At 49.2% G+C, this 71,359-nt stretch overlaps 2 long non-coding RNA genes across 5 annotated transcripts; both read right to left on the reverse strand.

Moving 5' to 3' along the window:
• Window positions 1-5,000: 5,000 nt before the first annotated feature.
• Window positions 5,001-13,079, reverse strand: LOC120885499 (uncharacterized). Of its 4 annotated transcripts, none has more exons than XR_013437876.1 (5): window positions 12,970-13,079; window positions 11,190-11,271; window positions 10,434-10,760; window positions 8,153-9,619; window positions 5,001-6,944 (listed from the first exon to the last, which is right to left on the reverse strand). It is a non-coding gene; the product is annotated as an uncharacterized LOC120885499 (long non-coding RNA). The 4 variants fall into 4 exon arrangements; XR_013437883.1 differs by having other exon boundaries at window positions 5,001-6,448; window positions 6,875-6,944; window positions 10,434-11,271; XR_013437888.1 differs by having other exon boundaries at window positions 8,282-9,619; window positions 10,434-11,271.
• Window positions 13,080-24,610: 11,531 nt separating this feature from the next.
• Window positions 24,611-47,023, reverse strand: LOC144377189 (uncharacterized). Its single transcript, XR_013437897.1, has 3 exons — window positions 46,822-47,023; window positions 45,119-45,251; window positions 24,611-31,974 (listed from the first exon to the last, which is right to left on the reverse strand). It is a non-coding gene; the product is annotated as an uncharacterized LOC144377189 (long non-coding RNA).
• Between the last annotated feature and the right edge of the window lie 24,336 nt (window positions 47,024-71,359).

A 71,359-nucleotide genomic window follows, 5' to 3' on the forward strand; every position in this document is an offset into this window, starting at 1 on the left:
TTGACCGGGAGCCTCCAGAAGGAGATCCAGAGCAGCTGGCATCCAGATCGTTGCTGCTCGGGCCTCAGTTTACCCTCCTTTGTGCTATGGGGCTGGGCCCACACCTTCCACTTCCTCACCAAGAGCAAACACGTTGCAAGTCCAGGAAAACCACCACAGTGCATCTGGTTCGCTTCCCAGCCAAGAGCCCGTGAAGTGCTAGAGACCCTGTTGGGCAAGGTAGGAAAATGAGGTCAAGGGATCTTAAAGGATCTACCCAACCATCACCAAACTCACAAATAGCGGCGTTGACAACCCATTTGCCATTAAAAAAAATATATAGTCATGATAGTGCATGAAAATCCACAGCCATTCCCTCAATGTCGCCCCCTGAGAAGAAGCTGATCTCATTTGTGGACCTCTCTGGGTCTCTGATGAACTCGGGGGAGCCTGTGAGCTGTCGCAGGAAACAGTGAGGCCAGGATGGGCCGTTTATTCTCAGAGGAGTAGGGAGAGGGCTGAACTGGGTCTAGAAAGTAGCTCTGAAAAGGGAAGGCGAGGGCCGCCTGGATTGGGTTTAGGGACAGGCTTCGGGAGAAGGGTTTAGGGAGAGGTTTTCAGGAGAGGGGTCACAAATAGCAAAATCTGGGTCCTCACCAGGACACCAAAGCTAAGTGCTGAAGTTTCTATCTTCCAGGTCCCTCCAGCAATGGCTGACCCTGCTTTCTTGGAACGTCCAGGCCATCTTGGGCCAAAGAGAGCCATTTGTTGGTCATTTTCAGCAAAACAGGCCGGGTCCTGTCTCCACGCGCAGTCCCAGCCCCAGCCCCAGCCCCAGCCCCAGCCCCAGCCCCAGCCCCAGCAGGGAAGCCAGCAGGAAACTTCCTTCCTAGGTGTCCCTGGAGGAAATGTGCTTTTAGGTCACCATGACGATCCCCAAACATGCAGCTGTATTTTGGAACACAACTGTGCACACTCCTCACCGACTTCGGGGGTTTCATGATGACAAATCCCAGTTTACAGTCCAGTCTATTTCTTTTCATTCTTCCTGAAAACACCGAACTCTGGTTGTGACGGAGACCCAAGGCTGAGATGCTCCGGAGCTACCTCTCGCTTGTCCTCCCACCCCCCCAGGGTCTTTCTCCACTGCATTCCATTCCCCCTCCTCTTCCATTTGTAAAGACAAAAAAAAGAAGAAAAAAATCCTATAACCACTGGCCTCTGTCCAGGAACACGGAGGGAAACAAAGCCAGGCAAACACCGAGAGAAGTGAACGACATCCAGGGCGAACTCAAGTGAACTGCGGGACCGTCCTCCAGTGCGACCCGGAGGCTCAGGGCTCGGGCTTCACTTTTTCCCTCCTCTTCTTCAGGGTTCAGTTCAGGGTCCAGATACGCAGAGTCAAGTCGAGGGTTAGCAGAAGAGCTCTGAAAACCCCCACCTGGAAATTACTTGCCAATCAACACGCACCCTACATCTTTCAACAGCTCCTCCTCGCTTAGCTCAGTAATTCTGCTGCGGAGTCTCGGTGCAAAGTCCGTGACCTGGTTGGTGTCCTGAGAAGCAAAGCCTGAGATAAGGGTCTGGTGCGAATGGTTCGTTTGGAAGGTGATCCCCCAAAGCCATTTCCAGAGGAAGTGGGGGACGTGGGCAGCAAGGATGAGAGGAAAGCCTACGTGGTGGACAGCAAGAAACTGGGACACTTGTCCATCGGCTTGCGTCCCATGGGTGGAGAACTGCTTGGGGACAATGTCACTGGCACACCCAGGCTACCCCACATGTACGTAGACCAAGCATGCCCTCATGGCCAGCCAACAAGCTCAGAAAGGTGACACCGGAAGCCAGCAGACTGTCCAGGGACTATCTGAAGGTGCCTCCGGGGAAAGCTGAGGGGAAATGGTGGGATCGATGACAGGATCTGCAACAGATGACAATCCCAGTACAGAAAAAGTGAGCAGAGCAGAACCGCAGCATGGCCCGTCACGGTGATTCCAAGGGCAGGTCCCAGGAGCACTGGGTGCATCTTCTGGGTGCCAGACTGTCCCCAACACTTACTGCTAGGCCCTGAGCTAGGTCCCAGGGTCACTGTGAGGACCAAGGTCATCTTCCTAGATTCTACCGTCACACACTGACATCAGGTTTGTAGGTTTGGTGTGACCTTAATTTTGTTTCTAAAATGCGTGGGAGAAAGACTAGAGGGAAATAGCTGAGACTGTTAACAGTGATGCTCCTTGGGTGAAGGGGGGTTTCTTCAGTTCTTACGATTCTATTGAAATTTCCTGTAATGAGACTGTATTCTTCTTATAAAAGAGAAAATTATAAACTTTATTTGAAAATAAGAGAAAAGAAAGGCACCTGCCAGGCGGAAGGGAACTCAAAGGTGGCCTTGCTCACCTTCCCCCATGACCAACTTTTATGTGTGTCTCATATTCCTGGCTCCCTGCTGCATTTGGAACCAGCATCTAATGCAAAGGGATTTGGGGCACTTCTCAGGCAGGCCCGGGGCCTGGAAATGGGAAACATCTCCTGATTAGACTTGCAGTTCTTAGGGCACCATAAAAAAGTCACAGAATCCCTATCTCTCTTCTTTTTCATTTTAAATTAATTCATGGAAATAGAAAGCCCACAGTCACATCTGCATTCCGGCTTCTCTGTTGGTGAATGGGCTTGGATATCATCTTCAACACTTGGCCACTGACTTCGGTATCAACAAATTCCCTTCTTCTGTTAGATACTTGCCATCCCAACCAGAGGGGAGGGACCTCCCAGTTGGGAAATTTTCTTACTCTCTCTGGTTGTCTTTAGATGTGGGGGTGAAAGGGGCTACTAAATACCACGTGATCTTATTAAGTGCTTTGAAAATGTAAGATAAACTCTGCTTCATGGAGAAAAATAGGATTCTATTCGATGCAATGGTGTTTACTGTCATAGTTACAACTGGCAAAGTTCATCGTGAAATATTTTTTTCACATAGTTGAAAGAGTTAAAAATCTTGGAATCTCTCTCCCTGGGCTCCTCAAACCCCGAGACTCTAAATTATCTCTGATAGGTGGAAACATTTTCAGGCTCTCATTAATTCAATATTTGGTGATAGGTCCAGGTTGCAGTGCCACCCGGCTGCAGGGGCCCTGTTTGTGTCTGCTGCGGCTTTTGGAGATGCAGCTCTGGCCGTGTGCGGGTGGGGACCGCGTTGATCAACACCTCCTCAAGTGCTGATCATCACCGCTTCCTTGAAAAAAGCCACAGGCATTTTGCAAAAGAAAATATGTTTAAGGGAAAAATCTAGCTTAGAAGGAGCCAGTTTAGTCAAACCGATGGGTTTTCCCACTGCAAAGTTCTTCCTGGTCTTGAACGCACGGCATCCTTATGAATTTCTAAGACTGCAATAGCACACGCACTGCTTACCAATTTTTGAACATGAAAATGACCCCCTTTCCCTCCCTTTCTATGGTCCAAGCACACGGGGCATCAAATCCGAGCCAGCAGCTCTGTTTCAGAGCACGCGAGAGCCACCCAGAGAGGAGATTCAGACACAATTCCTGCCTCTATGCTGGGAGGTTCCGGGCCGGTGGTGGGTCTGGGGTGGACTCAGGAATGTGTATTTCCCCCAAGTTCCTCAGGGCTGCTGCTACTGCTGCTGGACCAGGGACCACACTGGGAGAAGGAATGGCCTCACGGAACTTGGTGATTCCCCAGAAGACGGATGACCTGGAGGGAGAGGAGGGGTCCTTTGAATACCAGTGCGCTCTTGACCCACCAAGGACGTCACGGTGATACGTGGTTTTGAAAGGCCTGGGTGGAGGGCCCAAAGGACAAGATGAGATGCCCTTGGGGAACACAGAAGTCGGGGAGCTGTGGTGTGGGTGGGAGCCACTCGGCAGAGGGAGGAGTGCAGGCTCCGCTGCCAACCGCTGGCTCCACAGGCCAGGCCAATACCCTGTGGGGCCTCAGTCCTCCCAGGTCACATAGGCATCATTGTCTTGCCTTCTGGGGCAGTGGAAGACGAGACCTGCCGCAGGTGGAAAGTGTGGAGCGCCATGTTCCAAGGCTTCCTGTTCCTTCCTTCCCTTGATGGACAGGAAGGAAAGAGACCTGCTTCCTGGGAATCAGGCAAGAACTGGAAACAGGAAGTGAGACATCAGGCCAGACCACACGTGGGATTTGCTGAGCATTGGGTCTAAGTTTCCCGAGGAATTTTTGTCTGGGACTGACTGGTTTCTTGATGGAGGACTGTCATCAGGACTCAGAGGTCACTTGGGGAGGGACTATGGACTCCAAGAGCCAGGCTGCCCTCTCAGAAGCCACCAGACCTCATGCTCCTCCCAAAGCCCTCCCTGCCCACGACGACACACAGTAGGTGCTCATGAGAGTCATGTTGCAGAACCAGTGCTGCTTTTGACAGGAGGACATCAACCGTTTGACCCCGGGAGCCACCGAACAAAAAACCCTGAGATTTTTGATTTTAGTTGGTTCACTTTTTTTTCCTCTCGGAGCCAACAAACTAAAACCAAAACAAAACAGAAATAAAATCAGACAAGGCTGTGGTTCTGAAAGACACTGAACAAATACACTGGAGTTATTATCTCGAGAAAAATCAATGGCTTTCCCATCCACCAGTGCCCGAGCCTTCAGCGTTGGCTTGGAAACGAGGAAACGCTCCCAGCCCAAGGCTCTCCTGAGTCTGCGGCTGAGTTCACAAGTTCCAGCTTCCCCAGGTGGCCGAGCCCAGGGGAAATCAGGGAGCGCGGAGCCATCGCTGCAGGTGGGCATGAGCTGCCGTGTCCCCTACCTTCTGGCCAACAGAGCAAGCCTGCAAAAAAAAAAAAAAAAAAAAAAACAGAGGCAGACCAAGCAACGGCGGGGGTGGGCATCTGGGCACCGTTATTCTGAGCTTCTGCCAACCTGTCCCTTACCCAGGGGATCTGGGGCTGCAGTGTCCCTCCCTTGCAACCCCAAGCTGATGATGTAGGAGAAGAAAGAGGCTCTTTTACGATCACCTAGAGGTGTCTAAAATAATCAAATTTAGGGGAGCAAAGAACAGAACTGTGGCTACCAGGGGCCAGGAGGAGGGGAGTACGGGGCGTGGCTCACCCATCGCATGAGGTTTCAGTGACAGCAGATGACCGAGTTCTGGAGACCTGCTGACCACCTCGTGCCCAGAGATCACCGTTCTACACTGTGCACTTCAAAATCCGTCGACAGTATGGATCTCACGTGAAGTGTTCTCACCACAATAGAACATTCAAGAAGGGAACGAATGGGAGATGAAAAGGAGGTACAATATGGGGGGGGGGAGCTGGAAAGTTCTCAAAGACTCTTCTCCCGTTTCAGCCCTGCGTCTGTGAATACGTCCTGGGAAGTGCCCGTCTTCAAAAATAATTAAAAGAGTCATGAATACAGAAGTGTGTCACTCTGTCTGTCCGAAGGGCTGTCGGGGTCCTTCTTGGCTATCTTCTTTCCCTGGAAGTGGAAGCCTTCTCCAATGTGGTGTTAACTCAGTCCTGACAGCCTGAGGGTCAGTGGACGGAGCTCCCTCTCCCTGGCTGTCTGGCTGTGCCCACCCCTGGGGGAGGCGCTCGCCTGCACCATCTCTAATTGCACATCCGTCCTGTGAAGTAGCTGGGGGGTCGGGGAAGCATGGCGAGCTACCTGTTTCTGTAAGTGTGGTTTCCTTGGAGCGGCCACCGCCATTCATTTACAGATGGCCTGTGGTTGTTTTCCTCTACGACAGCAGAATTCAGTAGTTATGAAAAACCCCTGTGGCCCCTAAAGTCTTAAAAATTTACTGTGTAGCCCTTTGCAGAAGAAAGAATGGCCCCGAGGTCAGCCATCAACCCACTGCACAGGCGAGGAAGTAGAAGCATAGGAAGCTAAGTGTGTGCTGCCCAAGGTCATCCAGGTTGGGAATTCCTGTGCCGGGCAGGAGTTGGCTCCAAAGTACCCCTGGGCTCCTCTCCTCCCTCTGCTGTAGTGCCTCCCACTTGGTCATACTGGCCTGGCTCTGCTAAATGTGTCATCCAGCCCATCCCCTCCTTCTCTAGCCCCCAACCCCTGGGCTCCCGGTCTGCCCAGTGCTTATGAGAGATAGTCATCCACCAGGGACAGAGATGGCCTGAGCAGGCCTGGGCTCTTTAAAACCCAGAGAGATCAGCTCAGAGACACACTGAGAAGGACCAGGCTGCCCCGAGCAAAGACAGCAACTGTCCTCAGCTGGGCAACATGCCCCGGACCATCTCTGAGCAGAGCCCTCATTTGCCTGTCTGCCATTCTGCCCTTACTGATGTATCTTGATCCGGGTTGGATTTGATTTTCCTGTTAATACTGCCCACGACCGGCTGCCTTCCTCCTGAGAATGCCCATCTGGTCCTGGGGTCTTCTAGTCCGGCCTTCTCTAAGCCATGCAGGTAGCAGGCCACATCTCAGCAGCGGTCTAAAGCTCCTCTGGGGTGTCCAGGGTGAGGCTCCACAGCTCAGGGAGAACACCAAGTTCAAGTAAAAACGGTAGCAAAGACTGCTGAATTAAGTTACCAAACTTTTCAAGGATACAGAATTATTAATATGAATTATGATATATTGGCACAGTAGAACATTAGGCTGTCATTGAAAATGATACTAACAAGGATTCTAAAATAATGTGCTGTATCAGACAGGGTCAGCTTTATAGGTGTGGGACTTGTGTACATGTACAGGACGCCACAGTTAAAAAGACCCTACACTTGGTTTAGTGCTCCGTGGGCACCACTTTGCTGTTTTGAATAACTTTTAATGAAGAACCCCCACATTTCATTTTGCACTGAGCTCACTAATGGCTCATAGAGGAGAGGTATCTCTCAGTGCTCATCCTCTCCTGCCTTTGAGGATAGGGCTTTCCACTCCACTCCCCACACCTACTCACCTGGACTGGTTTCTCCAAGTGGGAATTCCTTTCCAGTGTTTGTTGGGAAATGTTGACATTTTTCTAAATGCTAAAAGAAAAATTAGTCAAGAAACTAATGGAAAAAGTATTTGTCCTGCAAAAATCAAAGCTTAACCATGAACCTAGAGGCAACACGGGCTCAATCCACCAACATCAAACCAAAGGTAAGAGCTGGAAATGCTGAAGGTGAAGGATGACATCATGGGGACAGGACAGGAGCCCATGGGAGAGAGGGGATCACGGTTGGCTAGGACCATGGCTCTGGTCCTGTTGTAAGTGTGCATGTCGATGGTCCTGACCACTGGAAATGGAGAGTCACTCTTGGAAATAAATCAAGATTAAATTTATATGTAGGTATGCTTTACGCAAATCTTGTTAGCAATGTGCTCAGAAATAACAAACTTGGGAAGTAAAATCAGCCCTTGGTTGGCAATTTCCATCTGTAGCACTTGAACTTTGCTAAAAGATCTAAATGTTATATTATTGGAATATTACACAATAATATTCACCAGTTCTTTTTGACTCTTAATTATTTGCTACAGGCTGCAGTTGTCTGTAAATTTGTTACACTGAATATTTCTCATTTATTAAACCAATGTTGCTAGCTACCCATTGTAATAAGCCAACGGTACGAAGTCCATCGACGGCTTCTAAGAATAGCTTAGGATTTCAGGACTTCTGAGTCTTGCCAGGGACTTTGACTTCTTGTCTGTAAACCCTGAAGGTTAACATTGGGTATTTGGAAGCACCAACTCCTGACATCTGGTTGTTCAGAAACTACATTTCCCAACCCTCCTTTGCAGGTTAACTAGAGTCATGCCACACATTTGGATCCAAGGGATGTGAGCAGAAGTGAAATGTACACCTCGTGGATTGCACATCCATGGGGAAGTTACTTGTCCTCCATTTCCTCTCCCTTTCTCCCTGGCTTGGGAGAGATCAAAACTAGAGGAGCCACTGGGACCAAGCTAGGGACGTCATGTTTTAAGGAAGTGAGAACTAGTCCTGCAGCCCGGGTGACCTTGTGGAGCAGAACTGTCCACCTGCCACAGGCTCCTTTAGACTGCCATGTGGGTGAGAATTACATTCTACTTTATTTAATGAAGTCTCTATATTTGAGTTCTCTTTGTTAGAGCGGTTTAGTCTATTCGAGACCATGTGGGAACATGCTTACCCTGTATAATACTGTTTGATGGAGCGTCATCTACAATGACACGCAATTAACTCTATATATAATCTAAATCACTAAAAGGATACAAAAAAAAATTGCCCAAGAGAAAATCATGTCAAGAACCTGGGAACAAAAGGGAAGGAAGAAGCCAAATTGCACATGGTTCCAGAAAGAAATGAGGTGGTGTTTCCCGTATGATCATTAAGCTCAGACACCTTGAGCTCTGCTTGGATTCTGGGCAAGGAGTGAGGAGAGACAGAGCAGGACACCTTCCTGGCTCTCGTGGAGTTTGCAGTGAAAGCAGAATGGAAGATGTCTGTAAAAGTTCCCAGCGTGGACGACATGAGGCCTTCATCCGCTTTTGAGTGGGTCTTCCTGCGGAGACTGGGATGGATGTCGGTGTCCTGGAGACTCTCGCCACCTTCAAGGACTGGCCGAGACCAGCAGGCCTGCTGGACGTTGGTGGCTTCCTCAGGAGGTGACCCACCCCTTCAGCTGGTTGTGCAAGAGTAAGAAGGAGCAGGAGAAGCCCTAGGCCTTCCCCTCTGCAGACCTGGGTTCCCCACCCTGGGGTGAAGGGAACTGGAAAGTATGCCAGACCCAGAGAGCTTTCCGCGTCCAGGGCGCCCCCCTTGTCTGAGAGCACCTGCGGGCGGCTGGGCTGCCATCTTGAGAGAACTGGCACCTTCTGTTTGGTTGGGTTTGGAAGCTGAACGAACACATGAGTGGGGATTTGGCACTTGTCTTCCACAGGAGCTCCGATTCTTGTGGACTTTTTTAAAGAGCGAGAAACTCCCGTGTTCTGTTTAGCAGAAGTGATTCTTCTGGAAGGGCGGGTCTGCGTCAGCCAGAGGCAGTGATGTGGCCTCAGTGATTCTCAATGTTCACCAAAGACCGCGGCCACCTCTCGGTCCACCTACCTCCCTGGCAGCCCAGCTCCTGTCCTCATACCTGTCGGACTCCGTCTGTCACCTGAGGCTTCGTTGCCAAATAGAGGGCGAGTGTTCCTCCAGGCACTTTAAACAGCTGCAGATAACGAAGGAGAAGTCAGGGCAATCAACCAAGCGCTGGGCAGGAGGGTTTGAACAGAGCAGGAACTGATTATGTGCCGAGGCACCGGTGCCCGGTATTGGCCACATCGTCCCGTCACGATAAAGGATGTCCCAAAGCGGTGCCTCTCACAGCTCAGGAGTGAGACAGGCGTGGCCTTGGTGAATTCTTTTCCTTCTCCTTCTCCTTCTCCAAAAAGAAGACTCCATCTTCAAACAGAGTCTCAGGTTGTCTCCCCGTTGTCTGTGCTCCCCTTCCTCCCTCCTGATCTGATTTTTATTCAGATCAAGGATGTATCAGGATAAATGATCGTGTTTCCTAATTTCCCTTGCAGTTAGAAACGGTCAGTGAAATATCGGTGGAAATCAATTGAGCCTTCTGGGAAGGCTGTCCCTTCTCCCTGTTCTCCTTCTTTCTACCTAGAAAGTGGATGTGAGACCTATGTGGTGTTCCAGCAGCTGTCTTGTTACCATGAGGCGATCTTGGGCCTGTTCATTGGTGAGCTGAAGATCAAAGAGCAGAAAGATAGAAAACAAGCTGAATCCCTGGTGACCATGAAGCTGTCGTATGGCCATGGATTCTAACCCTCCAGACTTCGTTCTATATGCTACACAATCCCCCTCTAGGCTTTGCAGCTGTTAATTTAGATATCTTTCTAGAAGTGAGTCCACGTTTGACAGATACAACACACACTCAATTTCCACCTCTCCCACAAGTCCTTCCAAGAACCTCTAAAATCATTGACAGACACATTTGTCAATCAAAAGACACTTATTTAACTTCTACTAAAGGCCCGGCTCTGTGGTCCAGTGGCCTGGAGAAGTGACAGTACCCTGACCCTGACTCTGCAGTTTCCAATTAGAAAGGGCTGCTCCCGCCCCTGGACCTCGAGCCTCTCTTACAGCTGCCTTCCAAGAGAGGATGCATGTCATCTGCCCAGAGTGGAGACGGTGCCTTGTCCTCCCAGGTGTCCCCACAGCCCCCTGGCACAAGGCCTCCTTAGGCACTCGGGTGCCTCTGGGCAGGGACACGGGCAGCTAGGCTCTCAGCCTGGCCCCGCCTGTTGGAACAGTCTGACCAACAGTCCCGGGGGGGGGGGGGGGGTGGGAGTCAGCTCAGGGCTGGTGTGAGCTAACTCCCCCTCCCCCAATCCAACACAAAGGCCGACAGGGCTTGCTCCTGGTTGGGTCTCTGCTGTCCCCCCTGGCCTGGCCTCAGGCCTGGCCTTGTCTGCCCCACCAGGACCGCTCCCCCAGGCGGTGAACACGCACCACCCATCCCAGCCCGGTCCTGTGGATTCCAGGTAAAGAGACTCACCCGGGTCTCCGGCAGTGGCCCAGTCCATCCATGGGCCTGGAATGGAACCATCTCTGAGGGTCCCGGGCCACCTCCCTGGGGGTCCTTTCAGCAAGGAGACTGTGGGCCAAGCACACCACGAGTCCCCCTGGGCTCTGCAATGGGCCAGCTCCTTGCTGGGCAGGCTGTCCACCAGATCCCGGCTCTGGCCAGCTGTGGGGGAGGGGCACGGTCCTGCCGTCCAGGCCCAGGATATGCGGAGGACAGTGGGGATCTGCCCGGCAGCCCTGTCCCTTTCCTCCTCCTGGGCTTTGGGCAAATCGCTTAATCACGAGTCAGTTTTCTTGTCTGTAAAACGGGGACAACATGGTTTTCATGGAGTTATCCTGAGGACTAAGGAAGTCTGTGTGTAAGGGCCCTCGGCAGTGACCCTAGCACACAATGAGCCCTTCATCCACGGCTCCTGCAGCATCAGCGTCATTAACACCGGTGGCGATGACCGTCTCGTACACTGGTGTGCTGCGGGTGTGGCTGAAGGGTCCAGTTAGATTTGGGGAGGGGGTGGGGAGGACCATTTTTAAAAGTGGTCCTTTCCACTATGCTTCTGACTCCCTACTTGATTTCCCATTATCCATCCTTTAGGTCTTCAGGGAACCAGATTCCAACCCCATCGCTCAGGTGAACATCTGCTCGGAAGCATCTTGACCACCAACCCTGGTCCTGGGTCAGCGCTGGTGTTCTGGTCTTGACGAAGTTTACACTAGAAGCTCAGGTTACCTGCCCGATTTCTCTCCAGGACCCTCCCCTTCCATGGGAACGTCTGAGGTGTGGTGAGACAGGCAGAAACATAAAGACGCACCTGGGAATAAATGTGTGAACGTATTTAGACTTTATTTGGGGAAACTGGGCTTTCACCACCATCCAAGTTCAACAGAAATGCCTGTGCAGACCAAACACTGGTTGGTCGTTGACACCGAAAACCACTTGCAGCCCAAATTAGACACAACAAATCTGGGAAAGAATTTTTAAAATCCAAACCTTGCAACCTACCCCTCACCCCAGACTACTTGAGGTAGAAGAGAAACACGTGCCAAGAGGAGTCGGAGTGGACCCGTGGAGGGAGAGCAGGTGAAAAATGCATTTGTTAGATTTGGAATTGGGACAGAAAAGCTGGGAGTTCTTGTGAGTCAAGAGCCCGGGTGCTGCCTCTCTCTGTGCCCAGGTGGAAAGCTGAGGTTGGGCAAGCCCTGGGCCAGTGCTGCAGACAGCAAATGGAAAAGCCCAGGGGTTCTGCCTGGGAGTGCAGCCCAGAAGGTTGAGCATTCAGAGGCCTGCAAGACAGGCACTCAGGGGCGTGGAGTGTGCAGCCTAAGAGCAGAGACCTGGGGGTCTGGGCTGGAGCCCACTGCAGACCTAGTGGGAGAGAAGTCTGCCTGTAGGGGGCGCTGTCAACCAACCCCGGCCGGTGGTTCCCATGAGGAATGCACCCAATCTTCAGAGCCTTGAAGAAATGCTATCAAAACTCCTGATTTTTAAAACGTTGGCAAGCGATTCAACACAGTTGCGATGCTCTGTCGAGGCTGCACAAACAAGTCTGCTGGCTCCGGCTCGCGGGTAGCCCACTTCTGAATTCTGGGTGGGGCTGACTTTCATCTTACCTCTGAAGCTCGGGGTTGCAGGCGGCAGTTGAGGGCCCACACGTACCCACGTTAACTCTTCTGCCCAGACCTTCCTACTGCTAAATTAATCTAGCCTAAGAACTCTTTTACAGCACTGAGAAAAGTCAAGCTCAAAAATCAAAGTACAAACCCAGACAAAAACCTTCCAGGTAGCAACCTCAAAGATCGAGCTTTACTTTTATTTTTTTTAATGTATTTTGTAATGCCCCAGAACGGTTGGCCATGCTAAATTCACTAGTGGAATAATAGCCACCAGGCCCTCCACGGGCCCGGACACCACGGGGCGGACTTGGCAAGGAACAAAAGAGGGTGCACGGGACACACCCAGGGGGCCTCGGCCCAGCTCTTCTTGCACCGGCTCTTAATTTGACGCCTGCACCCCAAACCACCTTGGGCTTTGGAGCATCCAGACAATGGCTCTGCTGGACCCAAAGAGCGAGTTCTGGAGGGGAAAACACAGTGGGTGCAGGAAGGTGAGGTCAAGGGTTGAGGGAACCCCTGGCTCGGGGCATCCGGCCAAGGTGGCACCGGCTTTCACCTTGACCAAGCAGGGACTGCCTGTGCCCTTGAGGTGGCGACCAGTGCTGGGAAACACACTGCACAGGAACCCAGTTCCAGAGAGAGCAATAGAAGGGCTCTGAGGCTGGACCTCCTCCTCTGCCCGCACCGCACGGCACAGCGGTGCAGCGCAACTGGGGACAGGGAAGACAGCCCAGCCGAGGAAGGCAAAAATCCCACAACAGAACCACAAAACAAAGGGCCAGGGACGGTGATTAAGCCCCCCAGGGCTGCCTGCTAATCACCACGGTGGGAGAGGTTCCCGCGCCCCCACCCGCCACGGTTCCTCCTCCGAGCAGACACAAAAGTACCTCTCTTACCCACAAGCACGCTCCAACCTTTCGCTTTGTTCCCCAGAGCGCAGACACTGGGGCTGCTCAGAAAGATCTGGGAGCTGGCGGAGCATTGTGGGTACTGCCATGCAAATGAGGAGCACAGGCAAGCGTGTCCCACATTGCTTCAGAGGACCTGAATTTTTTATGGCTTGTATGCTCTTTTTGATGTTTTCATTGTCTCCTAGCATAACTGATATGCATTCCGACTCTGACAACTCCAAGTTGTGGGGTTTTGTGTTGTTTCTTTTTCCCCCCCCTTCTTTCTTTTCTTTTTCCTGGAGCTGGTTTTCTCACCTTAACAACAACAACAACAAAAATTTACAAGGAAAAAAATAAAAAAAGAGCCCAAACAAAACAGAAAACAAAAAAACAAAACCAAAAAAAAAAAAAAAATCTACCGTAACAAACCAAGGTTACTTTAAGAAGTGAAATATTTGAAGCAATGCAACCAGGAAAAGAAAACATGTTGATTCTCTTAAATTCCTTGGAGCTTGCCCACCTCACTTAAAGGGACAACTTCCAGTGTGTGTGTGTGTGGGGGGGTCAGTTAATCTGACGGTGGTCACTGGTGAAGAACCCACAGCCGTTATGAAATCCACCCCGTCTGTTTGCACTTGCTCTTAATTAGGTTGGGAAGCTCCTTTGGTAGAGGTGAGCGCCTCTTGCTCCCCCTCCTCTGCATGCACGCACACACACACACACACACACACGCATGCACTCACACTCCAAGGACTAGGTGGACTTTTAAGGGAACCATTTCCGTTTCATAACCCTGTGCCCTTCAAGGATCCAGAACGTCACCCACGCCAAATACCTCAGGGTCAGTGGTATTTCTGGTTTGGCCGAGGGAACGGAATTGCTGCATGGATCACAAGAAAGTCATTTCTGAGCGACTCTTGCCAACCCACCCCCGCCCCCTGCCCCGATGGCTAAGATCGTCCAGATAACGAGCTGGATTCCCGAGAGGGCCTGTTTGAGCCCGGACAGGACCTTCCAAGCATTCCCGTTTCATTCCAGCCTTAACTGGGCAAAACAGCGCAAATCATGTCAACATGGGGACAATGCCACCAGAAGAAGTCCTGAGGGATGTCGCATTTCTCTCTCCTGCTCCTCATCCCAGCCCTGGCAACACGTCGTTCCAGCCTCGTGCCCCTCCTTGATCCAAACTCGGCCTCATTCTTTCCTTTCAGCACCATTCCTGTCTTTCCACTGACCTTGGCCAACTCGATGGATAAAGGACAACCAGTGGGCCCAGTTACTGTCCCACAGTCTGTCTCAACTTTCTCCTCCCATTCCCCCCCCCCCCCCGCTGAAATGCCCCCAGGCAGGAGGGGTGCCTTCAGGTCCCAAGACTGGAACTGCCCAGTGGTTGGTAACTGCTCTCCGATCACCCGCCTCTCCACGGGCAGCTCCTGGCAGCGGGCCTGGCCCACGGTCAGTGTCATCGGCATCTCACTGCTTCCTCGGCAGCTGCAGGCACACTTCATCCACTTCCCACCAAAGGCCTCAGACCTAAGGATTATCATTTCCATCTCACTGATGGCAGATAGAGGGTCGGAGAGGGGACGTGACGGGTCCAAAGCCCCCGAGGAAGTGGCACCCTGCTTCTCTGGAGGAGAGAACGCTCAATCCATTCCCACTTCCAAACCACTTCCATCAACAATGTTCCTGTGACCTCCTCCAGGACCCTGTGAGATGGATATTAATGGCAACGCTGCTTCACAAATGCAGGCTCCAGGAGAAATCCCTGCATTCCCACTGCAGCTCTGTTCTCTTTTTCCAGAACCTTCTTTGGAATGACAAAGAAGTCTGCCTCTCCCACCTCATAAACTGTGAGGGGGGGGGGGCAAGAGGGAGATCCGTTCGGAACCAGGTTGCCCTTTCCAATTACAAAAGCCTTTAGGGGTTTGATTCACCAAGCCACCCTCAAGACCACAAGAATGTATGACTCCTCCAAAAACACCCAAATAAGTCTCCGGAAGTATCTTAGGTCGTCAGAATCCAGCTCCATAAAACACATAAATACATTTAAAATAGCAGTAAAATATTTCCACTCTTCTTTCTTTTTATGACTTTGAATACGCTCTAAATAGAAATGCTGGCAGCCCCCCCCCAGCCGCCCCTTTAATAGAGCTATTTATATTTAACTCACGCGGATATAAATAGAAGCACAGGAGGCTCACGCACCAGATTTTGGTTTATTTGCTTTCAACCTCAGCGCCAGACAGCCCTGATTTTGTTCTGACAACAAAAATAAAGAGGGACATGAGTGTTCTCACCTCCTCTTTGGCTTCCGGCTCCCCAGCTCTCCTGGTCTCTTTTCTCCCATCTGGAGGCATCTGAGAGCATCCCGGGGGGAAGGAGAGGTGTCCAGTGGCTCGGTTTCTCCAGGGAGGACAAGGAGGAGCACTTGTGGCGGTCACTACAGTGGGACTGTAGGAAAGCGCCACTGTCACAGATGAGGGTGGACATGCAAAGAAACGTTCTTCTTTCTTCTCGTGAAAGCTGCCCAAACCTCCCCCACTGCAGCCCCCTCCAGCACCCCCACCTTGTTTAGATTTGGGGCTCTGGAAGGAAATGGATTTCTTTTGACATTTAATAATGTCTGTGGACATGCAACATCCCTGCTCGGGCTTTGTATTTTTTTTTTTTTTAAATGATGTAAGTTCTGTAACTGATACCAGTTGTCATCAAACATCATAAAAGCCAATCATGCCTCAAGTCATCAATATTTATTGTCCCCAGTAGGGGAGAGACTGTTTTTGGTTTGGGGCAGATGGGTTTAATTTTTAAGTGGAAGAGTTAAAGCAGACACACCTAGTATAAAATATCAACCCGCAAAGGATCTGCCGACATGGGGCGATTGAGATGTTCAGCCCCCTGAAAGGAAGAGGGTGGGAGACAGATGCGGTAGGAGGAGGGAGATGGAGGAGCGTCCTCGCCCGGAGGAGGAGGGTGCAGGGTGTGGGCAAGGGGAGAGGGGTGAGAAGAAAGCCATCGCATGCTCCCCTGCTCCTGGAGAGTCAGACCAGAAAGACCCCACGATGTGGGGACCACGTTGCTCAGATAGTGGACAGAACGTGGCTACCAAGACGTGAGAGGAGACCAAACGGAGGCAGGAGAAGACCACGTGGTGGGAGAAGGACAGGAGGGCAGTGTGAGAGGTGGGGACCAAAAGTGAGAGAGGACAAAGGGGAAACCGAGGAAAGGAATTAAAAGTTCAAGAGACAGTGAAACAAAGGAGACATTGAGAGACAGAGAGAGAGAGAGAGAGGGAGGGAGCGAGCTAGTGGAGAGGAAATGTCAGGAGATTCACCCTGGGGCTGGCCGGGGTGGCAGGGCCTGGCAGGGGGCCTGGCAGGGGACCTGCTAGCCTGTTGAGGGCATGGGAGGCTTTGGGCAGGCCTGTCCCAACCAGAGCCGGTCAGGAGCCGTCCAGTTTGGTCTTCAACACCCGCCTGCCTGTCTGTGTGTCTTTCTCGCTCAGAAGTCCCTGTCTTTCCTGGTGGGGTTCTAGAGGGCTCTAGAATCTTCTCTCGCCCACCCTGTGCATGGAATTTACACCGAGGTATCAACGACTCATGAGACTTGATGAGCTACTTCTGACTGGGATGAGGTTTTGAGTTCTAATGACAAACCCCAAGACCTCTGCCAGCCAAGTGGGGAGACTATAGGTCATGTAAAGCTGGTGGCCGGCGTCTTGTCCCACAGACGAGTCCCCCTCGGCCTCCTGAACACTCTGATGGGCGCATACTCCAGAGACCAAAGTTCTTCATGGAGTAACAGGCTGGAGAAGGACAGGTCGGCCTTGGGCCTAGAGGGTCCAGGGCAAAACTTGGCCCCTGAGGCCTCTGCTGGCCACCTGCCAAGCAGACTAGAAAAGGGGCCCTCCGGAGGCAGGGGAGGAGGAACCTGGCCCTCTGTCTTTGGGGGTCAGTGGAACTCTTGAAGCCACCCGTACTCGGGAGCGAGGAGGTATCAGGAGCGGACTCGCTGCTCGGCAGTGTCCTTAAACGCCCACCTTCTGCCCACACTGGCTTTTGTGTTGACGTCAAAGTCGGAGGGAAGAAAGGAAGAGGGGAGGAAAAACCTTAACAAAGAGAGTTTTCAAAAAAGCTCCTGGCAAAAAATAAATAGGTCAAACCTCAAAGCAGCCCAGCACACTCCTCCTGATGGTCCAGCCCACCGGTTGCATTGTGAGACTGCAGGACCTGGTATTTATATAACCTGGCCTGTGAGACAGAAGAGGCAGGGAGGTCCCCCGCAGAGGGCCCCAGAGCACGGTGGCGGAAGCACCAGGAGACCCAGGTGGAGCAGCTCACAGAGTCACCTGGGGCTGGGTGTTCACGTTCGTTCCCACCACCCTACGACCGACCTGCATGTGTCCCACCTGGGCATTGCCAAGCGGAAAGACCCTGCACTTGGCATCCGCCGCACCCCACCTGGACAAACAGCAGGACCCGAATGCCACCGCTGTCTCTCCTATTGGCCTGTATCCAGGCAGCCCTTGGAGACGCCCTGCAGTCCACTCAGGGCTCCATCTGGCTCCCCTGGCAATGGCTCCTTGCTCTTCCTGCCCAAAGACCCATCTAGAAATCCAGAGCTCTTGGTGGCATGGCTGCCGAGCCTGGTCTGTCTCCGGAGGACATCGGGTCCTTGTACGTCTGGAGAACACGCTCACTGTGCACTGCTCATCTGCATCTTCCCCACATCCTGGCCAACACTCAGTTTCTTCTTTCTCACTTTTCCAGTTTTTACCAAGGGCATCCCATTGCTATTTTAATGTAAAGGCATCCCATTGCTATTTTACTTTGAGCTTAAACAGTTCTTCCTAAATGTATTAGCTATTTAGTTTCCTTCCTCCCCTTTCTCCCCTTAGCTCTCTTGCTTTTGTCCTGCTGATCAGTAGAATCTTATATTCTAGGGTCTCTTCCTCTGCTGCTCTCCACGGTGTTCAATCTCCTGCCCATTGGTTAACTGTGGCGCTAGTGGCCATGTTTGAACAGATATTTTTAATTTGGGCGTTTTTCAAGTTCACCAGTTTTTTGTCCTGCGGTTTATGCTTTTGGGGTCTTATTAAGGAAACCACTACCACCTTAGGGTCAAAAAGATTATTATTATTTCTTTTTACATATTCTTCTATTGAATACTTCACATTTTTCTTTCACATTGAGGTCTTTTTGAGTCATTTTTGAATGTGTTTTGAATTAGAGCTACAACGTCTTCATTTTCATCCAGTCGGCCAGTTACCCCAACAAGAATCTACTAAATTATTCATTATTTTTCCTCCCTCCACCAAATTCTGGTGCCTCCTTATCTAGATCATGAATCTCTGTCTGAGTTCCTTTATTTATTCCCCGGGTCTATTTGTCTGTTCCCACATACAGTCCCATTATTTTTATTACCACACCTTTACACAGTGTCTTTATATCTAATAGGGCAAAGGTTTCTTTCTTTGCTCTTTTTTTTTATTTTTCAGGAAATATCTTAGTTGTTTGTGTTGTTTTATTTTTCTAAGTATCCAAAAAAATATGAAATGCTATTGGAACTGAGTAAAATTTAAAGAGTTAATGTCCGGAGAATTGATAAGTCAATACACTCATAAACACATTCTGTTCTGTTCTGTTTATTTGAGTCTTATTTTATGTAGAATTTTCTCTGTAAAGGTCTGGTATGTTTTTCAGTTAATTCCTAGATAGTCCTGGAGTGGAGATTATTCTGAATTGTGAGTTGAGTTCTATAGTATTTTTCTAGGAGGTTGTTGGGGTGTGGTGAAATATGCTCCCCCTCTTTTTGTACTTTTTCAAACATCAATCATATTGCAACAAAAATCTGTAAATAAGACACTCATTTTATTTGTAGGATTTCATGAGTTTGACAAATATATATACCCATGTAACCATGACCACAATCAAAATTCAGAACATTTCCATCACCCCCCAAAACTTTGCCTCTTCTGTACTCAATTCCTATGCTTCTGCTCACCCAAGGCAACCACAGAGATTTCTTTCTATTACTGTAATTGCCTTTTCTATAATTTCATTTTCTAAGTTTTTCTTTGCTGAATGTGGATATACAATTAGTTATTGCATTAATTATTGTTTTATGAAATATTATTATATCAATTTATTAGTTCAGTTGCTTGTTGATAGATTTCTCAGGAGCTTATCCCTAGAGAATATATCATTTCATTTCTGATCTGTATACCTTATATTTTAAACATTTTCTTCTTAGTGTATTTCCTAGGACCTTCAATGTAATACTGAACAGACATAGTAAAAGCAGGCATCTTTACTTACTTCAAACCTTAAGAAAGAAGCTTTACTCTTTCACAACTAAGTATAATGTTAGCTGTAGGCTTTTTTTTTTTTTTGAAAATCGTTAGCACTTTGAGTTTGTGAAGAATACTTATCATGAGCATCATACTAAATTTTATCAAATGCCTTTTCTGTATCTGTGGAAATGATCATATGAGATTTCTCCTTTGTTCTATTAATAAATTTGAATTTTGAATGTTGAGCCATCCTTGCATTCCAGGGATAAACCTTATCTGGTCACAATGTGTAATATGATTTATCCATTGTGTGTGTGTGTGTATATATATATATATATATTTGGATTACAATTGTTAAATACTTTATTAAGAATTTTAACATGTGTATTTGTGAAAGATATTGATCCACAATTTTCTTTTCTTCAAAATGCCTTTGCCTCATTTTGATATTCAAGTAATATGGGCTTCATCACACGAGCTGGGAATTATTCTCTTTTACTGTTTTCTGAAAGAATATGTTTAAGATTAAAGTTGTTTTTTTCTTAAATATATGATAGATACCCCAGTAAAGCCATCTTGGCTGGCACTTTTCTTTGTGGGAAGTATAAAAATTTTATTATTTACAAAAATTGCGTTGAGGCAATTTGTTTCCTATTTCTTCTATGTTTATTTTATATATTTTTATTTTATTTTTTGGTCTTTAAAATTATTTTTTTTCATTTTATGTAGGTTGTTAAATTAATTAGTACAGTGTTGCTTATGATATCCTTTTATTATGGTTTTAAGATCCATAGGAGCTATAAACATGTCTCCTCACTTATCCCTGGTATTGGTTATTCCTGTCTTCTCTCTTTTTTTCTTAACAAATCTGGTTAAAAGTTTATTAGTTTTATTGATAATTTTTAAAAACCAGCTTTTGTTTTATTGAGTCTTTTTCTAGTTTTGTTCTGCTTCTATTTCAGGGGTTTCCATTCTTTATCGACTTCTTCCTTCTATTTCATTTAGGCTTGTTTTTCTAATTTTTTTTTTATAATGGGAGATTATACATTAGATCTATCCAAAGGAGCATTTAAATTTATAAATCTTCCTCTAAACACTGCTTTAATTATACCCTACAGATTTTAGTTTGTTGTTTATATATTTTATATATCTTCCATTTCTCTCATTGTGTTGACATTTTTCTTGAAGTCCTTGAGCATATTTATAATAGCTGCTTTAAAGGCTTGGGTTGTTAATTTCATCATTCATGGCATTTTGATGCTTCTTGCTTTGGATTTTTTTTCTTCCTTGGGTACGAGCTGTATTTTCCTGCTTCTTGGTATTTCACGTAAACTTTAACTGAATGGTGAACATTGAGAATTTCATGTTGCTGGGTTTGTTGTTTTCCTTCTGGAATGTTGGATTTGTCCTGGCAGGCAGTCTAGTTACTGATCCATCAGTTTTATCTTTTTGAGACATTTTTTTAAAGCCGTTATTAGAGTAAGTTAGAGTAAACTTTACTCTGGGCTAGTTTGGTCTAGCTAACATGTGACCCTTAGCCACTATCTTGAAAACTCCTGAGTTTCAAGGACCCTCTTCTCCATTTGGTCAGTTCTCAAGTGTCTGCCTCTGGAAGTTGTTGACTTTGCAAGGTCTCCAACATTTCTGTGCTGCCTTATGGCGTTTCATTCTACTGGGGCACATCTTAGGAGTCACACAGAAACTCCTGGAATTCTTTCTTTATGTGTCTCCCTCCTCTGGTTCTCTGCCTCCACAAGTTCTAGTCTCCTCAGCCTCATCAGACTATGATTTCTTTATTCTTCACTCAGGGATGCAGCCATGGGCTGCTTGGGATCCTAATCCCTGTACTGTATTCCAGAACTTTCCCCCAGGGATGGTAGGGCTTACCTCATTTATTTTCCTTGTTTTCAGGGATCCGAGCTCTTGTGTTGTTTGTTGTTCATTTCCTGGGAACAGCTGTCTCAAATTTTAACTTGCTTTGGGTTGGTGTTCTTAGGATGGCAAGTCCAGTCCCAGTGCCATCACCAGGACCATAAAAGTCAGAGATGCATTCTTTCATCGAGGTGTGTAAATTACTCTCGAACCTGGCAATCTGCCAGGCTCTGATGATTCTTAAGAATTTTCCAACTGGTTCTGTTGGATTCACTATGGAAATGACCATTAGCACCTCCAAATATGGACATTTTTCTTTTCCATTCTTTCAATTTCCGTATTTTGTGTCCTTTGGTTATATTGCAGCATTGGGTAGTCACCTGTGCTATACTGGTTAGTAAAAGGAAAGCATTTCTTTGGTAGTCTTAATGGACTACATCTGAATTTTTCTCAGTTTTGATTTTTGCACAAGTATTTTATATCTAGCATTTCTCAAGTTAAAGAAAACTTTTAAAAAACCTTTTTTTCTGGGCTGGGGTTGTAGCTCAGTGGTAGAGTGCTTGCCTCGTATGTATGAAGCACTGGGTTTGATCCTCAGCACCACATTAAATAAATAAATAAATAAAGATATTGTGTCCATCTACAAATAAACAAAATTTTAAAAAAAACTTTTTTTCTGAGTTAAAAATAATAATCACTTGTTAAACTTTGTTAAGAACATATTCTGAATCTATTGATAAAAGCACCAGATTTTTCTTCTTTAGTGCATTGATATGTTGAATTACAATAGGATTTCCAAGATTCAGCATTTGTGTACTGTGGAATGCACCCTAACTTTGTCATTATTAATGCAGTTAATCATTAGATTTAGTTGACTCAAGTTTTTTTCTATTATATTCTAATTTTTGTTCTTATATAATTTTTCAATTGAGGCATGGTCCTTTCATAAAATATATTAGACAGCTTTTCCCCTTTTTGATTTCTGAAACAACTCAGATAAAGTAGGGATTATTTTTTACTAGACAACGTAACAGAACTGATGCAGGCTGAGAGCAGGAAGCCACCACCTGTATCCACACTGTGTGCACACCTGTGCTGTGTGACAGCCACCTGCTGGCCCCTGAGGACTGTTTTGGCAGTCAGATCTATTGTCACCGTATCACAGTGCTGGTGTTGAGGTAACTCTTACCTCACTTAATCAGGGTCCCCAAGAGGCAGGACTCCTGATGCTGGCCATTTGGACATGCCCAAGAGAAGCCATACAAAGTTCCTTTAAAGGTGAAAGTTCTTGACTTAATAAGAATGGGGGGGGGGAATCCTATGCAGAGTTTGCTAAGAATGAATCACCTATGAAATTGGGAAGAAGAATAAAAGAAATTCACTCTAGTTTTGCTATCGCATATCAAAGTGCAAGTTATGACCACGGTGTTTGGCAAGCACAGAGTTAAAAAGGAAAAGATACCAAATGTGTGAGTGGAACCCAGGAACAGAAGACATCTTCCTTTTGCTGGCAACAGATTTCACAAGACAGCATCGAGCCCTCATGAAGTCTTCAATAAGGGACCCCTGAATCCAGTGACATCGAGCCACTTACAGCAAACAAGAGAGGGCTACACAGATTCAGGAACGGGCAGTGGTGGGGTTTGCTACTATCCGTGGTTTCAGGGTTCCTGGAGTACATCCCCTGTGGATAGGGCGAGGAGCTATATTCTCTGCTCTTTCATTGAATCTATAGATATTCATCTGTTTTCATTATGTATCCATTTATTTATATTTTCTCTCTTTTTTTAAAAGAATCAATTGTTTTTTTCATGAGAAATCATTATAGTGAAAAAACTATTCAGTGTCTTTTTTGGGTGGTGGTAGACACAAGAACTCAAGCCTAAAATACTATGACATGTGTGAACCTACAAATCAAACTGGGAAATTCTAAGTAAAATCAGTGTATTGTATCTGTCAATATTCTGGCTGAGAGGTTGCATTATAGTTCTGCTAAATGCTACCACTGGGGAAAACGTGGTAAGAGTACAGAGTTTGCAGGGTTCTCTCTGTATTTCTTGTCTCCTCCCAGAACAGCTCACTTCCTACCTTGAAGCCTTCTGCTGGGCTTTTTTGTTACAAACTACCCCCATTTCACAAGTCGCCTCCAGCAACAATTAGTCCTGCATGTAATTTCTGAATCAAATGGTGGGTTTGGGTGAGAACTGTGGGATCCGTTTGGAAGCAGATGTAGCCTGAGGGGAAGTCACTCCTTGTGTTGGAGGGGAGTAGGGGAGGGGGTGAGGGAGGAAGGGCAGCCACTCTCACAGCCTGGTCTGACCCTGGGCTCTAAACTAGGAGCCCCCAGGGATGTCCACGCCTGATTCTGAGAACCTTCCAGAGCAAAAGGGGCTGGAGTTGCAATCCAGGTTAAGGACACTGAGATGGGGAGATTATGCTGGTTTTTCTGGGTGGGTGCACTCCAATCTCTGAAAGCAGAGAACCTTTCCTGGTGGTTGAGAGAGGGGTGAGGGTCGGGGTTGGGGGTAGAACTGTCAGAAAGATGCCAAACTGCTGGCTTTGAAGATAGTAGAAGGAAGCCATGAGCCAAGGAATGCCGGGGCTTCTGGAAGCTGCAAGAGGCAGGAGAAATGGATTCTCCCTCCGGTCTCCAGGAGCCAGCCCGGGACACCCTGGTCTTGCTCTAACACGTTGGCCATGTCATTGCCCTCTTTCCGAGCTTTGGTGACTTCATCAATAAAATGGGGACATACTCATTTTTTACAATTCAAACCACTCTAGGCCCTGCCAACCCGCAGGGACTGGTAGTCCATTTAACAATAAAACGCAAACGTGTGCCTCTGTCCCCTGCCTGCTGCGGGGGTGGGCCCCAGCAGGTCTCTTCTCTGCAAATTCCTGAGAGGACAAAGGCGCTGGCCCCATGCTCTCTAAGGTAGCAGCTACAGCTGTCTTGCCAAGCCCCCGCCATGCCAACCTCAGCTTAGCCCAGCCGAGAGGACTCTGCTCTAAGTCAGCATCATGAACTTCAATTATATGCCTGGCACAACTCAGGCATATAATACTTAGAGAAATCACCCAGGAGTCTTGAAGGTGACAGGATCCCAGGCCCCATCCCAAGCCTGCTGATTCTGAGACCATTCAAGGCCCTGCAAACTACCAGTCTTCAAAAGAACACCAGGGTTTTGTCTGGATTCTTCTAATGACTATCATTTTCTCTATCACTTGGGGCAAGTCATTTAATCTTTCTGGGTTGAATTTTTCTCATTTATAACTGAAAAATCTTGAACTAGGCTATGTCTAAGGCTCTTCCATAACTCAAGGTCTTTCACATACAGTTGTATTTTTTTTTTTTTCATTTCTGAAGGCACCTAAGGATTTTACTCCATCTCAGGGCCACTTGAGCTTCAGTGAGCTTCAGTTTTCTTTGAACAAGGCTGTCATGTATCTAGGATATCGGGATGAATCTAAACTGAGACCATGGCAGAGCCAAGAATTTGTTTTAAAATACACAAATAAATTTTTGGTCCATAAAAAGGTAAAATAAAAAACAACTACAGTTGCCATTCTGATGAATATCCAACATGGGAAATGCAGCTCAAGAGCGTGCAAGTTGAGCTGGGTATGGAAGGAGGGTGGGCATGGGTGTGGACAGGTGGCAAACCAGGATGCAGAGAAGCCAGCCTCCTCCAACTTCTGGAAGTATGAAATCCTCCTGCTCTGCCTACTTCCTTGGGTTGGTATAAGGAGCACACAGGGAGTCTACTTGGACCTTTTCTGTAAACTGCTGAGTGTTGCATGTGCATAAATGATTCTGTTTCTTCTCCCTCATTCCTGAGTGTGGACCCAGCAGAGCCCAACCTTCCAAGACAAAGTCATCATGTCAGGGGGAAAAAAAAAAATGAAGTCCTTCTCTGGTAACCATAGTCATTCATCCAAATCATGCCCACTGTATCAGTCACAACAGGATAAGCTGTGCTACAGTAACAAACATCCTCCCAATTGTAGTGACTTCAAACAAAAGTCTCATTTGTCACTCATCCTCCAAGTCCATCATGGGTTGGTGGTACAAGGTTCTGGTCATCAAAGTCATGGAAACAATTTGGTTAACAGAACACCCCATCATTTCAAATCACGTGATCACCTTACCAGAGGGAATGAGAGCCCTTTGGAAGTCTAACACCTTGGCCTAAAAGTGGTCACCTTTGCTCACTCCCATTGGTCAGAACTAACCCCTGGGCTACAGCCAACTATCCAGGGACAGGGAAGGAAGTTCAAGCCCACCATGCCCCTGGGCAGCAGAGCAGAAAATATCTGGTGTTTACAATATTGCCCATGGCTTCCATCCTTCAGGTCCCAGCTCCCTTCACATTACTTCCCATGCAAGCCTCTCCGTGTCCCCGTAGACTGCTTTCCTGAAAGTTCCATTTGTGATGCTCTTGCCCAGAGACATGGGGAATGAAGAAGGAATTTTGTTTTTGAGTTGTAGAGGGATGAGTGGGAAGCTTAAGTCCCAGCGCACACGCTGGGCTGCAGAGGCTGCTTCTGTGGGTGGCATGACAGGAGTGTCCTTTGGCTTTCCCATTTGGAACAAAAGGGTCCCCTCAGGCTTGGGGCTGTGGTTCCGGAGAGGTCCCTAATTTCACATCCAACATCACTTCACCCTCCTGGAGCGCGCCCCCTACCCAGAGGGTATCCTGCCTGGACCCCAGGTGGAGGCTGGGAGAGCAGGCTGGTTTGTGCTTCAGCTTCTGTCTTTGTTCTCTGTCCCTTTTCTGTGTTAAAAACCAGTGGACAAATCCTCCCAGTCCCCCAGCCCTCGTCTTCCTGGCTAAGTCGGGTGGTGGCTGCAGCAGCTATTTCAAGCCCAAAAGGTGAAAGAGCTCTATCTTGCCTCTCCTCTCTCCCCTCTGAGTCTGCTCGGGATTTCTTTTCTGACAAGCTCCTTGGCTACTTGGGGTCCAGTAAGTCGCCCCCATGCTTGCCGTTCACTGGCGTAGACTAAGAACTTCGGGAGGACAAATGGCATCCTCTCAGGGCAGAGCCTGGCAGAGGCTGGGCCCTGCCTGGATTCTCAGTCACAATTGTCCGCAGCAGAGGAGAGAAGTGAGGCCCAGCCATGCTGCTTATCAGACGCCCCCTCGGTGGTCCTAATGAGCGACCAGGCTGGAGAAACACTGAGGTCGGTGGTCCAACGCATGAAGATTCAAAGATGGGGAAATAGGCCCGGAATTGTGAGGGACATTTGCTAGTGCCTCACAGCCAGGGAGTGACAAGTTGGTGGCTTAAACCTCAGCATACCTTCACCTCAGCACCCTCTGCATTTTACACATGCCAGGACTGGAACCCCACCCCTCTGCACCTCTGACACCTAGCCGTGGGTATGGGTGCTGAATAAAAAGGGTGTGGGGTAAATTAATATTGCTTCCAAATGTTTGTAGTCTTTGTTTATAAGCAGTTATAATGCACCAAAATTCTAAATGCTTTATAAATATAATTCAATCCTTAGAAGAACCCCTTTGTGGGCGTAAATATTATTTCCCTCTATTTTATAGTTGAGGATGTGGAAGCACAGAGAGGTGAGGTAACTTCTCCAGGGTCACAAAACTACCCGGTGGTGAGCAGAAACTTGAATTTAGGTAAAGAGCTCGACTCCACTTTGTTGGGTTCCACCGCCCTTGCACGGAGGGTCCCTTCTCACTTTTTGAATCTGGCAGTTCCATTCAGAGCTCAGTAGACTCTGGCAGTGTTCACCCCCCTTTCTTAGTAGCATCCTAGGTTTTAACGCAGCTCTGTTTCCTGTCCTGCTTTTCACTGACCTGTCCTGTTGTTCACCTGCTTCATCCAGGGACTTGCTCTGCATGGTTCTGATAACTTCCAGGAGAGCTGGGAGGTGACAAAGATCATTCTCACCTTGATGACGTCACCAAGCCTGGCCTCCAGGAGTCACCCCACCGTGGCAGAAGGAAGTTGGCTGGTGGCTCAGGACTGTGGTGCAAGGGTGCATGGTCTGTGTGGCCCTGCTTGGAGCAACACCTTCTAGGAATCACCTCTCAGCACCCAGTTGTAGCTTGGCTCCCTTACCATGTTGTAGACTCCCAGGGGCACAAGAGATGCCATGGACTCTGTTGTCACAGTGCAGTCACCTTGGAATTGTCAAGGGTCTATTCTGCTTGGAACCTGAGGCACTTGTTTGAGTCCTTGATGAACAATGGATGGATCATGAGGACTCTGACCTCATCAGTGGATTAATCCATTTTATGGATTAATAATTCGAATGGACTACTGGGAAGAGGTGGAAACTGCAGGCAGATGGGGCATGGTTGGAGGAAGTAGGGCATGGGGGGTGCCCATGGGGACCGTATCATGCTCCAATCCCCCCCACCTAACTGCAGCTGCCATGAGCTGAGCAGCTTCCCTCCACCACATCCTTCCGCCATGATGCTCTGCTTCACCTCAGGCCCAGAGTGATGGCGCCAACTGACCATGGACTGAAACTTCTGACACTGTGAACCCAAATAAACCCTTCCTCCTCCAGGTTGTCTGTGTCAGGTACTTAGGTCACAGAGACCAAACTAATGCAAATCCCTTTAGTTCAGATTAAATCTTTCATGCAGCATGTTATCCAGGCTGTGAGTGGAGCTTTCAGAAACGGAGGGGACATATCCACATTCACGAGGTCACATTAAGGACACACAGCCCTGGTGGACAGGGGCGGCGTGGTTGTGTTCAGTCTCCACAGTGTGCAGCCTCAGCTGGACCCAGGAGGACACCCAACACCAGGGGACTCTCTTCACATCCTCCATGAAATGCTCTGTACCGAGAAAGATTTCCAAAAGCTTCCTAAGAATTCAAAAGTGCATTCCTGGTTGTGTTCTTTTCAGAAAGAAAGAACTCAAATGCCCAAATCGTATCCAGACATGATTTTGTCACTACTCTTGAGCTGGGGGAGTGATATCAAGCTGGGAAAAGATGAGGGAAAAGAGAACATGGAGTTAGGCCTTGGTTGACTGAAGGAGCTGCCCAGAGAGCACCTTGCCCTGTCCTGACGGCACCACTAGATGGCAGTGTCTCTGAATGTTCCAGCTCGCCCTGGGCCGCCCCTTAGGCGCCGGGTGCCTTGGGGCTGAGTCAGGAGCACATCCTCTCTCGCGTTCAGGAGGATTAAGGGACTCCGACCCCGGATGCTGTGTCTCCAGCCAGAGCAGAAGGCTGAGTCTCTGTGGCCCGCGTTCAGCTGTTTCAACAAAATCAGCCTTGACCCCAGTGCCTGTTGGCCAGGGGCCGCTGGCACGTTGGAATGAGTGCCTTGGCTTTTCTGAGAAACGTGTCTATTAGACCAGATGTTATGAGGGGGCCAAGAAAGTTGGGGCACTTGAGAAAACACAGCCCTGTTAGGCTCCATCTGTGTTACACTCCACAGGGTCTCTATCTGTTCTGCACCACCTGGCATCGAAGCTAGCACTCATCCCGCCACACACACCTGCTCCAACCATTGGCTGTGACATCATGGGCCATTTTTGCCATGAAAACCCTCCCTGAATTATATACCCCATTCATTAATTCACTTTCTTATTCATATTTATCTGGCACCTTCTATCAACCAGAGGTTCTGCTATATCCTGGGGATGCAAGAATGGCTGTCCTGCCACTGCAGAGCTCGCACCTAGTGTGTGGGGAGTGGAGGAGAATTGGTCCATCACGATTACAGGAGGTGTTGTGTAGGGTGTGTGGCAGGGACTCTAGAAGGCCCCTTCCTTTACGAGCTCTTGGCCTTGGGCGAGTTCCTTAGCCAGGAGTCTCTGTATGTGGTCTCTGATTGTGCATGGGGACAGTTGTGAGGATTAAGATGTGCGTGCATGTGACAGACATCGGGCCTGGCACAAATGCCTGCTATTTTTATGACTGTTATGCACCTCCGCAACACCAGAGGGTGCTGTCACACAGACCTCACATACGGCTGAGGGTGGCTGCCCGGATGGAAACGCTCCATCTTCTCATCCGTAAAAAGAGATAACAATACTGACATCGTCGTGACTCTCTGAGGTAAGGGAAGAGCATGGTATTTCATCCGGCTTCCGTTATCATTATCAGATCTAGATGCCACAGCCATCAAGGCTAACTGCAAAGGCTAAACTCTGCATTGGGAGCCATGGAGAGACACCCAGGGCGCCCACTAAGGCGTGTGTTTGGCTCACAGGTGGCCAGTTTTCACCTGGTGACCCCCTCCTCTTCCTGCTGCCTGAAGAGAGCTGAACCAGCGGAAGTCACTGTGTCCCCACTGCTGTCTCTGAGCACCCACGTGCCCACCTCTGTGTACCAGGAGGCACTCCATCTTGTCATCTGGGCAGGATCATCAGCAGGAATTCTCCAACAGCGGGAGGAAGGGAGGCCGCACCTCCCGAGTGATTTCTCCAGCGACTTGGCCTGTTAGATGTCTCCTCACGGAACCCTCGGGGCAGCCCTGAGACATAGGCTCTGTGACAGTGTCCCTGTTTACGGACTAGGAAATGGAGGACAGAGTCACCCAGAAAGCCTGTGGGTCCCGTCTGACTCCTGGCCTGCAGTCTTTCCACGGCACAACGCTGTCTTGAGCAGTTTGATGGCATCGACTAGAAAGCCCCGCTGTGCTGGTCCCTAGGCTGACAAGTGGCAGTAAATGCTGTTGGATTGGGCCAATGGCTGGCTCAGCCCAGAGGACCTGTTTATCGGCACCACATGTGGATGAGCATAGGATTCTAGAAAATGACTCACTGGCTTCTCTACCAGCTCACACGGTGCTGACAGCTTCTGCCCAGCCCCTCAAGGCCCCTAGGCGGGCTAACTGGGGGTGGGAGGTGACTTCTCTGTGGACAGGGAGTCCCGGGAACGTGGTCCTCAGGCCAACACCGTCCCCACCACAGCCAACCTCTAGGGAGAGTTCCCTGTCCCAAGACAATCAGGGTGAAGTTCTCCCTGTTCAGATCCTGAGGAAAGCCAGTTTTAGGTCCTCACCAGAGAGGGGACACACTAACCCTCCACACGTACCTGGGACAGCAGTAACGTCCCCTGGCCCTGCAGAGCCAGAGGCTGGAGCTGACCTACCCCACCTGCACAGGGCTGCTGTGCCCTTCTTGCCACCTTGGAGCTTGAGACATCCCGGCAGGGCGTTGGCCAGAGTGGCTCTCGGACAAAGGAAAACTCGTGGGCAGAATGTTTGAGGATGGGAATGTTGTCCACTGGGGTGTCCACTAGGATTCCAAGACTGATTTTTTTCTTAACACTTGTCTGGCAACTCGGAGCGCACCTCTGAGGTTTCCATGAGCCCAGCTTCCATCCCCCGCTCTGAGCTTTCCATGGAGGCCACCCCTCCCTCGCCTCCGTCTTCTGTGTTCACCAGCTCAGGGGACAATCACATGACCAGGGCTGAGGAAGCTTTGGGTTTGGGACCCTGCAGGAGTGATTGTTTCAGGGGGTGGAGGGAGGTCCTGGCCAGACCAGAAGAGAATCAACACTGGGGTTTTGCTGGAATTAGCAGGCAACACATTCTCCTTCTGCCCAGGTTCCTAAGCTGGTGGCCCATCAGCCTGGAACTGCAGGTGGCCATGTTGCCCCCACTGCCGCCGGAGATGGAAGCCGGCCCTGAGGAGAGCAGAGAGAGACAAGGCACGGTGAGACAAAGGCTCCTGGTGACATCTTCTGAGCAGCTGGAGTTGACCGTGGACTTTTCCAGTTATACAAGTTGACGTATTTCTTTTGGTGTGCGTTGCGAGATTGGAGTTGAATTTTGGTCTCTTGGATCTGCAAGTATCACGGGTAAAGTAGAAACATTTCACAAGGAGACCAGTTACTAAATGGGTTCTGAGAATACAGTGGAAATTCTATTTGAAATTTACTTGATACTTAATGTCAATCATTATTGTATTATGCTGTATATTAAAGATATAAGAGAAATCCTGTTACACCTAGGTTATATCATGGTGAGGGGAAAAGCCTAAATAAACATATTCTACAAACTTATCAGATAAACCCCAGAGACTTGCTTCTCTGGACCCAGAAGTTTCTGAGTTTGAACTCCAGCTCTGTTAGTTACCTTGGACAAATGCCATGGGCCTCCATTTCTTTATCTACCACATGGAGGTTTAGAGGGTGGCTCCATTACTGGGCAGTTATGGGGGACTAGCTTAAATAATAAGAACACCCAGTCTTACAAACACATCCACGAGATGGGGCCTGAGAAGCAGAAAGGCCAAGTAACTTGCTCAAGATCAGCCACCTAATAAGAGGCAGAGCTGGGATTCAAGCCCCGGCATAGTGACTCCAATCTCCCTCTCCTGGTCACCATGTTTACTATCTCTTAAGATAAAGGAAGTTTAAAAACTTGCCCAAGCTTGCACCCCGAAACAAGGCACACAGGTGTGGGGTGGGCCAGAAGCCTGGCTCAAGGCTCAGTGTGAACTTAGGCAAGCCTCTTGCTTCCTGCCCTTTGGTTGCTCCCGTGTAAACCCAGTGGGTATCTGTGGTCTCTAAGGGTTTGTCCAAGTGTTAGCTTGGGTTCAGAGCCATTTCTCACAACCAAGGGGGCCAAGGAGACAGCCTGGCCCAGGTGAGGGCTGGGGCTGCACTGGCCCCTCTGTTCTGCTTCCTGCTCTGGTCTTCTCTCCCTATTTTCCCATCTTCCTTTAATCTGGTCCATTTCCAAGGTCAAGGAAGAACACTGTGACGAAAAGTGGCCATCTCTGAACTTGGCCTTGGGCCTCCTTCCACGTCGAATCCGTCATTTTTATGACCAATTTCTAGCTCTTTCCTGATCATTTTAAAAGCTTTTATCACATCTGAAAACACTTCCCATATGGCAACAAACTCTCCTAGAAAAAAAAAAAGAGAAGAAGTGTTTTGATGAGTTAAGTGTAAATGAATCAAAACCATATGGATTAAATTTCCCCTGAAATACACTCAGCATTAACCATTAAGGACAAATGCTTAGGGACAATATGGACTGGGGGTGGGTGGGGTGGAGAGCTGAGGTCTGACTTGGAACATCTTCTGTGTCCCTTAGCAACAGGGCCATTTGTTCCACAGTGTGCGCACCCCCAAAGTCCCAGACCCCCTAACTCACACTCGGTTTTTAACAGATGAGCCAACAAGCTTAGGCTGGAACTTAATGAGGCCTTAGAGGGAAAATTCAACTAACCAAGGGCATCTTATTTTGGCTGCTCTTGCTGCGAGAGGCTCTCTTTGAAAAGTGGCACACTTGTTCAAGGTGGTAAACAACTGTGGGTTGGATGTGGTTTGTCCCTGCTGAAACTCCTGGTGAGATTTAACTGCCAGTGCGATGGTATTGGGAGGTGGTGGGGCTATTAAGAGACATGGGTCACAGGGGTTCTACCCTCATGAAGCCATTAATGTAGTTACTGTGAGAGCGGGCTACTTATTACAAGGGTAGGTCCCCCTCTGCCGGCTTCTCCCTCTTTTCCACACATAAATCAAGCAAATGGGGCCACTCAGTGATGGACTTCCAGCCTCCAGAACAGTGAACTAAGGAAATCTCTTATTATGACCTAGTCTCAGATATTCTGTCGTAGCAACAGAAAGTGGACTAAGTCGAGAAACCTTGAGCCAACAGGTCGATTGGTTCATTCATTCAAAGGACATCTATTGAGACTCTGGTCTGTGTGTCAGAAGCTGGGAGACAAAGAAAAATAGAATAAAGAGAAGACAAAGAGTGCCCTCGCTGGAGGGATTCAGGTTCTCTGCCCCTCCACCTCTGAGTTGAGGCCATGATGCCATCTTGCTCTGCTGCCACTTCTCAGTGTCGTCTTTGCCCTCAAGACACCAGGGTCTTTGCTGAGAGGCTTGGCTAGCTGGCACTATTTATTTCCGCAAGGCCTTGATCAAGGCTGGGAACACACTGGACGACAGATCATCTACGCTGGCACCCGCTAACACACTGTTCATCAAACCCCAACCTCTCCCACCAAATCACAAGGCAGCCTCCTGATTGGACATCCCGGGTGTCCTCTTCCAGTCCATTCTCCACCCGACCACCGGAATCTGATGATGTCATTCTACTGTTCAGAGAACCTGGGCTCCCAAGTGCAAAATCCAGGCTCCACAGCATGGCAGTGGGCCCTCTGCAGGAACAGGGCCCCCTTCCCCGCAAGTCTGTGGTTCATACCTCTCCACTTGACACCTCATACCCTGACAAAGCAGAAGTGCCCCTAGCCCCAGGACTCTGCACCCCATGGTCTCTCCTCTCTCTTCTCTTCCTTGTGCAATGTCTCTTCCATCCTTCTTTGACTAATTAACTCAAGTTCTCACATAATGGGTTCTGTGACGTGCTTCTGAAGATTTTGTTCCACGGAATAAAGGGTTCCGTGGTCAATAGAGTTTTCAAAAGTGTGAAGTTAGAAAAAGCCTAAAGGCTTTGTACCTGCCACAGGACTTCTTAGAGCCTTTACTCGGCTAATGTCTATTGTAGCTAAGACCAAACTTCAAGTGCTCATAGGATCCTACTGGCTTCAAATCCTTACTGCTATCTGTTACTTCTTGGGACACAGTGGAGGAAAGTGTCCTAACAACAACTCTCTCCTCAATTTGGAGCAAGAAAAATACTGTCTTCATTCAAAGAACATTTACTGAGAACAGGTTGAGATCCATTATCCAAAATGCTTGGGACCAAAAGTGCTTCCGATTTTTGAATTCTTCCAAATTTGGAATATTTGCATAAAACTCCGCAGATTGTACACCCCTAACCTGAAGTGCTTCAAAATCTGGAATTTTTTTGCGTATCATGTAAGTGCTCCAAGTTTCAGATTCTGGAGCATTTTTGAATTTCAGATTTTCAGATTAGGGATATTCCAGCTGTATCTAATTTATATCAGAATGAACAGGAATGAGGAGGCAAAGAGGAATGAAATAGAGTCTCTTCCATGGATGAGATCATTTTTTTTTTTTTTTTTTTTGGTGATCACACTGTGTTTCTAGATCTTCAAGACCTTCGCGGGAACAATGAGCTGTATTTGAAACCTTCTCAGGAAATAGTTTGGGGAATAAAACACATGAGGTAAAACGTGCATGCGGTGGACTTTTTTCATGGTCTAATTTCATTGCCAAGAGCCCAGCCTTCGCCATTGGGAGAATGTGGCTAAACTCACCATCTCCAGCTGGTGGGGAAGTGGGAATGGTCTCCAAGAACCTTCCACAAAGGCTTACTGGTCTTTTCCTACCTTAAACCTTGCCTCATTCTCTCTCTCTCTCTCTCTCTCTCTCTCTCTCTCTCTCTCTCTCTCTCTCTCTCTCTCCTCCCTCCCTCCCTCCCTCCCTCCCTCCCTCCCTCCCTTTTGAAACTGGAAGCATTTTGCTTTTCCAGGTTCAACTCTGCCCAGGAAAGCCTCAACACCTTTCCAAAAGTATTCCATCGCCTTCTCTGGCTGCCACAAGGGAGGAGTGGGGACAACTGGGTGGCCCCTGGGTTTCTAAGTGCAATGGGTGGTTGTTTCGGGGGAAGAGCAGGGCTGACCTCTGGTAGCCGTCGGGGAATGGTGCTGATTTCTATGGTTAGCATTAAAGTCCACAGATGAACATTCAAAACAAGGGCTGAGGGCTGGGAGCTGCGAGTGTGTAGAGCAGGCTGTGTGGCTCTGGGCACAAGCAGAGCTACATCTGGGAACAGGCAACCAGCATGACACACTGAGTGGGAAGGAGCTTCCACACCTCTGCACATAACCCAAAGACATGCTGGCATCTAAGGACGAGTCACTGGGCCCATCCGAGTCAGGATCCACGGGAGCCAGGACCATTCTTATGTAAACCATTCTGAGCCTTCTGCAAGAGTTTTCATGAAGCAAGGAAATTAGAGGAGAGAAGAAACAGACCAGGAAGTTCCACACTCTCCTTGAGTGTAGGGACCATCTCTGCTCTGTCCACCGTGACATTTAGTACAGAGCCTGGCCCTTGGATATGTTCCAAAACTATGTCAGCATGGATGAAGGCTAAACGTATTCTCTCAGGGCATGTCCACAAGCACATGGCTGTTTCTTTGAGGGGGCTCATCTTCCACAGTCGGGATGATGAGGTCTTCATGATGAGCACTTCCTACCTCCACCCTTGGAAAACTATTGAGGCCTAGTTTGTTCTCCAGGACGGTGAGATCTGGGAGACCTGGGACACAAGCCTTTCTTGGGTAGGAGCAAGGGTTCACTCAGCCTGTTTCAATGAGCAGAGGAGGAAGCGAACAGCAGTCAGTCAGCATGTTATGTAGGAAGCAGATCTGGGGACAGGAAGTAAACATCAATTCAAAGAGAACTTCCAAACAGCTGGTGCTGAGGCTGTAGCCTGAGAAAGATGAGGCTTAAGTCGCACTGCCTGCTCACTCAACTACACCTCCATGTACAGCTGAGCTGGGTGGGTAGATGGGTGGTGATCTTTCTGTAACTAAAAATCATCTTCCCCAAAAGGCTTATGGTTGGGAAATTTATGGTTGAAGACTTTAAGGTCTTCAATGAAAAAAAAATTGGGTTTGTAGGCAGAGGTGACAGAAGCTTCTCTTAAAGCCATATTTAAAGGAAAATATGTCCAATAACACATTTATAAAAAAGGATTATTGGAGGTATTTTATTTAATTACATAAAAAAATCCTCAAATCCCCAAAACAACAACAAAAAGTAAACCATCCAAGTAGAAAATGTGCAAAAGACATCAACAGACACTTCCCCAAAGAGGACAACATGTGGCAAATGAACACTTGAAAAGAGGTTCGGCATCATGCGCCAACAAGAAGATGCAAATTGAAACCACAATGAGGTATTACTGACACCTACCAGAATGGCAAAGGTAAGACATAGGGACAACCCTAAGTGCTGGAGAAGAGGTAGAGGATTCATTCATTGCTCGGGGGAATGGTTTTGCCACTCTGGAAAACAGCTTGGCAGTTTCTTATAAAACTAAACATGCAATCACCATGTGACCCCATATTTGAAATGTGGGGCCTTCACTCCACAAAGATGAAAAGTTACGTTCACACAGAAACCCATACAAAAATGTTCACGGCAACTGTATTCATGAATAACTCCAGATCTAGAAAAAAAAATAAAACCCAGATACTCTTCAATAGGTGACTAACAAAACAGACTGGAAAATGAAATCATCAGGACTCAAAACAATTTGGATGAATCTCCCAGAATTATACTGAGTGAACAAGGACCATGTCAAAAAAAGATTATGTTTTATGTGATTCCATTTATATAACATTCTAGAATTCATGGAAATGGGCACTAGACTAGTGGTAGATGAGGGTTTGCAACAGGGAGTGGGGACAACAGGGAGGTGTTTAGGGTTATAGAAAGGAAACGAGGGGTCCTGCAGTGACAGAGCTGTCCTCTGACTGGTAGTGACAACATGGATCTGCATGTATGAGGATATTGTACGGAACTGGACACACCCACCTTTCCACACGGTAGGAACATCTGTGGCTAGCTTTAGCATCAAGACCACAGAAAGGACAGCCCAGTGCCAAAGGCAGAATAAGATTTCCCCACACCAGCTGGTGACCCTGCTTGACTGCATGGGAAGAAAGGACACCTATGAGACCCCCCTTTTGTCTTCTTAGGATAGCTAGCAAAGCAACAAGGTGCTTCCTACATGAAGAAGCAGTTTCAATTTGAAGCTGCAGAGGTTTAGCATTGAGGACGCTGCAGAGATGCTGAGGAGTGGGTTGTGTTATGAAGCGGGCACATCAGAGCAAATCTAAACCATCATTTTTCATTTTTTTCAAAGGAGAAGAATGGCAGGGGAGAAATGACTGAACCAAACTAGTGACAACCTGAGGACTGAGGGCCGAGGTCCTCTAGGCCCTATATGACCCAGAAGCTCACTCTACCAACAAACAATGGCCCAACCATCTATAAAAATAGAACTTTGACCCATAACCTGACTTTTTATCTACAGTAAACAACCCAGGAAGCCAGAATCCTGCAAAAAAGATAACTTCTGACTCATCAAAGAAAATCACCCTGAACTGTAGTCCTTTCTGAACATCTGCTATAAATCAGACTTGCAGGAAGCTGGACTGCCATCTCTCGTGACAACCCAGGAAAACTCAACAGTCACTTCCCTCACAAAGGCTCCCAAATGGCCAGGACTTGATTAATGGCTGACAGCTTCCTGAATTGTCAATACTTCCAGCTTAGGGACAACCAGAGAAAGCCAGATATGGTGGGTGCGTCACCAACTGGATGAGATGCCTGCTTCTGGCCAGCAGCCCCCACCTGGGCACCCGAGGCCCTCTTTCCTTCACAATAAAGCTTGCCCTTCCCTAACTGTCTTGGCGCCTCTGCCAAACACAAATGGCAGTGCTCACTCCTTTGCTATGACAAGCTCAGAACAAATAGCTCTTACTTTCACATATCTTTTTAGAACTTTATGGAATAAATAATTTCAGACAACTAATGGAATTACCTTCTCTCCCAATTCCATCTCCCACCACGTCCATCAGCAAAAGGGTGACTCTCGGCTGGTCCCCCCTTTTGCCTGTGAAGAAGATTCCCCTGCAGGCTCAGCTCCTGGCAGGTGCCATGAGGGTTTTCCCAGGGTCTAGAGCATGCCCGACAGCATCAGGGCCCCCAGTAGGGCTTGACTGGTGGTTTGTGGCTGGTGTCTATTCTGATTGCTCCGTGCCCTCGCTTGATCTAGGAGTGCCTATGCTAAATATTGGTAAATACTTTGGGTATTCTCCCCCAAGCCCAGGTTAAATCGCTGCTGTGCACCTGTCCTCGTTCAATGCCGTGTTTCCCACTGAAGACCCCCTCTGAGGATGAAGTGCTGCGGGCTGCCTCTAATCTCAGCACTAACTAGCAGGGCAAGCCACATCCCCTCCTTGGCCCTCTCTGCTGTTGTATAGGAAGACTGGATTAAGTAACATCTGAAGTCCCTCCTCTACCTGACACTCTCAGTGGTCTATCCACTGCCTCCTGGTCCCCAACCATGTTGGACATTATACAGGTCTCGGAAGGACCGTTCCTGACTTCCGTTTTGGAGAAGGAGGGCACATCAAGCCAGTGTGTCCCCTCTGCCTGGCTGAACAGAGACAAACTTTGGCAGAATCAACTTCCTGCGATGCATATTAGCTCTGTTGTTCCAAGAGGAGGCACCACGCCCTTCGTTATAATTCACAGCTCACTGACTCGCTTCCCCTGGGGGCATGTTTTTAAAATTGAATGAATCCAGAGTTCACATATGTCGCTTGAGTATGACATTGTTAATACCTTCCTACTTGCTCCCTGACTGCCCACCCACTGCCCCCCCCCAATCACACACTCTCATTGAGCGTCATTAGAAACAAAACAAAATCCTCACGCCCACTCCAAGGCCTAAGTCCTGCAGAGCCAGAGCAGAGGAGAGGTTGTCTCCTCTAAGGTTCAGAAATAAAATGACTTTCTCCTTTCAGTGGCTGTTCCCTGATGTGACTCTGTGATCAGTATCAAATGCCCAGTAGCAAGGATTTCTGTAGAGCCTTCTCAGCTAAAATAGATTTAACCTGAGCGTTGCTCTTTGTGAGGGAACAATGGGTGTAACAATAAGGAGCTGCTATATTGTTCATGCATGAATAGTCGGGATTCTAGATGTTTGCTGTTGGGCCCTGTAGATTACCTGCAAAGAATGTCCGGCACCCTCTGTTGAGAAAGGTTATGCGACATGCAAGCTGTCCAAGCCATTTGATGGTAATGAATCAACAGGGGCCTGCAATTAATGAAGTCTTATTTCAAAATGGTAGGGAGTCACCTTTTGAAACCAGGTCTGTTTTCTCCTCCAGCCTAATTGTGCAGCCCAGGGTGTCTCCAACTTGAATGGGTCATCTTTGTATGTGAGCGGGGATTGGGGGTTGGCAAGCAGGGACAGAGGGTGGTAAGCAAGATTTCTTTGGAGGTTTACTTGGGCTAGCTCCCGGGGAAATGAAACCCATATGCTTGTGTTAGCATGTGGCTCAGAACCAGGCAAGCCACACGGGCAGGCCGGAAGAGCAATGGCGACTGCTGAGTTTTCCAGCCCAATGTTCAGGTGGGAAAAATCTTGATCTTTGGGGATACCCACCCTGTGGCTGCACCATGTGTGAGAAATCATGAATAATGCAGTGTGGTGCCAGTGCAGAGGCTGGGGGGCAGAACAGGCTTCATGAGCCAGGCAGGTTGGCACACCTGTAATCCCAGGTATTTGGGAGGCTGAGGCAGGAGGATCAGGAGTTTGAGGTCAGCCTGGGCAACACAGTGAGACCCTTGTCTCAAAATAAATAAACACTTTTTTTAGGGGAAAAAAAAAAGAAGCTTTGTATCCAGCACATCTGAAAACCTGTCATCCATCACCATTAACTAGCAGAGTGACTTCTGTAGACTTGTCAGCCTTCCCCAGCACACTTGACCCTCCACTGAACAACAGGAGTATCATCACTTCCCCGAATGGAATGGTTCTTGCAAGGGAAATATGTCCCCCTCCTTGGTACTCAATAAATGTATTGGGTAGACATTGCTAGTTTACCAATATCTCTCCTTCTTCCTTACAATAGAGTCCCCCAATTTTTTTCAGGACAGCAAGAGTGACTGAATTTCCCACTGTCCCTTGTAGTCGGGGTGACCGTACAACATTGTTGTGGTCAGTTGAAAGTGGACCACAACACTGGGTAGACCTTTTTGGAAAGCTGCTATTCCTTGATTTAAAGACAAAGGCAGACTTCACAACACTTTTTTCTTTTCCCTGTCCTCCTCTTCTTCCTTCCTGGAATGTAGACATTAGGCTTGGAAGCCTGCGATCCGCCATTTTGCCTCCACAAGGACAAACTCTGCAGGTACTAAGGCAAGTGGGGCAGAAGGACAGAGGGAGCCAGCACAGCTGTCCTCTGTGGCCTCTCTTGGGACCCCTTGTTGGGTGAGAACAATATATCCCCATGTGTCCAAGTCACCGCTACTAAAGTTTTCTGTTATATGCAGCCAAGCACAATCTCCAAAGGCTACCTGGGGATTGTTATTTCTTCAGACCAGCAAAACAAGCCCTTGATAAGCTCCTTGGAGAACAAATCAGGTTTGGGGGAGGAATGCACTGGAAGATCTGTCAGGTCTCTGGTTCTTCAGGACTTTCCCCTTTACCTGCCAACCTCTGAACCAGAGTTTTTATTTACCTGGGCTGTCTTGCTTTTTATTTACCAGGGCTTCCGGGAAAATTGAGTTAAATTAAGGGAGATCAGAGGCAAAGATAGCCTGGCACTATATAAATACCTGTCTACATCACAGAAGGCACTGGAGGTAATCAACCCAAGAACAAAGGCAGTACCGCATCGAAGAAGCTGCCTGCTAGAGCTGACCGCAGCAGCCCTGCCCAGCCAGGGAACTAAAGATGGGAACCGACGGGCCCCAAATAATAATGGCCATAAAATTTAAAAGGCTTCTTCCCTACTGAAGAAACCTTTGCTGAGTTCATCCTGGAGAAATAGCCGAGATTATGCAGCTTCTCCAAAGAGACTTCTCATGGGAACTTGGGAGAAGTTCAGGCCTCTCAGCTAAGGCTGCCAAGGGGCCCTAGACCCCGTGGGAGAGCAGGGTGAGAGCTTCCTCCTGACCTCTGAAGGTCACACGACTGACCCCACAGCTCTGGGCAGTGTGGCTTAGAGGCTGTCTCTCCAGGAGGATGGTGGAGTAAAAGTGAGTCACAAATGAGCTCATCACCATTAATGTGTCGGCTGAAACTGCCAGTCTGACATCCCTCCTAATGGCTGACAAATGTCAGGGTGACTCGTGTGCTTTTTTTGTTAATTGAATTGGTTAATTAGGTCCCAGAGGCCTAGCTGCTAATTATGAGCTACAGCCGAATATGAGCTTAAAAAAAAAAAAAAAAAGATGCAAGGAAGTTAAAACAAAAGAGAAAAACACACACTCACACCCAAACACACACACAGACACACCCCGACTCCTTTGTGTTCTTTACAATCTGTACTGTTACCTTCTCTTAATTTCTGACCTGCCACATGTTACTACCTTCTTGATGTGTTCAAAAAATTTTTTAAAAAGGCAAGAAAAACTCCAATTCTGCCTTTTTCCGCGAGGAGCATCTGCTCAGGCAGAGCCTCGTTCATTAGTTTCCTGCCAATTAGCAAGGGAAAAAAAAAAGATGGGGGGGGGCAACCAGATTTGCAGCCCCAACGTGTCTCCTTGTGAAGATGGCGTGTTCAAAAGCGACCCAGTCCCTCCTGTTTGGATGAAGAGGCAGTAACCGTCTATCAGACCCAGCCGTGACATATTGATGTTCATGAAAACTTTCCAGGAATTCTGTAGAACAGAGCCCAGGCCCAGGCGAGAAGCCCCAGAGCAGTCTCGGCTGACCCGTTGAGGAATAACCTGCCACCAAGGCAAGGGACCTGTTGGTAGCTCATGGAGGACTCTGGAAACTCCAGGAAGGATCTCCAGGAAGTGACTCCAGGAAGGATCTCCCAACAGTCAGCCACGCCTTTCCTGAGTTCCCCAGGCCAGTTACGGAAGAGCACCCAGGGGACACCCATCTCCCAGCCTCCTCCCTCCTCTTCACACCCCGCTGCCGTCTGGCAAACCCCAAATATCGCACAAACCAGTCGACACACGGGATGGGCGGGGATGAGTGGGGAAACTGAGGTAGCGGGGAGGGAAAGGAGGAGACTCAAAGGACCTTTGTGGAAAAGTCTGGAGCGACATTCTTTAGGGTAAAGCTGTGCCGGCCTCAGTAGGCCCCGCAGAGCCCTGCTCTGGAAGGGTCTGGGGTTCTGACAACACGTGGCTGGAAGCTCATGGTCTTGAGGAATGCGTGTGACCCAGACTCAGCTGCAGCCATCTCCCCCGATGTATTTAGGCTGGACTTGACTCACCCTTCCAAAGCTGCAGTCTGCCCTCCCAGCTAAACTGTGGAGCCACAGCCCCCCCCCCCTTGGTTCCTCCCAGCTCCCAGCCCTGCGCCTCATGAAAGCCTGTGGATCTGCTCCTGGGGAAGCTTCTCCACCAAGGCCTCTGATCACACCACGTTCCAGCACACTCGGGCAGGGAAGGGTGGGGCCTTGTGCACGACCCTACCTCCATCACCCCAGCACCTTCCTCAGTCCTTCTAAGACCTAGACGACCTTGCCCACCTCGCCCAACTTCTGTCTAATAATCACTGAGATAGGTGCAATCGAAAGAAAAGATGCACACTATGCAGAAATTCCACCCGAGTCTCTGAATGTCTCTGGCAGGTGTGTGCGTGTGTGCCCAGTCAGCGTTAATAGTGGTGACCGCTTGTGTTCATCCTGAGCAGAGCACCTCGGAGGGTCTTCAGGAGATCACGGTAACAATCCATGGAGGGAGAGCCGGCAAGGATGACTGTGTGCTGAAGGGGACTCAGGACAGAGGGAGACAGTGTAGCACACTGGTCAAGAGTGTGACTCTGTATCCTGATGACCAGGGCCCAAGTCCTGGCCTTGCCACCTGCTTGCTGTGCAACCTCAGACCAGTTTTCTAGGAAATGCCCGTAACAAGACTATTGTCCTCCTGGCGCGGATGCTGAGAGGACAGATGGTGAGGCACATGCATGTAGAGCACGGTGTCTGCAGCACCCAGTGTCCAGAAGCCTGTAGCTGCTTTACTCTCTCAGTCTTTCTTTTACTCATTTGTTGGAGTGGCTTTTGCTCTTTTAAGCCCAAAGAGATGATTCTCTTTAGATTTTATACTGGGCACTGTTCTGCCCCCTGGATGCTCACAGAAGACTCAAAAAGGGAGATGTGGGCGGAGGGGGCGGGGGGAGATGGTTATGATGGTGATAAAACAATATCATTTGGAGTTGAATGATAGGTGCCCCTCATTCCACTCTTCCCAACTAGTGCTGCCACAGAATCCCTCCTTCCTCCAGGAGGAAGAAGCTGCCTCATGTGTCTTCTGGGGCAAGAGTGGCAACTCAGGCCTAGTTTGCTGAGCAGGGGCTTCAGGGACTCTTGGGGGCGGGGGTCCCTGTTCTTTTCTGGTAAAGAAACTCCACAATTAATCCCCATTTTTTTTCCTGTTCCATCATCTGCAGGAAAAGGAAGATCATTTGGCTACACTGGAATTCAAGGTGACCAGTTGTCCCAGCTTGCCTGGGACCAAAGGAGCTTGGGACAGGGGACTTTGAGTCCTCAAAGAAGGAAACTCCCAAATTGTGATGGGTCAGTCACCCTCCTGGAAGACAACATTTTCAGATTATTTAGAATAGTCATTGTATTTTGGGGAGGTACTAGCCCCCAACTATCCCCAAAAGTTAACCAACTCAGTAAAAACCTGGGGCCTCTCTACATCGACAGATGCTACATGCATCTGTGCGGCTCAGGGGACTCTTTTTGCAAAAGTCGTAGAAACACAATTTCCCAGTCACCCAGAACCTGGGCCGTGGCATTCGCTGCTTTGGAAACTGGACTCCTTCATGGGATCTTGGGAAAAAGAAGTCCTGGGTGGACTGAGCTGCTTCCCACAAATTACATGATGGTACAGAGAGGGGCCGAGGAGGAGATGCTCAGGAGTCAACAAAACAAAAACGAAACCCAAGAGGAGCCTCATGGATGTTACCATGCAGAGGGGACACCCCCCAACACACTCCCCACACCCCACACCCCTGCTGCCAGGCCCTGGAAACTTGCTCTCCCCAGCCCAGGTGGATCTGTCCACGCTGATTTGAGAGAAGCCTCAGATTTACAAAGAATTTGCAAAAAGATTTACAAAAAAAGAAGGGGCTCACATTTCTCACAGTAAGAAAGGGAGACAACCAAAATTAGAGGAAGAGAGCTCACAGGCATTGGGCACCCAAAACTCACCAGCTCCATTTAGCCCTAGAGGATCTACAGAGGTCACTGTTAGGATCCATATTCAGTGGCTGCAGGAACCAGGGCCCAGGAGGGAAAGTCACCTTCCCAAGATTGCTTTAGTTAACAAGTGCCAAACCTGGGACCTCTAAATAATAATGATGAGAATAATAACTTAATTAAAACAGCCATGATAGTGGAGCAGCAGTTACTATATATTAAATATTTCTTAGGTTTGGATGCCAGAATATATTCTTTATGTTTAATTCCATTTAATCCTCAAACAGTCTTCTACTAAACCCATTCAACACAGAGACAAATTGAGGCTCAGCAAGATCCTGCAAGGTACTGGAGAACACCCAACCAGAAAGGGGCAGAACTAGGATTCGAACCTCCAACGTCTTGCTCTGCAAGCTAAACTTTCCCACAACCCACTTGGTCCTCCCCAGCTTACATTTCACCACTGAGTTTTCATATTTTTTAGGTGTAAAAAGGGAGGCCAAGGAATGTTCTGCCCCAAATAGATAGCTTTTAAGAGTGGGTCTTGGAAGAAAACAGACCCCAACTCAAGCATCCTAAGAGAACCCTGGTTCTGTTGTCCACTGGAAAAAAAAATACATTCTCCCAAAATGGTGGCTTTCTCCTCTTACCCCAGAGTAAACCTCTTAAATCACCAGATCAACCCTGTAGCGCCTCACTGAGGGACTTGGGATGGGGAAGAAGATGGTCACAATAGAAGCAATGACAAGAGAGCCGGAGCCTCAGCCAAGAGCAGCCTCCTCCCCCAGCCACTCAGAAAGGCCTGGGTCTCGCCTGTGCATGGAATATTGACCTGGTGGTATTGACACGCCACCTGCCAAGCTGCCTCCCCTTATCGATAACCAATGGTGGTGCCTAAAGTTCAAACACGGTTGGGCGGCTTTCATGTTTGTAAACAGTATTGATGTGCATAAATCAGGGCCCATCAGACTGCAGGATTAAACAAGGATGGAGGCAGAACATTTGGTGATTCCATCCGGAAGCACCTAATTAAAATCAGAGCTGAGAATGAAGCTGTAAATGGTCGCCAATTAATATAAAAGCCTTCCAATCCCGGGCACCCCAGCACCCCAACCTGGGCTTTCCCATGCTTGTGGCCAATGATGCTGCCTTCTTCCTCTTAGGATAAAATGGGGTCCATCACTGCCTTTGCTTACCCCTGGCAGAGCCTCTCAGGCCAGTGACCCCCAGTCGGTCCAGAAGGGAAGTCGTGTCTGAGAAGGCTGGGTGGGCTGTGGGAGAAGGCAGGCTTCCGACACCTCCGCTTAGACCAGAATATTCTGATGGAGCCTAGAAAGAAAATGCTTCAAGTTTTAATGGGAAAAAAAAACCACTGAACATATTATTAATGTGGGAAATCACAATTCCTCCTAAACTCCAAGAGGGTCAATTCAAGGACAAGGTTGGGCTCAGGGAAGGACAAGGCTATATCTTGTCCTCATTACTCATTAATTTGAAAAAGTGTTTTTACACTATGATGGCTCAACTCCAAACTGTCCAAACTTATCCCGGCTCAGATTAGCCCTATCCAAAGGTCCCACCGCACTGCTGGGGCCACCAGGTACGAGTGGGTGGCAGATGCTGCAGTTCACCTAAAGAAAGACTTGCCCAGCTATGACTCAAGGAGGTGTCGTAAGAGCTGCCCAGTAGGGAGATAAGTCATGTTTTCTTGGTGCCCTGCTTTCTGCCTTTCTCTCTCTTTAGCCTGGCTTTGTTGAAAGTCAATAAAAATGATGGCCAGCATGTATTTAGCACTTGCTGTGTGCCAAGCACCACCTTTAGCACTTTGCATACCTTAGCTCATTTGACTTTCATAAAAACCCCAAGAAAATGGAGACACGAGTATATTAGGTTATCACTACAGCAACTTGGTCTTCCCAAGAAGTCTTGGAGGGAACATAAACAGTGCTAGTCCCAGGTTTGACATGAATAGCAGAGCCCCAGGGGTAATGGTTCCCTGAAAGTCGGCATGGACCAGCGAGCAGGGAGCCCTCTTTGGAGCACAAACATGCCCTACTCTTGAAGAGAGAGGGTGGCCTGTTTTTGCTCCCACGATCTTCCTACTATCATCGTTTTTACCCATAGTCAGCCATGACCCACCGTCTTGCAAAAGCATTTTTATTGGCCTTGGGAAAAGATGACATTGCACTGTCATGAAGAACAATGAGATTAAGTACCTGAAAGAGAAAACTCTATAAAAATACATCAATCTATTATTCTAATTGGAGAATATTTTCCCCAAGACAGACCCTGCAGCCTCTCTTTCCTTAGCTGGCCCCAACCAAGGTACGCTCCTCCGGTTTGAGCTGCGCTGTGTCAATGACCTAGGGTGCTGGGAACCAGGGAGCCCGGAGTATGTGAGGGAGCAGGATCATGTTCCTGGCTTTAGCTTAGCGCCAGGACTGGAATGCTTAGCTCATGTGGGTTTTTTTTCAAGATTAATCATAAGTTACAACAAGCTGCTCTCCCTTTTGGGTTTTTCATTTGCATCATTTTCTCTCCCAGAGGGTTGAAGGAAGAAAAAATATCCGCTGCACAACTTTGGAAATTAGTTGCTTGTCACTCACTCTTTTGGAGTAGGGTTTGGAGCTCAGTCCTATGCTCCAGAGCCCTGGACTGGCTCCCTAGTAAGCATGAGATATTCAGCTGGAAAGGACCCTGATCCAAAGCACTTACAGCGAGGACAGCCACTGTGGGCAGCTCTGCGGTAACCCGAGCCCCTCGCTTCTGAGGGACCTCATTTATCTGCAGGTCCCCAGACACCTTCAAATCCAGACATTTAGCCCTCCATATGTATTTGAGGATCAGGAATAGGTCAGCCTGCCCTGTTCTCTACAGAAAAGAAAGGGCGTGGTTGTACCTTGAGAAGGGACCGTTCAGGAATTCAGGGTCCTTGGTAGTCCACGTGGAACAGCTAATGAGACATGGACCTTGCTGGAAGTTGTTGACCGCCTTTCCGAAGGGTAGCCCATTGTCCAGCTACACAAACCAGAAGAGTGAGCCCACACTGGTTGGAATCAGCGTCCACAGGAGCAGAATTGGGGCGTGGGACATGCTGCCAATTGTGCCATGCAATCTGAAGGAGGATCCCAGCCAGAGGCTGAGGTCAGCAGATCAACAGTCCAGGAAGCCAGGCTAACATTCCAGGCTCCAAACCCAGAGTGGTGGGAACACGGGAATGAAGATCGGGATGGTGGACAGGGGCTGTGCCACATGGAAGGAACACACGTGGGGAGGTCAGGTCAAGACTGAGGTCCTCTTGGCAACACCATCACGCAGACCCCACGTTCCTACGGTCAGGCGCTGCCACATTCTGCCTGACTCGGGAGCAGGGCTCATACCAGGGTCCATGAGACACAGGAGATCCATTTGGATGCTCCTGCCCTGCCACAACTGAGTGGGCCACTACCCGGGTTGTGACTGAAGTGTCACCACTAGTTGATGACGTGGATCAGAGCTTGACCAACAAAGGAACAGCTTCAGGAAGCATATGCTCAGCTTTGAAGTCAGAGGATGATCCCTTTCCTTCGCATAAGCCAACAGGTCTAGAAATCTACTCATGACTGTATTTTTTGTTGTTGTCTAGTTGACTTCCCTCACTCAACTAGACTGATCCTGAGTCAGTTGTGACCACGTGGAAACCCCCAATCCAACAGAGAATCCTTCCTCCAAAAGCTGTAACAGTTCCTGATTGTCAAAAAATAAAAGCATTTAATGTCAGCCTGTTGATAATAGAAGATCTTCCATGAGCTGGCCCCAATCCACCTTCCAGTATCTCCAACTGTACACAAGAGCTATAGCAGGGCACTTGCCAGTCCTCAGACACACTAGGCAGGGTCGCCTTTCAATCTCGCTAATGCCACTCTTCCTTCCCATTCCCATTTTTTTAAAATATTTTTTTAGTTGTATATGCACACAATATCTTTTTACATATTTATTTTTATGCGGTGCTGAGGATTGAACCCAGTGCCTCACACAGGTGAGGCAAGTGCTCTATCACTGAGCTACAGCCCCAGCCCCCTACTCCCATTTTTAATTTACCAGATTCTTCTAGACTCTATGTTACCACTTCCAGGACCTTAAGAAATTGAGAGCTATGTTAGTTTTCAAGGGCTGCCATGACCAAGTGCCACAAAGTTGGGTGACCTACGTGACAGAAATAAATCTCTCATGCTTCCAGAGCCTAGACATCTGAAATCAAGGTGTGGGCAGGATTGGTTCTTCCTGAGAACTGTGAAGAAGAGATGGTTCCCAGGCTCTCTCCTTGGATTACAGGCGACCATCTTCACGTTCATGTGGTGTGGCCGCCATATGTCTCTGTTCCAATTTCCCCTTTTTTAGTAAGCATGACTGTCTTCCTGTTTGGGGCCTGTTGTGGTTACCTCATTTTAATCTCTGTAAAAACCCTGTCTCCAAATAAGGTCACATTCTGAGGTGCTGGCGATTAGGACCTCCGAGTGTGAATTTGGTGGGGAGGGGGACACAATTCAACTCACAACGAGAGGCATGGACCGTTAAAGCCGAAGGAGGCCTAATGGACACTCCAGCCCAATCCACTCTTACACATGTAGGGAAACTGAGGCTGGGAGAGGCAAGGTTGAGTTCAAGGTCACACTGCTGATGGGTGGCAACAGAACTCAGGGTTAAGGACCTTGTATCACATGATCCTGACACTCTCTGACATCTACTGGCTTCGTTTCTGCTGTTTTCTAGGTGGGGAAATGAGGCCTAGAGGAATCTCTGGCTTTTGTAAAAGCAATAGAAATCCAGACAAGAGAGTCGGCGCTCTCTGCCTCCTCTGCACCCTTCTCTACCACCAGCGTTCCTCTGCAATGGCTCCCAAAGCTGGCGGGACTTTCTACACATTTGCCAACATGTATTTGACACATGCCCATTAAGTGCCCACTGTGTGGCGGGCAGGGTGCGCCTCTAGGTGAAACGGTGGCCTCCAAGTCGAATGGGATTGGCTGGCCTAGAATGTTCGCTTCCATCCTTTATTGTCAGTCTGGATGGAGTTGGAGGGAGATTAACAGCAAACAGAGCGGAGGCCCTGCCCCCGGGTCAGCTGTTGGAGCGCGGAGCACGTTTTCTCAGATGAGGACGGACAGATGGGAGGAGGGGGGAAGAGGAAGTGGGACTACATCTGCATATTGAGATCCTGACGTCACTAACCTTGGCTGTGCTTTAGCAAATGATCAGAGCGGTTTGATTCTGTGCTCACGGTGCCCATCAGGGCTCCGGGAAGGACAGCTACGAGCGCTACAGTGTGTCATGTGTCATGTCCCCTGGAGGCCATCCATGACTCCTCTCCACATTGTACCTACCACAGGACTCAGGTGGATGAAGCAGCCTCTGTGTGGAACTTGGCTAACCGTCTGGAAGGAGAAGACATGTGGCAAGTCACGCCTGGCTCTGAGGGCTGCTTCTTGGACAGAGCTCACCGTTCACTGGCCAGATCTGATGTCAGCAGGCAGGAACGCATGGTCCTTCTGCAGGGAGGACCACTGTGGGGAGAGAAAGCAAATACGGGGAGGCCAGGAGTACAACGTACCTCATAAATATACACGGCCAGGATGGAGCTCTCAGAAGCAGCTTCGTGAAGCTTTGGGCTGCAGTTCACTTCTCTAGACCTCAGTTTCCTCACTTACTTAACGGGAGTCGCATCATTAAGACAGCATGCGGTAAACATTGAAAGTGACACTCGATATGAAACTGCTGAGCAAATGAAGCCCGAGACAAAAGGCAGACCTTTCCACAGGAAGCAGATGTGGTGCCCAGCAACTGCAAAGGCAGGAGGCCAGTGGCCAGGCAGGGCCTGTGGGGCATTGTCCAAGGACCTTCCCCAGCCACAGGGCCCAGACTCTCCCCCAAACTCCTAGGAAGGACGGAAGCCTGGTGTGGTGAGTGGGTTCAGCCAGGAAGAGCCCTCGGCTGCAGCTGGAATGTCTGAAGGACTGGGAAGGGACAGGTCAGCATGGTGGCAAGGGAGTCCACCCACCATCTGGACTCTCCTTTAGCCAGGTCCCCTTGTCCATCCACCCTCCTGTCGGTTCAAGTTCAAACACCAGTCTACACTAAAGGGAAAAGAAAGAGAAAAGTGTTGCCACCTGTGTTCTGTAGGAACTGAGGCACAGAGATATTAAGCAGCGTGTTCAAGGTCACACAAAAAGTAAATGACAAACACTTACGTAGGCCTCTTTTAAGTACTTTACATACATCAATATTTAATCCTTGGGTCACTGTGCCACCAATATTCCCACTCACCATCACACAGCTCAGAAATGGCCCGTCCTGGAGAGCTCTGGGTTTGGGCATCCTAAGATGAGCGGCACCCTCCCAACATCTAACACCTTGGAAATTGGGATTGTCTTTCATGGATGGAGAGGAGCTGAAGGCTCAGCACTTTGTTCTTTCTCTATTGCATGTGAAATAACGGTGCATCTTAAAACTGATGACATCTCACTTAGAATGCATGAAATAGGAGACCTGATTTCTTCTCAGCCTGGCCCTTCCTATCTCCCCTCGTCAATTTGAGGTTCAGAAATGATCCTTTCCCTGGATCAGGGGGAAGCTGGACGTGGCTGTGAGCCTGTCATCATCCCTCCCTCATCCCTCCACCCCTGGGTGACGAAGCCAAGGGAGAAGCTGACACCCAGTGTGGCCAGCTTGGGCCGACCCATGGCGATGGCTGTTCACAGGTCCTGGTGGGGGGGGCGGGATTAGGAGGTCCTAGAAGAGCTGGTCCAGGCTGCGTTTCTGTGGGGTCAGTGCCATGGCCAGAGATTCTGGCATGACACAGTGCTCACTCCTGCTCCTGGGGGTGGAGAGCAAGCCCATCCCACGTTGGGCAGACACGAAGCCAGGAAACACACACAGGAACCCGAGGGCAACTGCAGAAGGCATGTCTCAGCGCTGGAGTTACTGAACAAGACGCGGATCTGTGTCCGTTTCTTGGGGGGTAAATACTACCACATGTGCCTGGAGCCCTCACTTCATTTAGTCTGTGCTGACATGCAACCCCTTGGAGGAGTTCGCATTTGGTTAGGTAAACGTTTCCCCTCGCCCTCCCTCCCGCCTCCCCGCTCTCCATCAATATCTTGCAGATGTTGGAACCAGGGGTTGACCGCCTCTTTCCCACACTGGGTGCCCGCCTGGGGAAGAATGTAGCGGAGCGCTCTGGCTGCCTCCGACCCGCAGCGAGACGGGCCTCCTGCACTCTCTGGCTTGTGTAGCGAGCCTTTGGCTGCTCTCTGCCAAGTATTAAGTGCTTGTTCCACAAGCCTGGTGTAGATTATCACTTTGCTGTATAGATGTATCTAATAGAATTAAATAGTTGGCTCCTGACCAGTAACAGATGTGCTACATATAATGCAATAATAATGAGACCGAAACCACCATGTAATATCGAGGCAGGAGTGGAGGGCCACTTGCGTTTCTCGGTTTGGAAGCCAGCTCGGAGGAAATAGAAACGGGAGGGGATGGCCATTTACTAGCTCTGAGGGAGCTGTATGTGTTGCTTCAGCTTCCCGAGGGGGTGCCTCTCACGGCTCCTCGTGCACCCCCGGCATGAGGTTCAGGCCCTCAGTGGGGGAACGGGATGGGTCTGTGCTGGAGGTGAACTGATCCAGGCCCAGGACCACCGATCACTGCAAACTGGCACTGCCTGGCTTTGGAGGGCCGTAATGAGTTCAGGACAAGATAAGTTCTTGCACAGTGCCCCAGATCAGAGGTGACCTGAGAAGGCCCCTCGTGTTCCTAGGTAGAGATTCTTGTGGAAAGTTCTGGAACTTTCCTCAAAATGTGGAGGTGCTAGCTCTCTTAGGACGTCTGCTCCCCAGGAGTTGACGACTTTGGTTCCTAGAATTTCTAGTCAGGAGACTCAGAAGTGAGGGTGCCCAATGTGAAGGGGTAGTCATGCTCAACTCTGTAGATCAAAGAGCAGGCTCAGCCACAGGGTGAGACCTACTATGTCACAATGCCCAAGGTGAATTCAGAGCTCGGGTTTTTCTGAGTGCCTTGACCTGTTGCTATCCCTTCTGCCCATCTGTTCTTCCCCTGTTGTACTCCTTTTTTTGGTTCTTCAATATCATGACTGTATCGGTTAGCTATTGCTAAGTAACAAATAACTCCAAAACTCAATGTATAGTTTATTTTTTTCTTAAGTCTATATATCAGTTCTGTGATCTAAGCGGAGGTTGGCTGTTCCTGTCTATGTCTGTTCATGTGTGTGCAGTCGGCTGGAAGATGGGCAGGGGACTGGCTGGTCTAGATGGTCTTGGATCCTCACGGCTCTTACAACCCTTCAACAGGCCAGCCACCGTAAAATCTGATACAAAGAATAAGTTCAGTTGTGCAAAAGCGTTGGCAAAAAGCATGCAGGTATTTTTTTCAAGCTTCTATTTTCAGCATATTTACTTTCAACGTATTTACTTCATATTTACATCAATACCATTGACCAAGCAATCTCACGGCTAACCCTGAATTAGCGTGAGAGGGGACTGCAGGGTTTCAGGGCAAAGGGCTTGGATTAAGGGAGGCCGCTGATGAGGGCCATGGAAAGAATCCCTCTACTCGAGTATCCTTGGACTTTTCCAAAGGTTTTCAAGTTCGCAGACCAGGAACCGTTGATGGGACAGGTCTGTGACTTTCCCTAACCCAAGTATGTTTTCAGTCCCTTCAAAGAAATGGTTAAGAAGCAGTGAGGCCAGTTTCCAGCCATGCACAGCTGGACCTCCCTCTGCTGACCTTCCCCACACCCTCTGTCCCCACTCAGTGCATACATGCAAATACTCAAAACAGCCCTGGCCCAATTTCTGGGGACACTTTTCACCAGTCTCCAGCCCCCTAAATAAGGGGTCAGTATGGGTGTTCTCACACAGAACATGATCCCAGGAAGATTGGTAGCAAGAAAGGAAGGATGGAGGATCAAAACAGATACAACAATAAAAATAGGCCAAATGAGGCAGGGGCCTCTCATGTCTCAGCCCAGAAGTCCAACTGAGGCAGGATAAGATGCTCCTGATCAGGGGAACAGAACCAAGGGCTGCATCATCACCATTCCTCACAGCACTGAAAGAATCAGGCTAAAAAGCAAAGGTACTCTGCCTGGTACATAGTAATTGCTTAATGAATACTTGGGCTCTGATTGACTAAGAAACTGTCCTAAGAAACCAACAGAATCTCAAACAAAGATTTAGGAATAAGGAGAGTCATTGAACCATTATTTGTGAGAGTGGAAATAAACCAAATGCTCCACAATAGGGAGATGATTAAATAATTTATGGCCCGTCTACATAATAGCATGTGATGCAGTTATTTAGCATGTTGTTCTAAATTACATTTTTATGGCTGGAGGAGAGGTTCACCATGTAATTCGAAGTGAAAAAGCAGGTTACGAACTATTTGCAATATGATCCCAAGTAGGCATCAAGTAAGTGTGGTTTTAACAGCGGTTTATGGGAGATTTTTGTATCTTTACGCTTTCTATATTTTCCAGGTTTTCCATCATCAGAATACGCTTCCTTCATAACTATGAATATAACCAAAGTAGTCAAAAGGACCTGGATCTTGGATGTGAAACAGAGACTGAGGTACGAACTTCTGGTTATGGTGCATCAGGCCCTCTCTACGTACACACGAGTGTTTTTACTGGTAGCGCTTACCACACAGGACAGGGAGTTGGTGGTCTCTCCCTTGTCTCTGCCAACAGAATGTTGTCTCCAAGAGGTGGGGATTTTTTTCTGTCTTGTTCATCAATACATCCCTACTGCTCATCACAGCCTCGTAGACAGCTGGGACTCGGGACATGTTTGATGAATGAAGGAATGACCGAATCGCCTTCCCTTCCCTCGGAAGGCACCAGGATGTCCTGGAGCAACAGATGAGCAGCATCTTGACTGACCCACGGAGAGAAGGGTCAGGAGCAGCTCGGCTGTGGTTTCTGAGTGCTCGCCCTGCTGACGGCTGTGGGTCACCTCCTGGGGAATTGGCATGGTACTGAGCGCCACGGTGGCCATGTGGGCAGTGATTATCACAACAGGGCACACTGCAGAACAGGGTGTCCCTCAGCTTTACCCTGGAGATGTCCAGCTCTTGACAGTTCCAAAGCCAGGGAGGGCATCCGAGGCCTCCTGTACCCCTTGGGGGTCCACACCGGGAGAGCGTGTGTCCTCCCCTCCTCCTCTTTAGGCAGGTGCATGATCCAGGCTCCTGCTCTGCTCTGTCTTCTGCCCCGTGGGACTCACCGGATGGCAGCTTGGCCAGTTCTTCCCGCCTCCATTCTTTGGCCTGTCCACGTCACTTTCCCAGGAACGTCAAGGTCACCTTTATTTTGGTCTCTTTCTCCTCGTCTCATCTCTCTTGGCACTGTCCTATATGGGGGTCTTCCCTTTCCCACTAAGAAGTCTCCAATGCCACTCAAAAGCCAGCAGATCGTGTTAACGCCTGGAAAGGACCAAGAAGGCTACGAGCAAAATCAGCCAGAGGGAGCCCAGGCCCTGTTGGCGGTACCCAAGGCTCACCGTGGGATTTTCTCTCGGCTCTTTAGTGAAACCTGCCTTTCCACATCCACCAGAGCAGGTGACAAAGAAAGCAGGTGTCCTCCTCGGGGGTCTTGCTGGTCTCTCTTTCATTGTAGGTGAGATTTTCCTCTATTTCTTTAGGCCCTTGTGTGCAGTGTTTAACTTTCTAATAACAACTTGGGCTACTTTTATTGAGCCCTTACCAAATCCCCCACGGCATGCCAAGGGCCTGAGTTGTTAATGACCTCCACAACTCGTGACCTAGTGCTTTGATTACTCCCATTTTATAGATGCAGAAATAGAGGCAGAGAGAGGAGCAATTTGCCCACAGTCACCCGGTTAGCTTCTTGGAAAATGAGCCACGTTTTGTGGCATTGTTTCTCTGGGGAAATGTGCATTTCTGCTCCAGATGACCAGGTCACGTACACACGCATGGGAACACACATACACAAGCTCCCACCACCACCACCGTGGTACCACCACTTGCACCAGGAGCACAAACTCTTTCTATTCTCAGAGGAAGAATCGGGATGTATGACACTGCATCCTCCAGATATGAATTAAGGTGGCTTTTCCGTTTAGGACTAATGGCTCCCCCTCTCTGGTGACAAATCAATACATCTGTTTCTGGATGAATGCCAGCTCCTCTTCCAGCCACCATGATTGGTCTGCAGAGAACCCTATACCTAAGCTGGGCCACGGTGACCTTCTCAAGGATCCAAACAAGGGACCCAGGGTAGAAGTCCTTCTGTGCCTCCCCTCATCACTGAAGGGCAGCAAATGGGGGTCACTGAAGGAATGAGGCCAAGGAGAGGCAGCAGAGACCAGCAGCAGCTGGGAGGGGAGGAGGAGGAACCGAGGCTGAGTCCAGTTGTCCCCAAGCTCTTCTTCAGTTTCCTGAGCTGTGCCCTTAACTGCTTCCATCATTTTACACTTGAAGAAACGGAGTCACAGGCCGCGAAGCCCCTTGCCCACCGTGTTGCATTACACCAATGACTGAGCCAGGCACACAAACCCCGGACTCCCTGCACGGTGACACCCGTGGGCCTGGGGTATTGAGGCAGGAGCAAACTGCAGGCCGGGACGGGGAAGGTGAGGACGCTCCGCTTTGGCAGCCTTTGGCCTCCACACTCAGCTCCCGCCCCAGCCCTGGCCTGCCACCTGCGACGTGCAGCGTGCGGCCCAGTCAATGCCTCATTAACTGGATCCACCTGTGGGCACTTTATTTAATCATCTCAATTGGAATGGAGTCAAGATGCTGGAGTTAACGTCCTCCTGCTTTCTGAGAGCTAATTATCACCTGTAGCTTGGCTCCAGGCACTTACCGAGGGGGTCAGGAGCAGCACTGTAATGTGTGGCGGCCTCCAAAGCGCTGCCTCTCGCACGTTGGTGGGAGAGGTAAGTCCAACCTGACGGGGTAGCACCTGGGACAGCCACTCGCCTCCAGAGATCAGAGGACATGCCCTGGGTCACAGCGTTGCCACCACCGGCGTGGGCGTAAAGAAGTGCCCCGAATCCTGGGTCCTGGAAACAACAGCGGCCCTCTCCCATGGAGCGCTAGGTGCGTGCCCAGCCCTCTTTGGCCCTAGCACAAGCTCACAGCGGCTCCGAGGGTGGTTTTGCCTGCCCCTTAGTCTGGAAATGATCTGGGTGGCTCAGAGGGGCTAGATATTCTGCCAGAGTCACACTGAGGGCGGGTAAGCCAGGATTCAGACTTAAACTTGGTTGATGTCAGAGCCCAGATGTCTCCCTAGACTCCCTCTGCTTCAGGAGCCTAAGCGATCACCCCCTGTGCCAAGAACTTGATCAATCTGGGGAATACAGAGAGGAACACAGAGGGGCACGAAGATGGACGCGTCCTTCAGTTAGTCTTTTTTTGATTTAAAAAATAGTTCGGCCACCCTGATACCCTAATAACAGGGTGCCAAGAAGGAAGGTAGGATGTGGACTGGATTTCTGACTCCATCTTCCCTAAATGGATGGTCCTCCATAAATCATTTAGCTCTCCCGACCTCTGTCCCCACATTGGGGGACATGCAGCTCGTCACCCCCAGGAGTCCCGGTCAGATCACATGAAGGAGGACGCTGTTGATAAATGTGTGGCTGTGTTTGTGGTAGGAACTATTGTTATTGGGTGAATTCCAAGGCCGACCCCTCCAGGGGCTAGATGTTAGCATAATTCACAAGTGAGAGGCGTCAGCTTATAAAGTGGGGTTCAGACATGGGAACTGGGTCTCCGCTGAGGGATTTTCTTTTGCCTCACACAGACCCAGTGTTAAACAGAGAGAGTCCCTCTGTGCCTTTAAAATGGCCTGATGGTTAATAAATAATAAGCAGAAATCACAAGTTACTTACAAGACTTTCTGGGCCTGAAATTTAAGATGATATCCTCTCCTCTTTGGAGGGGAAATGTTAGGGGAGGGTGCCCCCCAGCGAGGGCCCTTGTTGCTCTTTCCTTCTTCGTTTGTCCTGTGTGAGGAGCGTGTTGTTAGGGGCCCTCCAGGACTTGCCTTCACAGGACCAGTGTCTACCAGCTCACCTGGTAGACCCAGAGTGAAGGCACCAGGGCCTGCTTTTCTGAAAACGTTCTTTGCCCTGAACATCTGCAGAGGATACTCAGTGTCAATCCACCCGCACTCAACCCAGTTTATAGGGGATGTTCCTGGTTTTAGCACTGAAAGTCCTGCCTCCCGATCACCCCCTCAGTCCTAAGAAAACTAGGGTAGTTGCTCACCCTGCCCACCCCTTGCCTTCCCCCTCTGGGTCAGGACAGCAGTGGGCATGATTCTAGACTCGGGTAACCAGCATTGTTTTGGTCCGTTTTCTGTTACTAGAATAGAATACTTGAGCCTGGATGACATAGAAAGACGAGAGGTTGGTTCTGTTTTGAAGCCTGAGAAGTCCCAGTAGCATGGGGCCAGCAATTTCTTTGTTGCTGGTGAGGACCTCATACTGCTTCAACTCCTAGAAGGAAAGTGGGAGGGAAGCAGGCACCGGCAGAAGAGACAAAACACCAGGGGCTGCCTCATTCTGTAACAACCCAAGCTCACCGTAAGGCATCCAGGCCCACGAGAGCAAAAACTCACTCACTTGCTCAAGAAAGGCATTCCTTCCTTCATGAGGCTCCGCCCCCATGATCCAAACACCTCCCACCAGGCTCCGCCTCCCTACCCTGCTGCAGGGAGGAATTAGGATCCCAACACATCAACTCATGGGGCACACACTCAAACCACAGAAGGTGCCTCATGCCTTCTCTGCTATTCATGCCAAATTGCTGACCTTCTCTGAACCTCAGTTTTTTCATCTGTAAACAAGGATAACAGCAGAGCCAACCTCATAGATCACTGTGAGGACAAGATGAACATCATGGAAAGTGCTCCACACAGCCCAGTGATGTGGGACCTAATAATCCTTTATGATTGCTCCTGCCTGGTCCTGGCCATAGAGATTTTGCTCAAGTAGAAGAGATGGGACTAATACCTTAAAAACTAGTTAGTTCCTTTTCCCTCTTCCCTCTGCAGGTCTCTTTCTGGTTTTCCCTCCCTCATAATCCCCCTGCTCCCAGCTCTGCCCCACTGTTCCTTGTCCCCCCTCCCCTCCAAGGATGCGCGAGGCTGTTTCTTGCACAGTGCATTATTCATATCTTGGCAGGGACGCCGTGCTCGTAAGAATTAACATTTGGGTTTTATTTACTGGCTCACAAAGTGCCAGGACTGTATGGGGATTCAGTTGCACAAACTCTCTTGATGGGAAATCAATGACAAATTGAGAAAAGGGGGGGGTGGTCCTGGGTTCAAACAGCAAACCCTCCACAATCCTTGTCTGAAAACTCAGTCCTGGCTGATCGATTGCCTTTCCCAAAGTGGCGGTGGGGAGGGACACAGTCGCTCTCTGGAGTCCCCTCGCTGACCACCAAACTGAACAGTTAGTCCCGTTCCCAGTCGTACATGAGATTAGTCACAGGATATTTCATTTTAAACCCAATGGAATGTTTTTCCTAAATCAGACAAGACTCTTTCAATGTTTATGGCTGTTTTCTTGGAATTCTTTTTGGCTCTGGGAGGGATTCGAAAATTAAATGCATTTCCTTTTGGTGACCTGGGGCCGAGCTAAGGGAGATGAGACCCTCGGTTTGAGCCAGTGGTAACTTGTCAGGCTTATTCCAAGAAGAATGTCCCATTGGCCAGCCCTCCCCAGCACCTGCAGCCCACCCCGGTGGCCAGGCCAGGCACCTCATCCCCACAGCTTTCCTTCCTCTGACCGGCTGGCGAGTGTGCTGTGGGAAATTGGAGAGGCAGCAGGAATGTTTTGCAAAATAAAAAAAGTGGGGGTGAGCCTGAGCCCAGGGAAAGAGACGTGCAGGGCTCGCCCAGGGCCCCTCTGCACAGCGGAGCTTTCCTTTTGCCTGGGGGTGGGTGAAACCAGAGTGATCTTGGCAAGGTGATGTGGCCAGAGTCTGCAGGATTTTTCTGATATGGCAGATTGCTGTTTCTCTTGTCCTTCTGGTAGACAGAGTGATGAAAAGTGGGCTGGTCATAGAGAAATGGAGAGAGGCGTTCGCAGAGAGGCGAGGTAATGCAAGACAAGCGTGGTTCATCGCCCAGCAACCAACACTCTCATTCTTCAAAGTTGCCGTGTCTTCCCTGGAGACTCATAGGACCCAAAAGGTGTGCTTTTCCGTTTCAAAATCCCAATTACACCTTTTTATCCATGGATCTAGACCCACCTCACTTGAGAAGCAAGATAGCTAGTGGCCCAAACTCTGAAGCCAAACCAACTAAATGTGAATCCAGCTTCAGCCACTTATTAGCTTGTGTGCCTTTGGATCAGTTTCTTAATGTCTGTGTCTTAGATTATTCAGTGAGAAAAGGTGAAAAATGGTAGCATTCAGCTCAGAGGGTTGTTGAGAAGATTAAATGAATTATGCGAACTGCTCAGACAAATCCCTGAGGCACACACAGCAGGTCCTAGAAAAGTGCTTGCTGTTATTCAACCTGACTTGATCCAAAGGTCGATAGCACCACAAGTCGGGCTTCTAGTAGAACTCCTTCTACACAAGAACCAGAGTGTGGATGAGCAGGGATTGGGTTTAGATGGCCACATGTCCCCTGCAGAGGACGGAGCCCTGCGGAACCAATGGGGCTGTAGTCATTATAACAGATTCTCACTTCTGTTTACCAAGGTGTCTGTTAGGATGCATTAGACTGGAAACAATGGAAACCTCCATTCAAACTGGCTTAAACATTCAGGAACGAGTTGTATCTCCCGTGCAGAAAGTCCAGACAAACACCTAGCTCATCAGGGACGGTGTTCTTCCCCTCTCCACTCTGCTGTCCACAGAGCTGGTGTTACCCGCGGTGGCTTCCTGCTTGGTTGTAGTATGACTGTCAGCAGCAGTCGAATGAGCCACCTCTGTTATGTCCATCAGGAGCCAACACAGGGGACGCTTCTCGAAGCCCTCCATTAAGAAGGAGGCTCTAGGTTTGCTCCTCAGCACCACCAAACAAGGAAGGCCAGAGTTTCTCAGAAGCGCGTGATCAACCTGTTCCCACGTTGCGTTGTCTTCTCCTGAGTCACGGGCTCATTCTGGAACCTGTCATTGCCAGAAGGATGAAGTTGTCCCTGGGGCTCTGTGGTCAACTCTCAGAATGACCCACACGACTGCCCTCCACAGGGGAAGAGCAGGTGCACACCGGGGAGCTGGTCTCGCCGTCCACCGCTCAGCCAGGTGGGAGGCCCCCACGGTGGGTGGCGATTCACGCTCAGGGCGTTGACTCTCCAGGGGGTCCAGAAAGTCCCACAGTGTTGGTTAATTCTGTGGACCATTCTGCACGGTGCCAGCTCTCGTGGTGATGAACATGGCTGCACAACGCCCTCCGCTTTGACGTCAGTATTGTCTTGGAGGGGGGTCCCAAGTAGAGAGAGGGTCTTGGATTGGACAGAGTGCTTCAACACGCTCCCTTATTCCTGCCCCCACAATATCCAGTGAGAACAGGGTTACTTCAGTCTAGTTCACCAAGAGGGACTCAGTATTTATTAAATGCATGGAGGGCCCATCTCCCCACCCCATTAGCAAAAAAAAAAAAAAAAAAAAAAAGGATCTCTGAGCTTGTCTCTTTTTATTAACTTGTATTTGTGCCCTTTGTTCTTCTCCCCTTAAATATTCTCTTTCTGCTCCCTTGGAGGTCTTGGAATTAACTGCTTCCTCTAGGAGGGATAAGGGCTTTCATTTGTTGAGTGCTGGCCTGCCCAGTGTGAAGGACATTAGTCTCACGAAGTCTCTTTCCACACCAAAGCCCTCAGCTCGGGCTTAAATATTGTCTTGGACTGCACACAATCTTTCCGCACCCTCCCTTAGTACAGTTGGCATCTTATCTGATATTCACTCAATTTTCTGAGGTAGGTTTATAGGTGGAAAAATGCCCTCCCAGGAGCCAGGTAATCTGTAAACAGAAACCGAGTGGACACTGGAGCCCAGAAGTGAGAGGACCGGAGCTTCCCCTCCCAACCACTCTCTGGGGGCTCTCAGACTTCCAAAGCCCACCCAGCTCGCAGCAGGCCTCAGTGAAGTCACTCGGCCCCCATCTGAACAAAGCGTGAGGTCAGCAGGGGTCCCGGGCCACCTGCGTGGCCTGGTTCTCTTCTCCACCAGCCAGCTCAGTGACTGGCACCCTGGCCCTGCTGACGGTCTCCATGCCTCTTGGGGTCTGTTCAAGAACTGGTCTGAGGGTGCGTGGTTCTCCCAGGCTATCAGGGAGCACCGGGACACTGGACTCTTCCTCTTCCATTAAAAGAATCATAAAAATCCTGACCCTTGACTGGAGGCATAAGGATGGAAGACTTTACAGCTGCTCGCTATGGGTTCTGTCCCTCGGAGCAGGCTCTAAGGGCTTCTGGCTGGGCCACACGTAGACACACAATCTGTTCCACACAGCTCTGGCCACTTTCCCCCAGAGCCTGGCCAACTGGAGGGTGAGTGTGTGGTCACTGGTCTAGTGGGCTAGCCTTTGCAGGAACTGGCAGGGCTGGAGGCTGGAAACCAAATACAACTGCTGACCTTCAGAGACTATGGGGTGGCGTCCAAATCTGGTCATTAGCCACAGTCGCAGGAAAGAAGAGTCCTGACAATTAAATAAAGCAGGGCAGAGAGAAAGCCAGCTCCGTTACCAGTCCTAAAGACTCAGAAGGTGACATCTCCCTGCCACCAAAGCAGGGCTCCCAACTGGGTGAATCAGCTCTGTGGTTGAGAGGGCACGGTTTTACCTAGCTCTCTGTGGTAGACCTGTAAGCCACCTGCTGCACCTTCTCTGCCTCTTGCACATCCTTTCCCCCTTTCCCCTCGTCCTATGTGGGCAGGAAGATGAGGGGAGTAGCACCCCATTCTCTCCTTGGTTCAGCACCCAGATTTTTCCTTCCTATTCTTTCCTCCAGACTTTCAGGGAAACCAAAGTGCCTGGAAGACTCAGGATACAAAGAAGAGAATTTCCAAAGGAATCAGGGAAAACACATGCATCGTCTTTATAGGAGGTAAAATGGCAGCCGGATGTCTTCTCTCATCCCCTCAGGTTTGATACAAAGCAAACTGGGAAGATAGGAAAATGTGATAAAGAAAACAACACCCAAGAAGTTGACTTTAATGAATCCAAGCAGGTGAGCGAACACAATAAATGTAAATGGATCAAAGCTTCCAGGTTAAAGGACAAAGATTTCCACGTCGGATTGAAAGTAGCCCCAAACTGGGTGTATGGTACTTAGAAGGCATACCTGAGATAACATGAAATAAGAAGGTTAAAAATAAACAGGTGTGAAAACGACTCGAGGGTGGTAACAGGGGAAGTGACTACCAGGCCTGTCTCCCTATCTCTGAGAAGCAATGATTTTTAAAAATATATCTTGCTTGTCTCCACCTTCAAGGTGACCTTGAGGAAAAGTTTTTAGAAAAACGTGTCCTGGTTGGGATCTGCAGGGCCAATTCCGTGTTAAAGCTTTTCCTGGATTCACCCCCTCCAAATTTAGTAGGCAGAAAAGCGCTGAAGTCTGAAGCAGATGGTTCCATCTGTGTCCTCTCTGTTTACGAAGGCAAAGATGTTGAATTAAAAACAAGTTTGGAAGTCTCCCCGTGCTTCTTCCCACTACCACCCCGGAAAATGACTTCAAGCTGGTCAGTCTGGATGATCTACAAGGCAAGAGGTCAAGTGTGGGCCGCAGAACTGACTTCGTGAGCAAGCCCGCAGGGCTGCCCACTTAGCATCCAAGAGAATCCAGCACAAAAGGAACATGGCAGCAACCACCCAGGACCTGATACTCACATGTGTGTATGAGCAGAGAATCCACGGACAAGTCTCTGTATCTGGGATAACCCTTTAATACTGTGTATAAAGTAGGCATCTATGGCCTCCCCCAATCTAGAACTGGGTTCATAACTTTTCAACATATTTTCAAACAGATTCATGACTTCAGAGTATCTTCGAGCCACTGACTAGTGTTATAATTTCCAAACTCAAAATGAAAGTCAGTGGTCAGCATCCTGCAGGGCCTCCCCAGTCAGGAAGTGGGGTTCTGTGGCTTTATGCAGCTCAGAGCTATTCCTGCTGAGCACAGCCCAGCCCTTGGCCAGCAGGGGTGAAGGGAGGCTGTGGTAATGGCGTGAGGAGAGGGACATGGATACAGCAAGGAGAGCCATGCTCTCTGACGGCCCTGTCATCTCCCAGGCCCCTTGGATGAACTGTGCTCTTAGATGCGGGCATCTGATTTTCATCTTGGCTCCCCAGGGGCTTCTCTCTGCATTCCAGGCTGAGGGTAATGGGGTGAAAGGGAAGAAAACAACAGATTTAAGAACTGGATCAGTATCAAGTACCAGGTCAAGACAAACTCGGCTCCATCTTAACTTATCCGGGTAGAGTGAGGCTGGTGGGGACCTGATTCCAGCACTTCACACCTGTCCCCCTGATGAATCCAAGGTCTGAAGTGGGCACCTTATGAAGGACAGGACTGGGGGCAGGGAGGCCCCATGGCCAGCTGAAGTCTGGGAAATTGCAGATTGACAACCTAGGGCGTGGGCCACTGCCTGAAGTCCTAGCACCCTGAAAACTCCATAGGACCCCAGCCAAGCTGTGAGCAGTAGCAGAGAGACCTCTAGTTGGCCGAGTCTCCAAATTCTTGGCTCCAGAAACCACAGCCCCCTCTTCCTCTACAGCCCTCAGGCACACTATAGGGGGTCTTATCTGACAGGCCCTGGAGCAGCTGAGATTGGTCCTCCAGGCAGTAATAGAGTGACAAAAGCTGATGAGAGGAGTGTCACACACCCATGTTCATGCCCTGCCACTACCGCTACCAGGCTGTGCAACCTTAGGTAAGTTACTTAGCCTCTCTGCATCCTAGCTGTTTCATTTGTAAAATGAGGACAATAACCACATCCACATCATAATTCTGTTGTAAGGTCTAAATGAAATATAAAACCCTTTTTAAAAATGCCTGGTTCGCATGGACACTTTTTATGATTAGTAGTTGTCACTGTTGTTATCATTACTATATAATGCACTGGAATGGGAATCCATGTGCCTCAGTTCTAGGTCTACAACTAATGTCCCCCCTGGCCTTAGGACACTCTGGGCCTCAGTTTTCCTGTCTGTAAACTGGGAGTGCTATTTCCCAGAGGAGAGTCATAATGAGATCGGGAGTGTTAAAGCCCTTTAGCCCACATGGACTCTAAGCGTCCACACCCCAGGCGTGAGCAGGCAGCTGCCACATGCAGCTGGGGTCCCGGGTGGCCTTTACTCGCTCTCCACGTGTGCCTGTGGTTCTTCTCTCAACTCTTCCTCCCTGTGGCCTCAGGGCTCTGTTCTGCTGTCTGATCTGGGTGCCAGGCTCCCGCTGTGGTGGCCCAGCCCTGAAGGTTTCTCAGGACATTTAACAGAGGACAAAGAATACTCTGTCTTCCAGAATCTTAGAAGCCTCATTGACTTTGGTATTTTCACATTGTCAGCCCAACGCCAGGGTCTGCAGGATGATTCCCAAGTTGGGCCTTCAGAGCCAGGCTTGCATAAGAGCTGGAAACCGCCCGGTGGCGAGGTTTATTATCAGTGCCATTTGGACTGTGATGGTGCCAAGAGTGGTCACACTCACGATGACGGTGAGCACCCCCAGAGGAGCCTGGCACAGGCTGAGTGCCCGGCGTGAGCGTCCACGCTCGTTCGTCACCGAGGCAGCAGTCATGGCCTTCAGGAAGGTGCTGGCCCCTGAGCTGTCCTCCCACTCCCCCCGGCCCCCAGCCCCGTGAGCTCCCTGGCCTCTGGACCTGCCATGTGCTGGGAGGATCAGGGCTGAGCTGGCACCGCCCATCACCCAGCTCAGCCTCCTATCTAGGAAGGTCATGGAAAGGACGTCGCTTCTCTTCCCGCTTAGTGCGAGCGGTTGAGCTCCGAATGCTCCCCAGCTCCTGGCACGTGGGCACTGGTGGGTCGACCCCGTCGTTCACGGCTGGTTTCATTCCTTCTCTCTAATCCTACCTGCGTCCCTCTCCTCCCACGGGCAGCGCTTCTGATGTTTAACGTGACCCTTTTGTTTTACACGTGTCGCTGGCCCGCGCGCCCGTCCTGGAGCTGAGCGCCGCGTCCTGTCCATCTCATTCGGTTTATTTTCTTTTCCTTTCTTTTAACTCCGGATCACGTTTTGAAGATCCATCGGCGCGGGTGTGTGTACACTGCAGCCAGCCCGCCACGTCCCTCAGCGGAACAGTTTTCTAAGGAAGGGTGAAGGCCGGGAGACAAAGCGCCAGAGTCTGAGAGATCAAAGCGGAACCTTCCCCACCCCAGGGAGCAGCCCTGCCCTCAGGTGCTCTGCCCCCGGCCTGCCCTGACCCTGCAGTCCAGAGCCGACTCCCAGCTCCCACAGACACCGCTGCCCACCAGGTCCACCAGCCACGAGGGGAGGAAACAGGCCAAAGGCAGAGGTCACAGCACAGAGGGTCTGACCCAGCCACTTCCGCCCGGGCAGGGTCACATCTCCCAGCACAGCTGCGGTGGCCCAGCTGCACCAGCCCCACCCGGCCTGCGCTGCCAGCATCATCAGGAGTGTGTGGATGGCCCTGGGGCTGCAGGTCACTTCTCTGTGGCGTCACAGAAGAGGGCTCCACATGTGCAGGGGCTGCCAAGGCTGGGGTCAGGGGACGTCACCATCCAATGTGACCCAGGCTTTTGGCAGCTCTTTTTGCCCGCTCCCCATCTGCACCGCACCCGAGGAATGGGCTGACTTTTTAATAAATCAAAGCCAGTTTCATTTTTTAAAATTGAAATTTCACAGGTCATCAGCCTACCCCGTGGCCCACTGCCCTGGGAGAGGATGGGAAAATAATTGGAATCACATGAGCCAGTCTGATTAGAAAAGTGCATATGGTCTGAGAGAAGACCCGGACCCGTGTCCTTGGTGGCTGACTTGACCTCTGCTTCCCCAAACCCCAGCCCCTTGGAATGGAGCTGCCTTCCTGCCGGGGGACATTATCTCAATTCAAGAGGCAAGAGGTCACCTCCCTCCCCGGAGGCCAACACTGTTCATCACCAGAACAGAAACTCAGCTAACACAGTGGGTGTTTCCAAACCTCCGCTGGCCGATGAGCAGCACACACAGCTATGGACATCCCAGCCCCATTGATGGCCCTCATGGTCACAGTGAAAAAGCCATTTCACGTTTGCCAAAGGCTCCAGAATCAAGGACACGGGGAAAGGGTGAGACTATGTAAATATATCTGCATTTATGTTTTTCAAAGAAAATAAAATCTTGGTTCTCTTGTCTAGTTGAGGCTTTGTCCACTTCGATGGTGTCCTTCCCACTCCCCGTTCTACTCTCCACTGCTTTGAGGTTGATCATTTTTTTTTTTCCTTTTTAGCTTTCACAAAGAAGTGAGCGCGTTCATGCTTGTCTCTCTGTGCCTGGCTTATTGCACCTAGTAAATAGGAAATCGTTCTCCTAGTAAATTGTTCATCCCCGCTGCCGCATCCCACTTGGGCATATTTACCCAAAAGATTTGAAATCATCATGTCAGAGAGATGTCTGCCCTCCTGTGTGCGTGGTAGCAACTGCTCGCAAGAGCCCAGTTACACAATCAGCCCAAGACACCGACCTTCTGTGAACACCTTGTAAGCCTCAAGTCTCCTGGTTCCAAACCCGAGTGGGGAATTGGTGCACGGCTGGGGCCAGGGTGGGGGCTGCTCCAGCTGCCTGTGCTTTCCCGATAACCTGTTTTGACCCCAGCAGGCCAATCCCTCAGCTATATCAAATGCAGACCAGCAATGACCTCTAACAACAGGGACCTAAAGAGCCGCATGTCTCAGAGTCAGGAATGGCTCCAGCCAGATGTGCCTGAAAAATAGAGCTGGTGAAATATTGAAGGTGTTTTTTTAAATACCTCTTGTTAAACATGCTTTTCCAAGACCCCCAGCTATCTATGGCTGCTTTTTTTCTTCTTTAGGCTTAGTGAGGTGAACTACCTTTCCCCCATAGACCTCTCCTGCAAATTGCTTTTCAATAATCCCAGCGCAACCTGCTGGCAGCCGTATTCTACATAACAATGCAACTCGCAAATACATCACCTGCAATTATAACTCAAGCTTTGATGTAAGACCAATTTAAAGATAGAGAATCTGGGTCTAATTAAGGCAGCTCAAGCTCAGGCTGATAAGGGCCACCTTCATTACGGCTCAAGTGAGCTGAAAGCAGCCCTAAAGAGTCAGGAATCGGCTGGGAATATTTTCAAGGCATTTCAAAGCACCCCTCATTTGTAAAACAGGATTCAGGTCTCTATGTCTACTTCCATGGACTCATTAGCAGAGTTTTCGCTTTCTCCCTTGGTCTACGCTTGCAAAAAAAAGAAAAGAGAAGAAGAAAAAAAATTCTCATCATTTGGAAGAGACAATGACAAAGGATGGTACCCCACTGGAAGATGCTTATATTGGACCAATTCAATGATGTCACCCCTACTTACAGCACTCGAGTGGCTTTCCATTTCTCTTAGAATAAACCCCCATCTCCTTGCCATAGCTCTCAAGGCCCTGCAGAGCCTAGGCCCCATCTGCTGGTCCAGTCTTATCCGATTCCCCTTGGTTATAGGGCTCAGCCACCACAGGGAACAATTCCTAACTCGCGGTACTTGTATTTACTGCTCCCTCCGCCTGGGATCTTGCTCTCTCTGTTCGTTTTATTGCTGATGCCTTCTCAATGTCTCAGACCCAATGTTAGCTCCTAGGAGAGGCCTTCCCTGACCTCTTACAGCAGGCCCCGCCTCTCTCCTATTCCATCCTCTCTCATTCCTTCATGCCATCTCTTCTTTCACTCTTTAAATTTTGGAGAGTCTCCCTCATACCTAGTACAACAGCTTATCAGCACTCAACAAAAATTTGTCCTGAGCAAATAGAACATCACAACACCCAATTTCAAAATATGCCACAGAGCCATTGTCACCCAGACAGAATCGTACTGGTGTAAAAGTACAACTAGACCAACGGACCAGACTAGAGGACCCAGGACAAACCCACACGTCTACAGCCATCTGATTCTCAACCAAGAAGCCAAAAATCCATGCTAGGGAAAAGTCAGCTTCTTCAACAAATGGATAAATGGGAAAACTAGATACCTATCTGCACGTAGAAGATTGAAACTAGATTCCTCGCTCTCACCCTGCACAAAATTCGATTCCAATGGATCAGAAGCCTTAATGTTAACACCTAAAACTTAGGAACCACTAGATGAAAACACAGGGGAAACACTTCAAGATATTGGTAAAGGCAACAATTTCCAATAGCTCAGGAAATAATAGAAAGAAATGATAAATGAGACAATCTCAAATTAAAAGGCTTGTGCCCAAGAAAGGAAACAATCAACAGAACAGAAGAAAAGCTCAGCCAGCTTACAGAGAAGAGATATATATAAAAATTTACACAATATAAATATTATATTTATACAATATATATTTAAATTTATACAATATGAATATTTTAAAGTATATATTTTTTCAGCATCTTTTAGCCACCAGGGAAATGTAAATCCAAACTACATTGAGATTCTGTCTTAGCTCAGTCAGAATGATGATTAGGAAGAAGAAAAAAAAAAAACGCTGGCAAGAATGTAAGGGAGAAGAAGGAAACTCGTACACTGTTGGTGGGAATGCAGTCTAGTACAGCCACCGTAGAAATCAGAATAAAGTTTTATCAAAACACTAAAGCTAGACCTACCAGATGATCCCGCTCTACCACTCCTGGGCACACATATGAAGGAATCGGAGGCGACCTACAGTGGAAACGCTGGCAGACCTCTATTTCCGGAGGCCCTATTCACAGTAGCCAAGTTATGGCATCAGCCTAGGTGCCCGTCAATGGATCAACGGATCAAGGAAATTATCACTCAGCCATAAAGAAGAACAAAATCATGGCATTTACAGGAAAACTCATGGAACTGGAGATCATCACATTAAGCAAAATAAGCCAAACTCAGAAAAGTGTCACAGGTTTTTCTCTCATCTGTGCAATCTAGAAGGAGAAGGAAAGGACAACATGAATGTAGAAGGGGACCACTGGGGAAGGAAGGGGCCCGGGGAAGGGGGAGAAGGGGCAAGAGAGGGTGAATACAATTAAATACTCTATATGCATGTATGAAAGTGTCACAAAGAAACCCATGATAGTTAAAATGCACTAATAACAATAATAAAATAAATAAATAAATGGTTTTGACTAGAACATCAAATAAAGGAGTAGACTCAGAAAACTAAATTGCAGAGAGTATAAATTGACAAGACCAATAGCCCCCTAGTTAATGGCCAATGTAATATGCCAGGCCATGGTTCCCATAGTGACACCAACCTTAAAGCTTTGCAGGGAAGGGGCTCAGGTAGCCCTTGCCATGTTAAGACTCCTCCAAGTTCAGACTCTGGGGATGTGGTGCCTTCTTGGCCACGGGAGCCCATTTTCCATGAAGCTGATTTGGATCTCCTCGGAAAAGACGTGGAGGGACATTTCCCCAAAGCTTCCACTGTCTCCCTCCCTTCCCTGGACCAGTCCTCCCTGGCACTGAGCGGAAAGCCAAGTTCCTCATTTTGGCTCTTGGCTTTTTTGACCTAAGGGGCCTCCGGGCCAAATATGCTGGTGGATGAACTGGACACGGATGGGGTTCTATCCTGGACCACGTCCCCACGGGGCTGCTTCGGCAAAGCCCCTGGCATACAGTTAATCTGCAGGCCCCAGGCGGTTGGGTGCCCTTCCTCACAAGCCCCGTGAGCACAGATGAGCTAATTCTGCACACCAGCTGTGGCCTTGACCACTGCCGTGCTGGCCCTGCCAGAGCAGAGCCCACGATGACCAGGAGCAGCCTGGCCCGGTGCCGGGCAGGGAGCCTCAGCGTGCTTGGGCCACGCCACCAGCGCACTGTGTAAATGATTTCACACTCCAGCGGCCAAATCAATTGGGTGTTTCTCTGCTTAAGAATCGCTGGGATGAAGTGTTTCCTTCTCTATAGTCAGGGCATGTTCTGGGCCCTTCAGGGGGCCTTTGAAAAGGGCTGGTTTTGTATTTAAGAGGAAAGCATTGCTATCAAGAATTTTTAATGTGTTCTCCAGCAATTGAGAGACAGTCTTCGCCTCGGAACTCCTTGACCGAAACGTCTCTCGAGGGATGTAGAGGCGTCCTGCGGAGGAGGAAGGTTGCTGGCAGGCCCTTGGCTGAGGTGGGGCAACTCTGGGCTGGGGAGTGACACTGGAGGTGGCAGGGATGGTAGGTGTCCAGGAAGACAGGAGAGGGAGGGCAGAGTACGTGGGCCCCAAGGGGAGCTCAGGGGCACCCGGAGCAGGAGGCCCGGCCCGTGACAGTTGCATGATCCAGAGGAGGGGAGCTGAGTTTCTCCTCTGCTGTGGCACCTCCATGCCCCCCGAGGTTCCTCCCTGCCTCAGAGCACTGACTTTGTAAGACCTGACGCGAGGACACGGTGCGGCCTGCAGGGCAAGGCCAGGAGTTCCGCATGGCCGGGCTTAGGGCTAGCTGGACTTTGGTAGTGGAGAGGACGTAGATGTGGTCCCTTGCTTTATCCCGGGGCATCTGTTGAGGGTGAGGGTAGACAGGCTGGATCTGGCCCTGCCTTCATCAGAGACCCCAAGGGCTGGGTTCCTCCCTGGAGCATCTTCAAGACCCTTTGTGGGAAGGGACCAAAGTGGTCCTTCCTGTAAAGTTGCCGCCTGCCTCATGGTGAGGGCTGAGGGGAGTGGGGGACAGAGAGGGAGGGAGAGGACGGGAGAGCTGGAAGAATTCGTGGCAGTCATTGGGAACGTCTATCCTGAAACTTGTTGATCTTAAGTCCTCCAGGGAACTCAGGCTGGTCCTCCTGGTGGAGGTGGAACATGGTCCAAAGAACTGTTCAGAAACTTGGCAATTAATGGGGAAGACTCAGACCCCACTCACGGTATTGGTTTTCTTCAAGAATCTAATCAATTCCGTCAAGGAGATTGATTCTCCTCCCCCAAAGGGCCATAGGAAGCAGCGTCCTCCGTGATGTCTGTGTTTCTGGAAGTTTCCCTCAACTGTTGTCTGCGGGGGAAGCTCAGCATTCCTCCCTATTGAAAACAAAGGCATACACTTGATTTTGGCTTGTTTTCTAGTAAAATTTATAAAAAAAAAATAAGATAGGTAAAGTGGGTCAGGTTACCACCACCTACCTCATCTCCTCAAATTCCCTATACCAGGAGAGAAGCTTCTAGAACCATCCCAGTTCTCCACCTGCTCAGCACAGTTCACTCTGATTACAGGTCCCACAGCAACTTGAACTTAATCATTTCTGACCTTAAGGTCAATCACTGAATCCTGTCATCTTTATTAGGAGGGAAATAGCAGTAACTTCATATGT

This window comes from Ictidomys tridecemlineatus, chromosome 1 (genome assembly GCF_052094955.1).
Source record: "Ictidomys tridecemlineatus isolate mIctTri1 chromosome 1, mIctTri1.hap1, whole genome shotgun sequence".
In the NCBI taxonomy this organism is placed as follows: domain Eukaryota; kingdom Metazoa; phylum Chordata; class Mammalia; order Rodentia; family Sciuridae; genus Ictidomys; species Ictidomys tridecemlineatus.